The sequence below is a fragment of the Cervus elaphus genome, chromosome 11 (assembly GCF_910594005.1).
Source record: "Cervus elaphus chromosome 11, mCerEla1.1, whole genome shotgun sequence".
NCBI classification, from domain to species: Eukaryota; Metazoa; Chordata; class Mammalia; order Artiodactyla; family Cervidae; genus Cervus; species Cervus elaphus.
Window position 1 is genome coordinate 17,401,706 of NC_057825.1, and position 72,089 is coordinate 17,473,794.

General features: G+C 42.5%; 1 non-coding gene and 1 pseudogene across 1 annotated transcript; both read right to left on the bottom strand.

Annotated features, from left to right (window-relative positions):
* Positions 1-14,816: 14,816 nt before the first annotated feature.
* LOC122704203 lies at positions 14,817-15,031 on the bottom strand. The gene has a single exon (XR_006343810.1). It is a non-coding gene; the product is annotated as a small nucleolar RNA U3 (small nucleolar RNA).
* Positions 15,032-31,086: 16,055 nt separating this feature from the next.
* On the bottom strand, positions 31,087-32,342 carry LOC122703090 (annotated as a pseudogene).
* Between the last annotated feature and the right edge of the window lie 39,747 nt (positions 32,343-72,089).

Below are 72,089 nucleotides of genomic sequence, written 5' to 3' on the forward strand. Positions count from 1 at the left end.
TCCAGAGAGGCAGGCTGAAGATGACTTCCAAAGAGATCTCAGGTCATTCTGTGTCATGTAGGACCTGCTTGACTTCCTGAATACGAATTTGCAGCTGCAACACCTATATCTTCCCCTCCCCCATCTCCTATTGCACCCGGGGCAGGGCAGAGCTAAGGGGCCAGGAGGCAGGAAGGCAGAGAGTTAGAGGCCAGTGGGAGGGCTGGCCTCGGTGGGCACTCAGGCTGGCACAGGGGGATAGTTCTAGGTTTGGGAGCAGATTTATTACCCAAGGGGCATCAAACCTGTGTGTTTGCAGCAAAATCAAACAAGACCACCCCAAAAAACAATAAAAGCAAAAAAGTATAGGTCAAAGGCATTAAAGTATCGACCTTGGGCAAAAGCAGGAATTCCTGAGATTTCCTGCCAAGGCTGCTAGCATATCTCTTTTGAATTACATATTGAGGATGGAGGGTCAATAATTCACCATAATATTTTGGGTATTGGTCCTCTGAGAGATGTCATTTGGTTTTGGGTGGGCAGAGCTGTCAGGAAGTCGGTGAGCACAGAAACCAGCCTAGGACCTCATGGTCGAAGGAACTCAGGACAGACAGTGGGGTGCAGCGTCTGCGGCAGCCACCCCAGAAATTGGAAACTTCTTCTCCTCTCCCCTCTCTATTTAAAGCAAGCAGCAGTTAAATGTTTAAATTGAGCTTTAAAGCCATTTCCTCAAAGAGTTAACATAATATAAACCATCATAAAGAAAAAAAAAAGGACCCATTTATACTCAAATTACACAGGAGTCACTTGCCTCTATCAAGGCTCATGAGTATTTGCTCTTAAAAGCTATTTTTTCCTCCAAAACAATAGTGCAGGTGCATCGCCTTCCGTGTACAGCATATTCATCCCAGGAGGCAGGAAGGTGATTTCACACCTGTTTCTTCTTTTTACTTGCTCTTGGTCTGGCTAATTTGCCCAGTGTCAAGATCAGCATGGCTGGAGTCTGTCAGCAAAAATCCCCACTTCGAAAAGCAGTGTCCTCGCTCTGGGAGTTGGTTGGTGTGAATTGCTATGCACCCTATTCTAGATGAACCCTCTGTTTCCATCACATATAAACGGAACTGAGTGGTAATAGTATTTTAGAAGAGATTATGTGTTTAGTGAAATAGGAGAGAGACAGGAAGAGAGAGAGAAATAGAAAACAAAGAGAGAAAGAGATAGAAAAAGTAGTTTTAAGTGGCACTTGGCATAGCCTGGGCTTCCCAGGTAGCTCAGCTGGTAAAGAATCCACCTGCAATGCAGGAGACCCCAGTTCAATTCCTGAGTCTGGAAGATCTGCTGGAGAAGGGGTAGGCTACCCACTCCAGTGTTCTTGGGCTTCCCTGGTGGATCAGCTGGTAAAGAATCTGCCTACCATGCAGGAAACCTGTATTCAATCCCTTGGTTTGAAAGATCCTCTGGAGAAGGGAATGGCTACCCACTCCAGGACTCTTGCCTGGAGAATTCCATGAACAGAGGAGCTTGGAGGGCTACAGGTCATGGGGTCGCAATAAGTCAGACACAACTGATCGACTTTCACTTGGCATAGCCTATTAATGGGCGATAGAAAAAAAGGAAGGGACATTATTCTGTGATCTGATTGGCTAGAGGTGATTTCCGCGAAAAGGCATGTGATGTTCACTCCCAGAAAAGGAGAAGAAACCACAGATCTCTGAAAGCCTTCGCTTTGCTGTGTGTCCTAGATCATAAGGGGTGAACTTTTCACAGCTCTGCACAATAAGATCTGTGGGACAAATACTGTGTGATTTGTGTCACAAGAGAGCATGCCCGGTTTACATAAGAGAACACACTTCTGTTATGTGTGACAACTTCCACCCCATATTTTACTTCAACTTTCTGTTCCTCTCAAATTTACCTCCTAATTTTCTCTGGAGCAGAATGGCCACACAAATTACAAAAAATGCCTGGTTTAACATAATAATTGAAAATAATGAATTATTTTATGTATCTTTAGATGTATATTAAAGTCATACTCTCCATCCATTATAATTAGTTGACATTATCCTAATATTTATATTTTATAGTATGATTTGTATAATTTTAATAACAGATCTATAAAGTATACCATAAACTTGCCAATTTCTTTTCTTTTTTTTATTGAAACATTTTTCCTTTTTATTCTGATGCCAATGCAGGTTACTTAGGAACAGCTGAAGCTGCAAGCCTGTCATCTTCTAAGTGGTTTGAAGGCTCACTAATTCTCTAATCAGACAAAAGGCTGTAATGAAACATTTGATATTTTTGAATAATGTGCACCAAATTATTGAGCATAAACTTATTTTCATATTTTACGTTGCTTATTTAAATATTTAGAATATGGTTTTAATTACCATGAAACTTTACTAAACACCCACCTGTCAGTAAAGAAACTGATTATTTTTTTTTTAGATTCACATTCTCCTGAAAGGGAAACAGGTGTGAAAACCTGCAGGTATTTATCCACCAACAAAAAATAAAGGATATCTGTGAAACGTGAAGGGAGAAGTAAACAGGAACCACATGCCATCGGAATGTGATTCCAAGCCCCAAACGGGGGAAGAGGGTCTAGGTGAGCAGAGAAGCGTGCCTTTACCTGAGGTTGTGTAACATCTGGGACTTCCCAATCAGGGACTGAGGATTTCCTCCCAGGTGAGGTTAAGGTGCCCTTAGATGCTACAGTTTAGTTCAGTTCAGTCGCTCAGTCGTGTCTGACCCTTTGAGACCTCATGGACTGCAGCACACCAGGCCTCCCTGTCCATCACCAACTCCCAGAGTTTACCCAAACTCATGTCCATTGAGTCGGTGATGCCATCCAACCATCTCATCCTCTGTCCTCCCCTTCTCCTCCTGCCCTCAATCTTTCCCAGCATCAGGGTCTTTTCAAATGAGTCAGTTCTTCGCATCAGGTGGCCAAAGTATTGGAGTTTCACCTTCAGCTACACTGGAAATTATATCCTTGGGGCTTTATAAGAAGAGGGATGTGGCAAGAAGTACAGTCAGTTAGAGATATGTAGAATACCTTTCATAGATCAGATACCTCATTAAGCTCTACCTATCAATTTAATCTTCACATGATTATTTATGGTAATATTATTTCCATTTTATAGATGTAAGAATCAAGATTAAGTAATTTTCCTGAGATACCAATGATTGTTCACGGACTTGGCTTATTTCCTATTTGACATCTGCAGAGTCTATGTTAATATCTGCTCTATTATTCCTGATACCTGTAAATTTATGTCATTCTTTTATTCTTATTCATTCTTCCTAGAAGTCTGTCAACTTCATTGGCTTGTTCAATTGTACACCGAGGAAACCAGAATTGAAAGAGACACGTGTACCCCAATGTTCATCGCAGTGCTGTGTACAATAGCCAGGACATGGAAGCAACCTAGATGCCCATTGGCAGACGAATGGATAAGAAAGCTGTGGTACATATACACAATGAAATATTACTCAGCCATTAAAAAGAATGCACTTGAACCTGTTCTAATGAGATGGATGAAACTGAAGCCTATTATACAGAGTGAAGTAAGTCAGAAAGAAAAACACCAGTACAGTATACTAATGCATATATATGGAATTTAGAAATATGGTAATGATGACCCTATATGCGAGACAGCAAAAGAGACACAGATATAAAGAACAGACTTTTGAACTCTGTGGGAGAAGGCAAGGGTGGGATGATTTGAGAGGGCAGTGTTGAAACATGTATATTATCATATATGAAGCAGATCATCGGTCCAGGTTTGATCCATGAGACAGGGTGCTCAGGGCTGGTGCACTGGGATGACCTTGGGGGATGGGGAGGGAGGTGGGAGGGGGGTTCTGGCTGGGGAACACATGCACGCCCATGGCTGAGTCATATCGATGTATGGCAAAACCCAATACAATATTGTAAAGTAATTAGCCTCCAATTAAAATAAATAAGTTAATTTTTTTTAAAGTCTGTCAACTTCATTGTCCTGTTCAAAGAACAATCTTTGTATTCTTGATTTTCTCTTTTTTTTTTTTGTTTTGAATTTCACTGATTTTTGTTCTTTATTATTTCCTCCCTTCTGTTTGCTTGGTGTCTATTTTGCTCTTTTTATTTCTAGTTTCTTGAGGTTGATGTTTAGATCATGGACTCTGGATGTTCATCTGTCTTTACTGCTTCAGCTTTGGTTCTGGGGCTCCACTGGGCCAGCCACCCACAGCAGCAATATGCCCTCCAACACCAGAAGATGGACAGGGCCCAGGGAAGTCAAGACAGCACCTAGTTAAACATCTCACTCACTGCTTATGGAAGCATATTTTAAAAAAAATTCCCCAATGCAAACTGCTGTTAACTTATTAAAGTAGGGATTTATATTCATAGCTGAATGGAGAATTATTTCTTACTGACTATTACCATTTCAATTTCCATTCAAGGACAAATCTGCCTTTTCTGAAACATAATGCCAGTTTCTATAATCCCTATATGCACTGTGGGTCCATCATAGACACAAATCCTTCATCTTAACGGTTTTCTGAGTAGCGAGTCTATAAGCCCCCTGACTCCCCTTCTCCTCAAGGTCTCTCTGAACCAAGGTGGACTTAGGAGTTAATGCGCTAAGCCTCCCCTGGTGTCTCATTTCTAGTCAGGCCACCCTGCATGTTCTTTACTGAATTAAATTAAAAGGTCTCAACTTAAAAGACATCATAAACTAAGGGGAGCTGAGAGCTATTTCTGTTTGAATCAGAAACAAGCAGAGAGAGAGAGAGAGAGAGAGGATTCAGAGGTGGGGAATGGGATGTGGGAGTGAGGTTATTACTAGACAACAGAGGGTAGAACAGTGATGGATAATTTTGGATGTCAACAACTCGGGTATCCGGACATTTGGTCAAACATTATACTGGTTGTGTCTGTGAGGGTGATTCTTGATGAGATTAACACTTGAATCAGTAGACTGAGAAAGCAGATCACCCTGCCCTATGTGTGTGTTTGTGTGTGTGAAGGGGGCTCATCCGATTAACTAAAGACACATCAGCTGAGAAAGAGGGAACTCTGCCCGCCTGACTGTTGAGCTAGGACATTGGTCTTCTGCCTTCAGACTGGAGCTACACCATTAGCTCTCCTGTCTCTCAGGTGTTCAGACTCAGATGGAAATTCTACCTTTGCCTCCACTGGGTCTCAAGCCTTTGGATTTGAACTGGGACTTGCATCATGAACTAGTGTGTGTTAGCTCAGACTTGGGCCACTGGGTCTCCTGGGCCTGCAGGTTGCTAACTGCAAATCTTGGGATTTCTGAGCATTCATAATGTAAGTCATTTCCTATATACTATAAGCTCTCTCTTCACACATAGACAGATAGATGGGGATAGAGGCTATATATATATATATATATGTGTGTGTGTGTGTGTGTGTGTGTGTGTGTGTATAATATGTATATCAGCCAGGGTTCTCCAGAGAAAGAGAGTCAACGAGATTATGTATAATTTTTTTCTCTGGAGTACCCTGGCTAATACAGACAGGAAGTGCTGTAAATTAAAGGTTGCCTCACAGATAAAAATAAAGGGAAATCAACTGAAATCTAGGTTCCCTACTCACTACCTAGTCCCTATTCATTTATGCCTTCCTTAACCTTCAAGTTCACCTGAAGGATCATGAGCCATTTTTTTAAATACACTAAATAATAAATATTTTTTAAATACACTAAATAATAAATATGGAATGCTATGCCAAAAATTTGGGGGCCTATGTTTTGTGTTTACTCACTAATTATTTAATCCAATAAATATATACTAAATAGCAGATAAAATAGGATTACCACATAAAATGCCAGCCAGATATATGAGAGAGTGAGGATAAAGTGGCAAATAAAGAGAGACATGCCTCCTCCCCAAGCCCTATGGAATGAACTGACCTTAGGGGTAGCAAGCATTCAACAGGGAACTCTAGGTCTATGACTTAACTTTAAAAAATAGTAATAAATACATCTCTACCTTTGCTGCTATTGTTGTTCAGTCTCTCAGTTGTGTCCAACTCTTTGCGACCCCGTGAATCACAGCACGCCAGGCTTCCCTGTCTTTCACTATCTCCCAGAAGTTGCTCAAACTCCTGTCCATTGAGTTGGTGATACCATCCAACTATCTCGTCCTCTGTCATCCCCTTTTGGCTGGATGGAAACTCATGATATTGATGAAAATACTTGGAGAAAACAGTGAAATTAAACTGAAGAGTTTTGCTCTTGTTGTTTAACATGAACTATCTTTTGTAAGGTGACTAAATGGTTTTTATGTTGAAAAACTTGGTAATCATATTAGTAAATAATATGCGGATTTGTAGGACCTTAAAGCCTATTGTGTAGAAAGATAATGCAAACAAACTTGTGTGATACACAAATACCCATAAACAGGCATGCACATACACAAGTGCCTGTAAAATCTAACGAAATCAGAATAAGGTCTGCAGTTTCTCTCAGTTTCCTGGATTTGATATTTTGCTAGTTATGTCACATGCTTTCACTGGAGAAAGCTGGATGAAGGATATCAGAGTTCTCTCTGTACTATTTTTATAATTATTTCAAAATACTCTGAAATATGTCATAATCAGGGCTTCCCAGGTGATTCAGTGCTAAGGAATCTCCCTGCCAATGCAGGAGATGCAGGAGATGTGGGTTCCATCCCTGGGTCACGAAGATACTCTGGAGAAGGGAATGACAACCCACTCCAGTAATCTTGCCTGGAGAATCCCATGGACAGAGGAGCCTGGTGGGCTGTACTCCATGGGGTCGCAGAGTCAGACATGACTGAGTGACTCAGTGTACACACACATCATAATTATTTTAGAATAGAATGCTAAAAAATACTATGTGTGCTATAAATGCTACAATCTAAAATAGAATTGTTTCTTTAAGTAAAAACCTGGAGAAAATGCCAAAAAACATTATTTTGCTTTTTGGGTTAATGGCTTTCTCTCCTTGAGTGTTTTATACTCCCTTTCCTATAATATTTAAATATGATTTCAATGCTATTTACCTAACGTTAAAAGAAAATTTAGTGTAAAAACATATTTCCCATAGAAAAGGATCTGCTTTGAACAGTTTCTTGCTAAATATTAAGATAGAATGTAAAAAAGGTTTTGTGAAAGCCCTTTCAAAAGCTAACCCATTTTGTCAAACTCCTTAAGCATATCTTCTTTGACATGAAATTTCAAAAAAATGACAGAAAACTGTGTTGAAATACCAACAAATCATCATTTCAGCTTTCAAGCATTATCTCAAAAATCTAGGTCTGACTTGTGGAAATGAAGTCACAGGCTTATCTAAATAAGACTCAGTTATAATAACTGCCTTGGTTATTCCTCAGCTGTGTGGCTTGTGGCACCAGCTGTCAAAGAGAATGTTAGTAGTTCACCATCTTTTTAGCAATTAATGGGATCATTTTATATTTTTGTCTTTAATCAGAGTAATTTTTTATTTTATATATTTATTAAGTATGCATCTCAGTGATTTAGTAGTAAAAATCTATAATCACTGATATCACGGGATTTTCCATGTCTTTTTCTATTTATAAATTAAATCTCTATTAGTAACATTTATTACTAGCTATTCTACCACATATTTTATGTACATATTAGTAATCCAAAAGAATGATAGCAAAATATAAATTTAGTTTTCATTTAAAGAGTGAGTGAGTGTTTCTATCATGACCAGATCCAGGTTTTAACACATCATGTTCTTCTGCTGGAATAAAAGTGCGGCTGAAATGAAGGAGTCTCATTTCCTTATGCACATGTACTCCACCAGCTGAAAGGTCTAGTAAAATAGTAATAGAAAAATGCATTGGCAATAATAATAGTATCAACAACAATAATGGTAAATAATGTAGCATTTACCGTGTTTCATGGACTATTCTAAATGCTTTATGCATTTTATCCTTCTAACAGTTCTATATGGTAGGTAATAATTTAGTCCCAGTTTATAAATGAGGGAAGTGAAGTTTAAGAAATTTACCTCTGGTTAATACAGGTCAAGAATAAATAAGTTTGAATTCTCTATCACATTCTAGCTCTAGAATTTACACATCTCATAACGCTCTTGACTCAATGGACATGAGTTTGAGCAAACTCTGGAGATAGTGAAGGACAGGGAAGCCTGGCATGCTGCAGTCCGTGGGGTTGCAAAGAGTTACACACGACTAAGTAGCTGAACAACACAGAACATGGAGTACAGCTCCTTGTACTATACGGCAGGTTTTCATTAGTTATCTATTTTATGTTTGTTGTTTAGTCGCTAAGTCAAGTCTGACTCCTTGCAACCCCATGGAGTACAGCCCACCAGGCTCCTCCATCCATGGGATTTCTCAGGCAAGAATACTGGAGTGAATTGCCATTTCCTTCTCCATGGGATCTTCCCAACCCAGGAATCAAACTTGCATCTCCTGGGTTGGGAGACAGATTCTTAGCCGCTGAGCCACCCAGAAAGCCTGTGATCACGATACACCATCACACAATTCAATGAAGGAATGCCCAAGGGGTTTATGGAGCTCCGTGAAAAGGGCTGTCAACAAGATGGGAAGGGCACAGCCCAAGACTTCTGACAAGGGGTGCCATTTGGTCAAGATTTTTAAGACACAAATGAAATTAGCCACATAAGATAAGGTGGGTGTAGATTCATGAGTATGGGGAAAGTCAGTGCAGGCAGAGAAGGCAACCTTTCCCTAATGCATGTGAGCAGAATCAAACGTATGTAACTGCATGTAAATGCCTGCATATGTGTGCATATATGTAACATGCATGTATGTGTGGTAGTCTGACATCACTATGGCTGCTGCTAGTGCTCCCTTGATAAGACTTTGTGTCTCCCTGTTTTTATCCCCACATGTCCCCCAGTCTCCAGTGATGCTTCACACACATCTGCGTAGTGAAGGAGCTTTGTTCCCTTCTTGCAAACACCCGAAGCACACCTCTGATCTCTAAATTAAAGAAGCAAAATAGTATGGGTTCTTTATGTAAGTCATTTAGATGCTGATTTCCAGGAGAAGACTTTATCTACACTATCCATAAACATTTCCCCCTTTCAGTGGAACTTCATGCCCGTCCCCTTACCCTCGCTGCAGAAGTCAACAAGACAAAACCCAAGATGGTTTGGGATTTCTGAGTACCATTTTGTCTGCTTATCTCTACCCACCCCCGACCCTTGGGGTGGTAGTCAGTATAAGATGCCACCACAGTGACAAATTAATGTGTTTTTACAGCAAATAAAGTAATTTGGTAGATCAGTCAACTGCACAGCACTTTGCAAAATGTCTTCCTCTCTGTGCTTTGGATGACAGATCTTTTAGGAATCGGTATAAAATTTATGAGGCAAAATTGCCCCAGTTGACTTGACAAATGGCCACCATTCTACTTGGGAAAATATTGGGCTTGCAGTGCTCTCCTGACAGCAGACCCTGGTCCAGAAAGATACACGTTCTGCTGCTCTGGGTCAGCATCACAAAACCACTCTCAGCAAAATGAATACAACTTAAAAAGGAACGTGAAAGAAAAGTGAGAGCCACCACTTTCTAAGAGCGGGAGCTCTACTAATCCAAAACAGAGACAAAAACCCTAATTAAATGCCAAATCAAACCAGCTCATTTTTTTTTAAGGAGAGATTTTTCAGCCTTTCGGTAATTTGCTTATTCTTAGAAACAAAAGAAAGGGACTGGCAGAGTGTGGGAGCCTGCAGACAAACAGCCCCAAACTTCCATCTTCTATTTAGCAAAGTGAAGTAGGAAAAGCATTTTTTTATTCAGCTAATAACTAGGTATTGTTTTCTTAAACTCCTGGGGACTGCAAAGGAAACAACACACTCAGTGCCTTCTTGTGGCTTCCTCATCTGGAACCCTCTCCAGACCCATCAGATTCTTGTCCAAACACCCGCTGGCAGCTGTCACCCTCCAGATTTGCAGAGACGAGCTCAGGGTCTGTGCCACCAGCGCAAGTTGGAAGAAGGCTCATTTCCATGGACGAAGGCAGGAAGATGACAGGTTTCTTTTGTTGATGTTCTGTGTTTTGTTTTTCTAGGGCAAGACAACTCACTCGGTGGACATAACAGCCAATCTGGCCTCCACAAAGCACGTCCAGATGGCTCGTAGTAGCTGAGAGGGGCTGCCACCAGCAAACTCAGTCCAACTCTTTCATTACAGGCCACCTTCTCCCCATGGCCTGCAAGCCACATGGTCTCATCTAGGAAACTCTGCTGTTTTTGAACATCATGGGTGTTTTTAAATTTCAATGCATATCTATATTACTGTTCATTTTTTTTAAATTATGCACCATTTGGAAAGATGCTAAGTGAAAGACAGTGAAACAGTGTGTTTTTCTGACATCTTCCAGAAGCAAAGTGCTCATGAATCTTGAAGCAAGTATGTTAATAACATTAACATTAGTGGATTAATTAATACAGGCATCAATTCATATAGAGTTAATCCTACGTCTGACTTAGCATCATTAGTTTGACCTTAGACCAATTCTCTTCATTGAATCTCGTTCATCTCTAAAGTTAAGTAGTCTCAGGTCCCTTCTAGCTTTGACAGAAAGTGATTAGTTTAATTAAGTTTGATTCAGTTTAACTTATCAGATTTTGAATGTATATGTACACAGTGTCAGAAACTGACTGGTATATGGCCCCTGTTCTCTGAGAGTCAAAAGAGTACTTTATTTATTTAATCTTATTGTTTTCAGCTTGATTCTGTAGAAGTTCAGAATAGGCCTCCCCAGGATGTGCCTCTTTGGCATGTGGACTCTTTTGAACTAATAGCAACTGTGACCTCATGGGCTCAAAACTATTGCTCCTCCTTCAATTACCTGGAAGAATTCAAATTGGGAATTTTTCTCAGAAAAAAAAGTTATTACCATAATTCTTAAGATAAATTTCATGTAAGTGGCCCCACCTGTATGGCAGGGCATACGTCCAACTACCTGTCATCTGTTCTCGTCATCCTGTGAATGACCTTCCTAACCTTGGCAGACCTTCCTGTTCCTTAGCTCAGGATGACGTATGTGATCCATTTCATCTTTCTGTCTGTACCTCTCATGTATGTGGGATTCTTGAACGTACGAAAATAAATTCAAGGTTCTTCTGTTGATCTCTTTCATGTCGATTTGATTATTAGACCAAATGAAGGGCAGGGGAAACTTTTCTTCATACACAATAGTGATAAGCTCAGTTTGTAAAGAGAAAATCATGTCAAAGAAGAGGACCTGAAATAGCATCGATATTCTGAAGCTCTCACACTTTGAGAAATGACTAGAACACAATACAGCACCAACTAAATCCAGAGTTTTACACCGCATCACGGACGGAGACAAAATTCTGGAGTCCTGGAAAGACACATTGGAGTAAAAGTGGGACCAGGATGAACAAGAGGAACCTGGGTGTTTGCCTCTATTGTCAGAAGTTCACGTATACGGTTACACTGTCAGTTATGCCTCAATAAAGTTGAGGGAGAAAGTGTGGCTGGGTACTAGTCCACTTACAACAGCTTCTCAATAATGGCCGGTGGCTGCCTCTTTGAGAATCAGAGAACTTTTTAAACTCCCAACAACCAGGTCACACCCCAAACCAGCAAATCCGAACCTCTGGAGGATGAGACCCAGGCATCAGCATCAAGTTAGTTCTTCACAGGATTAAAATACATGGCCAAGCTTGAGGACACGTGGGTTAAAGAGATTTACACCCTAGAAAAAAACAAATATCATAAAATATTCCTTATATGTTGGCCCTAGAAAAATGGTGCAGATGAACTTATTTGCAAGGCAGAAATAGAGATACAGATGTAGAGAACAAACTTATGGATACCAAGGAAGGGAGGGAGTGGGGTGAACTGGGAGATTGGGGTTGACGTATATACATCACTATGTACAAAATAGGTAACTAATGAGAACCTACTGTGGAACAGTAGGAAACTCTCCTCAGGGCTCTGTGGTGATCTAAATGGAAGGAAATCTAGAAAAGATATATGCATACATATAACTGATTCTTTTTTCTGTACACCAGACACCATTGTAAAGCAACTATACTCCAATAAAAAATGTGCAAAAAACAGTAAATTTGCAAAAAAAAATATGTAAGCCTCGTCCTAATATTTCAACAGGCATTATTGTTCAGTTTCTCTCTCTGCTATTACTCTTATCGTCTGAAGTGTGTATAACACCTAATGGCTACATTGCTTGTCTTTGAAATTTATATACTAGACCACGTAACAGATTCTTCACTTGAGTTGTAAAGATAGCCGAAGCTCTTCTTGTTTCCAGTGTAAGATGAAAGGAGAAAATATCTGGATCAAAACAAAAATAAAACAACAATACAAAATAAATAATGCAGATGGTATGACATTTGTTAAGAGTCTACATTTCTGACAGTAATACAAATTCTTATTTTTTGGTTTGTTTCACCATTTTTCCTACCAAACTTTTTAAGCCAGTAGTGGCTTTAAGTTAACTCTACAGGAAGGTGTCTCTGATTCCTTTCCTTTTAGGCTATGTCCAAGTACCTTCAATAAAGAAGATCTAAAGCTAAGAGCTGAAAATCTAATTAAAATAATGGCATGGTTGCAGACATTACGTGTGGACAGATTTTAACGCATTCATCTTTTTTTTTTTTTTCCTCCAATACGATTGATTCTAAGCATGTTAGACATCTCTTTGTAGCATTATGCAGTTTTTATCAGAAAGAAAAGTTTCAAAAGGGGGAGCTAGTTAGCTAATTGATTACAGATTGTTACTGAAATTTTGCAGGAAGAAACCACTTTCAGAATGTTAAGGAAAACCCTAAGCAGGCAGGGCTCCTAAGTCTCATTTCTGCCCCTGCCTTCCCTATAAAGCAGGCTGATGGCTGAAGCTCTCCCACAAATCCAGCATGGTAGCTGACAAGCGAAAAGCAAACCGGCTCTTAAACTATGTGCCTCACAGAAGAGGGACTATGAAAACTGAAAGAGCGGCCCATGCTTTCCAAGTCCCACGACTCAGAACAGCTGAGGCTATAGGCATGCAGGCAAGGGCTGTGGTTGTAGCCTTTGGACCTGGTTTAAGCAAAGCCATCAGTAATTTGACAATATCAACGGCGAAACCAGACTTCTTACCTCTCCCTGAGGTGCATCTCGGGTCTCCTAATGTACACTAACTCAGAAGACGTGTTCCTGAGCTCGCAGCCGCTAGACTCATTTATACAAAGAGGAAAGTGTGGCCAAGTGATTTTATTACTTTTTCTTTTCTCCATTCATTTCCCTCTCCCAAACCATTCCTTAAACCACCTTACAGACTCACTTCCTCCCTCTTCTGTCTACAATTTTTTTGGGAGGAAACCAAGATCTGACAGAGTTGCTTTTGTGGTTTTTCTGTTCATTTTGTCATTTTCTCACTTGTTTAGAAAATAAATTTCCACCCACACTGACACCTGTGCATGGGGCCCCACCCTGAGACTCAGCAGGAGGCCGGAGCCAGTCTCTGAGCAAACATCCCTGAGAGGGAAGAACAGCCCGAATGTGTGAGTGTGTGTGTGTGTCAGTGAGAGTGTGCAGGACAGAGAGTGACATGTGAGTGGTGTAGACTAATAACTTGTGTTCAGACACCTAGATCAAGATGTGTGCTCAGTTGCTGAGTCATGTCCGATTCTTTGCCACCCGATGGACTGTAGCCCGCCAGGCTTCTCTGCCTGAGGAATTTTTCAGGCAAGGATACTGGAGTGGGTTGCCATTTCCTCCTCCAGTGGATCTTCTGAACCCAGGGATCGAACTTCCTGCATTGGCAAGAGGACTCCTTACAACTAGTGCCACCTGGGGAGACCCTAGATCAAGATAGATGCCCCCAATATATTCAATATATTCAACATGTATCAACAGGAGCCACACTATGAACTGCAGGAGATGTGCTTGCATTTATGTGTATAAGTGCATATTGCTCCTTGTGGACTACCAGAGAGCTTACATAGTTTTATTTGACCTCTAGAAGAGAATAAAATAAAGCATATATTTTGCTTCCCATGGACCCTCTTTAGCCTGGTTTCTAACTAAGCTGCTAAAATGGGGCATGATGGTTTATGTTTGTATCCTGGCTTGGCAGAGTTAAAAGCTGAGATGTAGAGTCTGAATGAGTCAATTCTGCAGATGGCTGCACCACTTCCTAACCATGGTGCCCTTGGGCACACTCCTTAACCTCTCCATGGCTCCGTTTCCTCCTCTCTGAAACAAGGGGAAAATCTGTCTCTTGGTGATGTGTGTGTACATTGAGGTACTCTGTGTAAATGGTAGCTATTACTATGTGCATGTAAGTGTGCCCTGTGTAATAAAACAGTGTTCGTTAAACACTTGCAAGAACCCATCATCTTGGACTTTCTAAGTCACCTGGGCTGTTCCTTGCAGTTCTCCGAGTCCTTTTCTAACACTGCTACACCAAGGAGTAGGTGAATGCAGGCAGGTTGGACAGGGTAAAGGAGAACACGTGGTCGTGACCATGATCACTGGACGCTCTGACTCTTGGGTTCTCATCTAAGATTCACTGCAAAGTATTGATGAGCACCTTTTATAAGTCAGAAGCTAGAGAACGGTGTGCTTGTGGGTGAGAAATGAGGAGAAAGGCAGTAAAGGCAAGTTGAGCTCCACGCTCAGGGGCACACGCTGTAGTTTGGAGACAGAGGGGGAGGCACCCATTACCTGGCGCCTGTTACCTGTCACCTGGCTGAGTTGCTGTCATCATGTGTTCAGACTCGGACCAGACTGACCACAGCTCTTGACACAGATTTAAAATAAAAGAGGTCTAAGATAAAGTACTTACTGAACCAGATTTTTTTTTTCCCACTCAGACTATGTTCTCTCCCTCTTCTTCTCCAAAAAGGAAAAGAAGAACGATCATCAATGGTTAATGGCAGCTGCAAAAGCAACACCAAAAGCCGACTTCATGCTCAGGAGAGAACGCTGCATCTCCTCCTCGTGGTTTCGGGTGCTCTACACGATCAGAGAAACTTCTCTAGTAACGAACTATAGAAAGGATCCCTGAAAGTATAGTCTTTGAGCCCGATTTTTTATAAAATGACAATTAACTTCAGCGTGTTTTCTAAGGGAAGTGGTAAAAATTAAATTGAGGAGATAAACCATTTACCATCATGCCTGCCACAACTTGATGCTCAGTAATTGTTAGCTTCCTTCTTACCCTCCATTCTTCTTACCCATTTCCTTCTCTGTTTCCCTCTCCTCTATCTTCTTGTATCCCCAGACAATCTTAAGTCAAAGACCTGGAGGAAGAACCCTAATTGTGCTTCCTGTGCTTCTGAGTATTACATCTGTCACAGGGGAAGTGGTTGGGTCATTTAAGCTCATGCAGAATGTGTGTGTGTGTGTTTGTTTGTTTGTGTGTGCACGTACACACGCATGCATGTGTCAGGGAAGTTTATGGACTTTATCATGCACCACCCAAGTAGCCCTAGTATTAGCTGTCCCGGGGGATGGGGAGGTTGGTGAACAGCCTTTTAGAGGTCACCTTGGCTACAGAGAGCTGGCCCAAGGTCATGCCTACTCTGGGGAGGTCTAATGCATGACTGGTCCACAGGAGTTGGGGATGGGGCAAATAATAACCTTTAGCTACTTCAAGCCAACTCAGAGGCTCTTCCAAAGGGCCACCATAATGTGCAAGCTTTCCACCAAATTTGCTGAGACCGTCTTGAGCATTCCTGAAGCTGGGTTCTCCTTCTGCCTTCCGCTGCATCCTTCCTCTCCCTTCTGCACGTGTGGATCCCAAGACATTCCTCACTAACCTTCCTTCATGCTACACTGTCATCTCAGAGTTCGCTTCCCTAGAACCCAGCCTGCAACAGGGCATCACAGGGACTCAGCCCCTCTGGACCTACTAATTCTTAAGCTTGCATCATTATAATGAGAGAAATATATGCAGAGACTGAGAGCCTAGCTGGAGAATTCTGAATGCCTTCTGTGGAGACAGACGGCTACACAAAAAATTTCTTCCAGAAAAAGTCCTGGTGCACTATGAGGCTGAGAGAGAACTTTGAAGCTGTCCTGTGGGGTAGCCGCCACAGGTGTCTAGGAGAATGATGAGTTTTGGTGAAAGACTCATTCCTGCCAGTGATGACTGACCCAAGACAATAGATGATGGTGATGATTTCTAGAGGACAAGGATGCGAAGATAAGCGTGGTGAAAGTGATGCTCAATCTCCAAAATGGATCTTTATAAACAAGAGTGGGTCAAAGTCCATGTTGAAGATGGACTTTAGAAACGAGTAGTCACCTACTCATTGGCTGAGTAGTTGAGTAGTCACCTGGGTAGTGTCTCTATCACTTGACTGTGAAAGTGAGGTCCTGGGAGACTGGACTCTATGCTTAAAACTAAACAGTTACTTAACTTTATTGTTTGTCTAGTAGAAACATGGGGTTATAGGGGTACAATGATTTTTCAGCTTTCTGATTGCAGCCTAATTTGCACAATGAAGATAATGGTTGCATTTTTCAAACTCTTTCCATGTGCCAGTCAGTGTGAGGCAGTACTGATCACAGTCTAAGTAGGAAGTAGCTGATGGTGTCCCCATTGTACAGATGAGAAGACTGAGGCTTATAGAAATTGTGTGACTCATCTGAAGGCCCATAGTGAGAAAATGGTGGCATTGTGACATCCAACCTGTCTATTTGGGTCTTACTGTCTTAACTTTCATGGTCCAACAACTCTCAATCATAACAGTGCCTACTACACAGGACGCTTCTGAGAACTGGAGAGGGGATATGTGAGGATCCAGCAGGGCTTGGCACAAAGAAAGTGCCAGAAAAGGATAGATATTGGCTATTCCTTTTGTCTTTGGGGAAACCGTCACTAGAGAACACCGTTTAGCCAGTTTGAATGGCCTGACTTATAGTATGACTTTGAAAAATGGGTGGTGCCCTAGTGGCTTAAATCTAGCAAACTGTAAATTGGGAGAGAGAGACAAAACTCTTGGGGTCTCCAAAGTGGAATTGTGTGAAGTCTAAATCATGGCAGAACCACAGGTTGCTCCCATTTCAACGTGAACAAGAGGGGGCTCATGTGTGAGTGTGCTTCCCTCTGGAGGGAAGAGGCATCTAGCTGTGCCTAGAGCTGAGCCCTCGCTGGTCACAAACCGGGAGGGAAAGAAGATGCTGCTAAATTAGGGAAGCACACATTACATCACTCCATGGCCCTGCGAGGGGTACAGACTCAAGATGTATAAACATACCCAGGTATCCTCTTCTAATATCTATCCAAAGAACTGAAATGAAATTAAGAAAGAAGTGATCATCACAAGTTAAATTTACTCCAAAATATACACTTTATCCCTAGAGAAGGAAATAGCAGCCCACTCCAGTATTCTTACAAGGGCAGAGGAGCCTGGTGGACTACAGTCCATGAGGTCGCAAAGAGTTGGACACGACTTAGCCACGGAACAACAGCAACAGCAAAAGGCAAATTTGCCAGAATGGAGTGAGGAGTGATGCTCAAGCTCCTTCAGCAGAGACTGGGTGAAGACGGGCATGCAGGAGGCTTCAGAGAGCTTCCTTCCAACTCAGAATCTGCCGGGGAAGAGCAAGTACTGATGGTGATGCCCTGTGGACTCAGCTGCTGGGACCACTGTGCAGAAGCATGTTCGTGGGGTTGGTTCAACATATTTGAAGGAGAGAAGAACAGCAATCAGCTTCTTCTTAGGGAGAACCTGGAAAGAAGTGGTTCCCATCCGGGTGCTCTATGAAGCTATATTGAATTTTGTATCTCTGATAATGGACTTCAGCTTTGCACCCAGATGGAAGGAAACAGGCTTCTGTTAGATGGTTATGCCACTTGCATCCTAAATATCCCTCGTGGCTTGAAAGCAACCAGAGCCTCCTCTGTGCCCTTGTACTTGGGAGCTGAGTCACAGCCACTGCAGGGCAGGGTTTTAACCCTCCCACTTCCTTCTGGTCTCCGTGCTCAGGGTCAGGCTGTGGCTTACCCAGGAGCATGTCTGCCTCATGCTTTCCCTTCGTCTGCTGATTTTGTCGGCTCTGTTTGTGATGAAAGGAAGGATGGCTTTTTGAAATGATGCTTCTTTAGGAGACATGCATGGTGTTTGGCAACAGGGATAAAGGATCTGATGATAAACAAGTTAAATCAGCTGTAGACATCTGTTTCTTGGTTCTTTTGCGATTTTCTTCCTTCTTTATTTTTTGCATATAAAGCTCCAACTTTGTTAATGATGAAACACATTATACTTAAGGGGAATTTTCTATCTTAATTCAACAAACTTTTGTAAGTGCCTTCTATGTGCCGGCCATGGGATTAGTCATCCCATTAACCATCAGTTGGATGGGTTGTCTCTCCTCAAGTAAACTACAAGGTAGGAAGGAAGTTGTTGTGTTAGCTGTGATACAATGCAAAATTGCTGTTAAAGACGTTATGTACCTGGGACAATTTTAACACATAAGACATAGGGATTGGTTCTATGTGTACAAGTCAGGGAAGGAGCACAGGCAGGAGTATATTGAGTTAAGTTTCCAGGGATGAGAAGTTGCCTCTTTTCAAATGATAACCTGTGAGTCTGTGCACAAACAGTGTGACCATGAAGGGGTGATTCAGCATGATGTGTGTACGGAAGATGGGACAAGGCACAGAGAGTGGACCTGAGAAGGAGCTGGATAATAGACCATGGAGGATCTTGAGTACCATCTAAAAGGACATGGGTACCATTTGTAGATAAAGGAGAGCCAGTTAAAGGTTATAATAGAGAGGATTGTGATCACACTGCTGATAAAACAAACAGCAAACATATCATATGAGCACCAGAGGTGTTTTCTTCAATTTAATCTCATTTAAAAAAAAAGCCAACTTACTATCTCAGTGTCTCAGAGTGAGGTCACAGGATATAGAAAAAATCAATAAAACCCCTTGTCTCATGTGCCTTCCTTTCCAAATCTTGAGAGAATGGGTAAGGGAAGAGGAGATAGGTTTCCCAGGGACTTCTTGAGTTGGTGCCAAACTCATCACCGATTTTTGTGGACAGTCATGAGGAGAATCACCTGGTTCCTTCGTGAGAACCACCACTTCCTGCTCACAGCACAGGGATCCTGACTGACAGCCTCCCACCCGAGTCTATGATGCAGCCAAGCCTCCCAGGCTGCAGGCGCTTCCCTAGTTTCTGGTGGAACTCCCACAACCTGGGTGGTATCACCTTAACTTCGACTTGGTTCCCAGATCCCAAAGACAGAACCTATGCAGCCTGTGGTTGGTGAAATCAGACCCACAACCAGACCTCCTCCGGGAACAGATCACCAACCTGGAATTCCAGGTGCCCGACGTTTCCACCGCATCACACGGCAAACATTCTCAGGGTGTTAAGTTCTAAGGGATCAATGACTGTTTGGAACAGCCGCAGTGACTCAGCCTGTGTCTGCGTGTCTCACCAGTCTCCTAGTCCAAGACGGCTGTGACGTCCACGAGCTTGCTATTAAGTCTAGAATGGTATCAACGTTTACCTAGCTAACTTTCTGTTTTGTCTAGTTAACTTTTAGCCTAAATGTCATGAATACACATTTTTCAATCAGTTGTGAACTCTGAAAAACATTAAGAATGATAATGTCACCCCATTTATTTTCTCTCTGTGTATCAGCTCCCCAATTCTGGAACTCAGACCAATTTTTAAAAAGTTTAAAATGAGAGAGGACTTTTTGTTTGTTTGTTTTGACCTACAAAGAGCTCAAATTTCAAAATTACTCTATGTACACAATTCATTGTGTACATTTCTTCATCTGTCTGTCTGTTTGGAAAAGACATGGTTTGCTTATACAAAAACACCAGAGCTGGGTCACCTCCGTCTTTTGTCCAGGTGCTAATGGCACCTGGCAATAAGAGAAGATGGAAAATGATCTCCTGGTGGCAGTGAAAACAGTGCATCTTCAGACAAGAAGGTGAATATGACTCTATGTTGATAAGCACTGTGGACTTAGGGATGAGATTTCTTCACTTCAAGCTGCAGCACTGGGCTTCCCTGGTAGTCCAGTTTGCAAAGAATCTGCCTGCAATGCAGGAGACCTGGGTTCGATTCCCGGGTTGGGGAGATCCCCTGGAGAAGGGAATGGCTACCCACTCCAGTATTCTTGCCTAGAGAATCCCATGCTCAGAGGAACCTGGTGGGCTACAGTCCATGGGGTCACAAAGAGTCGGACACGACTGAGCGACTTTCACTTTCACTTTCTTTCACAGCTGCAGCACTAGGTCCCCACCACGAAGCCAAAATGGTCTCAGCATCTTCTGTGCATCAAATACTTTTCACAAGGTGGTAAACATCTCATTTAATTTAGCTGTCTTAAAAATCTGCAGCATGAGCATTTCTCTCCCTCTTTTAAAGAAAAGCAGAGGCTCAGAGAGTAAGGAACTTGCCCGACATTGCATTTGTGAGCTAGGATTTGGACCTATATCCATCTGGCCCCAGAAGTCATAATTTTCCACCTGACTGTTTTTTTCTTGCAATCTCAGAGATAGCACTCCACATTTCAGGCAGACATTTGGTTCTAACAGCTCAGGGAAGTCAATCAGACTAATGGAGATAATTACAACAACAGTGACCACTAAAGCAAATACATAACCAAGAAGGAACAATTCTGTTTAATACCTAAACTCCCCCAAATACTTTCCCTTTCTTAGCAGAGAGGTCAAGAGACATGCAGTATGGTTTTTGGTGCTGTGAAACTCCCATAGAATGGGGACAACTGATATCCACATAAATGACTCAGTTCAATTCATTTAGTCATTTGTTTATTCATCCATCCATGCCCCCACTGATTTCTATGCCTGGAGTTGTAGTAGGAAGTAAAAGACATTGGACAAGTCTGACCCCAGAGAGCTTGCAGAGTAGTAGAGGAGATATATATATAGACTCTTTGTGACCCCATGGACTGTGTATAGTCCATGGAATTCTCCAGTTCAGAATACTGGAGTGGGTAGCCTTTCCCTTCTCCAGGGGATCTTCCCAACCCAGGGATCAGACCTAGGTCTCCCACATTGCAGGTGGATTCTTTACCAGTTAAGCCACAAGGGAAACCCAATACTGGAGTGGGTAGCCTATCCCTTCTCCAGTGGATCTTCCTGACCAGGAATTGAACCAGGGTCTCCTGTATTTTTAGGCAGATTCTTTACCAACTGAGTGATACATATATAATAAATGTGAACCAGATGTCACCGGGGGTCACCAGTGCTCTTAAGATCCAGAGATTCTGCCCAATTTCCCATCTCATACACTATGGAAATCCCTTTATTCCTCCCAAGATCTCTGTAAATCCCTGGAAATGTATAGTTCTAATCACTTCTGACTTCCATTTCTCATTTGGGTGCTTATTCTTTTACATGTCCTGAACATAAGATACATACATATCACACAGGTTTGACTGTTCGCAGAAAAACAACACTTCTCACAGGACTCCCCTGGGGCTGCCCCATGCAGCTGGCACAGACTCTTCAACAATAACTGAAAACTAGGGCTGAGTGTTAGATTCCTCTGTAGTCAGGATATTCTTCCTTTTCTGCTATCTCCAGTTTGTTCTTAGAAATCACTCAGGATCTTTGCCCCTCTCTCTTCTTTCTTTGCTCTTCTAACTAGTGCCAAATTCCAGTTCATGGTTTATAAAAGCCCGATTTATCTTTTTCTTGTCCCTTCAACTCATGTGCCGAGGGCCCTACCTGCTATTTCTAGGCATCTGATCAAAGTTTCTAAACAAAAAGCATCCTTCATTAAACCTATCTTGCTGAAGTCATACTATTTCTCACACCAATGTGTAACACATTACAAAACTAATGATATGCATGACTGTGATAGAAAAGAAACAGGATGCTTTAAGAGCTGTAACAGGAGGAATCAGAATAGACAAGATTCTGCAGGGGAAACACACAAAGAAACTAAATGGAGTGGCTTAAGATAGCAATGTTGATTTCTAGTTTGCCCCACAAATCTACTGCTGGTCACTAGGGGACCACTCCTAGGAGCCACTCAGGCATCCAAGTTGATGGAGGCTCTTCCTCAACCCAGAATCGTAAGAGCTGGGATGAAAGAGCATGGCTAAACACTCACTGATTTCTAAAGTCACTACTGACCACTACCACTGACCAACAGAATGCTTACCCTCCCTTCCCCAGGCCTTTAGTCCATGGGGAGGGGAGCGTCCTCCACTCCAGAGGGTCAGCAGATTACTAAAAATGACACTACGGTCCCCCACAATCTGACATTTGGCCACAAATACCAATTCCACTTCCCTTTTTGCTTGCAAATGCACTGATATCTTCCCCAAATGAAATAGTTCCTCTTGCTCTAGAAAGTTATACACCAAAAAAAAAAAAAAAAAAAAACCAAACCAAAACAAACCTTCCCTCCCTACAACCAATACAACAGTGAAAGAAGAGGGGCTACGCAGATCCAATAAGCATTCTGAAACCCCACTGGCAGGCTTTGCTTTGTGAAGACCTTGTTCTACTCCTTGGACCATTTATCAGATGGTTCCTCGGTGCCACCTTCTTTTCAGTTATCCTACTTGGCCACATTTGAAGAGATCAACAGATAAAATCTTTCTTAAGATTCAACAGATATCTTAGTATCCTTCTTCCCCTCAAACTGTTGGAGGCTTAAGCTTCCACTTAAGGACCACCCTGTTTTGGTTCAGATTAGTGGTTCTTTTGACAATACAACTCTGAAAAATAATGTCAATTTCTTATCTACTTCATTTCAATATGCATACCCCAAATCACTTTTTAGACATGAGTTTTCTTCCCCTGTAGACCCAACAGCTTGCACTTTGAATCTAGCAGATTTCCATGGAAGATATACGTTCATTCTCTTTATCGGAACCATTTTACCCAAGTGGAAGTAATTTGATAAAATTTTACACAGTTTAGCAAAGAGCACAATGAGCCCTTGAATCTAGTCCCTGTCACAAGGCTGAATTCTAGTCTACTTATGAGGCTCAAAGTTGGGAGACTAAGAGACTGTCCCCTCTGTCAACCCCTCAAGTTGTTGATTTATGAACTTGCCTCTTGATTTTATTGCTGCTTTTAAACTTGACAATTCCTTCCTGATCTCATCTCTTTCTCATGGGGATTCATCCAATACAGCCATCACCAACAAAACTCATGCCATCAAATCTGAATTCTCATTTACTTAGCTAAAGCTATGTATGATCTTATTGCTGTTGTTGCTGTCTAGTTGCTAAGTTGTGTCTGACTCTCTGTTGCCCCATGAATTATAGCCCACCAGGCTCCTCTGTCTATGGGATTTCTCAGGCAAGAATACTGGAGTGGGTTGCCATTTTCTACTCTGGAGATCTTCCCAACTCAAGGATTGAACCCTCATCACCTGCTTGGTAGGCAGATTCTTTACCACTGAGTCACCTGGGAAGCCCAGGTATGATATTAGTAAGAACATATTTGCTTTCCAAGTTACCATGCATGCAATTTCCCTTAGTGTTTCACAGTGACAGAACAAGGATACCTATCCTTACAAACCTTGTTAAGAGTTTCCTAACTCCTCACTGCTCAACTCTGAAACCAGAGCCACATGTTCTGTTCATCATGGTTATCAGTGTCCCAGACTGACAGGTATGGCACCCTTGACACATGCTTTCAAGATCTCAGGGAGGAAAGAAAGAGAGTATGCTGAATAAAGTGCCAGCTCTAAAAGCTTCCACTTGGAAGGGACACATCTCCATTCCATTTATGCTTCATTGGTCAAAGCAAGTCACATGACTAAGCCATGATATATTTTTATGGGGTGATGAGGGTGGAGCTCTCGAGGGAGAAGGGGTAGATTCTTTTTTAACACAGAGGGAAAAATACTAGTAGAAAGAATTAGGGAAGACCTTTTGGTGGAGATGATATTTAAACAGAAAAACAATTTGGTGTTAGCATTTTATGTAACGGACTCAACATGTGTTACATAATGAGGACAGGAAAGATGAACTTGGGACTCAGAGAAAAAGTCAGTGTGGAATGAAATTATGGAGCGGTGGTGGGGGGGTACTGTTGGCAAGGGCCAGATAATGATGAAATAACATATGTCCTTTAATAGAAGCACACAAAGTTGTTATGGGAAGGGGGAGAAAATATTCAGATCTCAGGATGTTTGGAAGTTTCTTGGAGAAGTATGACAATGGATACTGATTACAGTTTTTCAGATGAAAATTTATTTGGGAACTTTTGGAGTAAGGACTGGCATCCTCTCAAAAACAGCATGCCAAGAAGCCAAACCCAGCTGTCCCAGGGCATGAAAGGCGTGCCAGCAATGTAATAACTAACTCAAGAGGCTTGGCCGTGGGTGGGGTGACCCAACTGAGCCTTGTGTCAACATATGGTAAGGATCACTAATGACTGGGTTTGCGTTGCCCATCACAATTGTTTAGTATGGTTTTTAATCCATACCAGCAGGTTTCAAACAACAGAAGTAGATTCACTTTAAATTCATAATCTCAAAACACTTGATACTAAATCCTGGCAATAAAATTTCTTCCAGTAGTGTATCTCCATATATTTTTGTTACTGAAATCTCTACCATCTTCTCACATGTACCCACATAATCATTGAAATTAGGGGGAAAAAAGGCTTATAAACCCTTATATTCCTACCACTGACCTATTTGTGCACCATTTTTTCTTTATGCATAACAACTAAAAAGGATACCATGTTTATTCTCTTATCATATGTCAATCCTACCCACCCTTGAATTCCATCCTCACTCAATTTGCCAAGAACCTCATTTTTAAGAGGTCTTCTTCTTTCTCCCACCTCATTCATCTCTTTTTCCAATGCATCATTCTAATCAATTAGACATTGTCCTAGAATTTCCCATCTTTGACCTCATAGCACCTCTTGGCTAACAGACTGTTTTTCTACTTCCTTTATAGGTTTCTTGAGGGTTCTCTACAAAGCACTCTTCATTTCCTCTACTCTCATCCATTATTTTTTTTTTCAAACTGTGAATAAAAAATTTATATGGGGAATAAGAAGAAAATAAATGAGAATAAAAATATAATTATAAAATAACAATTAGCTGGCACTAAAACATCATATAGGAAGGAGATTATTTCCTTATGGACTTGGAGGAATGCTTTGCAGTAGAGTGATTACTTGATCTCACCCATTTTTAACATGCCGGGTTTCTGGCAAAAAAAGTTTATTTGGGTTTTCCATATTAACCAAAAACCCAAATGAACCTTTCAGCCAACTCAACAATTTGGGGGCTCCTTGCCCCAATTAGTCCTTGAAATCTGCACTTGTCCGTTCTCAGTGAGCTCCATGCTTTCCAAGTCATTCTTTTATGTCTCCTTTGCCAACTACTTTCATTCTACAATGAATGAAACTTCTCCATTCACAGAATCATTTTTTTTTCTTATTTCCTTATACCTATTTCTAAAATGACTACACCAACTCTTACATTTTCTTAATTGATATAAATATATGTTCATCAATTATGCATCCAAAATACAGTCTGAATCTGTTCTCTGTTCCCCATATCATTTCATAGGTGTTAATCCAGGTTCCCATTAGGTTTCACTCAGATTATTGCAACAGCCTCTCCCCAGAGTTCCTAACTCACTCTTGTCTGATTCATTCTCCAGGCAGAGGTAAAAGTAATGTTTTTATTTATAGCAACCGTCATCTTACTGTCCTGCTTAAATCCCTCCAAGCTTCCCTTACTCTTGTTAACCATTGCTCATCTTACTGTGGCCCACAGTGTGGGCAGGGCCTGGCGCCTGCCTATCTCACTAACCCCACCTACTGCCTCACTCCTATCTGATCACAACTCTCCAGCCACACTAGCTATCTTTCTGAACCTCAGACATATTGAGTTGCTTTTTTAAATTTCCTTCCTCTGGGCTGTTATGTGTGACTTGAAGGATTCTGTCTACCGGTCATTTAGCTACTTCTACCATTCATAGTTCGACTTTCAGTTTAAATGTGGCTTCCTCAAGGAAGATTTCCCTACCCATCTCATCTAAAATAAGTTCCTGTTCATTATTTTCTTTAGCTCATCTGGTCCCATCACTTCATGGCAAATAGATGGGGAAAGAGTGGAAACAGTAGAAACAGTGTTAGACTTTATTTTTGGGGGGCTCCAAAATCATTGCAGATGGTGATTGCAGCCATGAAATTAAAAGACACTTACTCCTTGGAAGGAAAGTTATGACCAACCTAGATAGCATATTAAAAAGCAGAGACATTACTTTGTCAACAAAGGTCCGTCTAATCAAGGCTATGGTTTTTCCAGTGGTCATGTATGGATGTGAGAGTTGGACTGTGAAGAAAGCTGACCACTGAAAAATTGATGCTTTTGAACTGTGGTGTTGGAGAAGACTCTTGAGAGTCCCTTGGACTGCAAAGAGATCCAACCAGTCCATCCTCAAGGAGATCAGTCCTGGGTGTTCATTGGAAGGACTGATGCTGAAGTTGAAACTCCAGTACTTTGGCCACCTCATGTGAAGAGTTGACTCATTGGAAAAGACCCTGATGCTGGGAGGGATTGAGGGCAGGAGGAGAAGGGGATGACAGAGGATGAGATGGCTGGATGGCATCCCCGAGTCGATGGACATGAGTTTGAGTAAACTCCGGAAGTTGGTGATGGACAGGCAGGCCTGGCATGCTGCAATTCATGGGGTCGCAAAGAGTCGGACACGACTGAGCGACTGAACTGAACTGAACTGATTTTAAAAAATTCATTGTACTTGATGCAACCTGATAAGGCTTTTATTCAATTGACCTTTATTTACTAAATTTGTTTCTGCATAGTTTTGTTCTTTTAGTCTCCTCTAAGACATATACCCTGAAAGGGAAGAAACCATGTGTCCTTTTCACTATTTTATCTTCAGTGATGAGGACATGACCTGGAACACAACAAATATTTGTTGAATAAAGGAAATCTAGGAGCACATTCTAAGGCTCCATGTTGTTCCTGTTTTACCATCTGTGCCAATCAAATTAAGCTGCTAGAGTAATTGTAAGTTTTTGAAACACATTATCTTTAGGTGCTACAAAAATATGATGATTCCTGTTCCGTTACTCTTTGGTCTCTCATCCTGCTTTAGAGTTTATCTGAAAAACTGAAATGAATCACATACCAACAAAACAGGTGCCTCAATTCAATAACAGTTTCTACCAATTCTCTGTGACACTCAGCAGAGTAAAGAAGACTTCTATTTATCATGGCAGATGATGTTTCTCTCATTTCACTAAAATATATTGAAAAAGGAAAAAGTGAAAATGTTAGCCCCTCAGTTTTGTCTGACTCTTTGCAACCCCATGAATTGTAGCCCACCAGGCTCCTCTGCCCATGGGATTCTCCAGGCAAGAATACTGGAGTGTGTAGCCATTCCCTTTTTCAGGGGATCTTCCCGACCCAGGAATTGGAACTGGGTCTCCTGCCTTGCAGGCAGATTCATTACATCTGAGCCACCAGGGAAGCCCCAAAATATACTCGACAGGATATATTAAAGTAGAATCTATCTGCAAAGTACACTGAAGATAGAAATGGATAATACACCCATGAAGAGGCAGTATTCTCCTACTGGACTTTCAACTGTGTGTGGGTACTGAGAAATATGTTCTTGGATTTACGTAATTTTTCATGCTGTGTGTTAAAACAAATCCAATGGCTTCAAACATGACAATAAAAAAATTCTGGACACTCTTATATTACCTGACCCTTCTCAAGGATCCCAGGACTTTGACTGACTGCGAAATGAACCAAGATACAACCAAGAAAATAAAAATAAATGAATAATAATAAACTCAGACCCACCTCCTCTTACTCAGCAGAGGTACCATTTGAGTAACCTAACCAGAGGTGACATGCTTGCTCAATGTGTGCAAAGACTGGAACACAATAAATATTTGATTTTTTTTTAAAATCCCCCTTCACCTCTATTCCAATTCAGAGACTTCCAGTTTACAAAGTAGTAAAAGGAAAATTAAAAAGAGGTACAAATAGAGCACCCTTGTATCTTGGGATATTGCCCCCTCCAAAGAAGAATTTTGTTTTTTAATAAAAAAATAAAAAATAAAAAAAACTAATACTATTGAACTGTGGTGTTGGAGAAGACTATTGAGAGTCTTCTCAAGGAGATCCAACCAGTCCATCCTAAAGAAGATCAGTCCTGGGTGTTCATTGGAGGACTGATGTTGAAGCTGAAACTCCAATACTTTGGCTACCTGATGTGGAGAGCTGACTCATTTGAAAAGACCCTTATGCTGGGAAAGATTGAGGGCAGGAGGAGAAGGGGACGACAGAGGATGAGATGGTTGGATGGCATCACTGACACAATGGACATGGGTTTGGGTGAACTCCGGGAGTTGGTGATGGACAGGGAGGCCTGGCACGCTGTGGTTCGTGGGGTCTCAAACAGTTGGACACGACTGAGTGACTAAACCGAACTGAACTGAACTGAAAATAGTGGCAGGAAGAGTTCATGCAGTTAGTGTTGACTTTCCCATAAAATTCATCCCCCAAAGGAATTTCAGACTGCTTCTAACTCTCTGCCATGGTCAGGGCTGACCAGTTGGAAGATTTGAAGTCAAGCTAGTTCTTCAATCCCTGCATACAAGAGGAAGAAGTAGAAATTGAGGATGCTGACGACCTGGGTGTGGTACAAAGTCAGTCATGTATCTGCATGGCTTCTCACTAAAGCAGCCAAGAGAGGACCGGGAAGAGGAGGAAAGGGTGATGTGGGAGAAGCCACCCGCGGGCAGCAGTCCCCTCAAGACTGCAACTCAGGAGTCCAAGGGACCCTCAGTTGGGAGGTGGCTGAGAGACAGAGCACTGGCCCCCAGCTGAGCTCACCTTGCTCCTGAGGCCAAGCAGGATGCAGTTGAGTTAATGCTGGCTTACCAACACTACCCTCTTCCTGTTCAGCCATCCAACAAGGAGGAAAAAGTGAAAATTTGGCAATAAGAATTTTTTTTTAAATGACACTGAAGACTTTACATGCTTATTCATTGCCTTGCCTTTTGACCAAATAAATGAAACTATCTTTGTTTCCTGTGAATTGCAGATTTTCTTTATTTTTTCTCCTCTCCTAAAGAAACTCATTTTGGTAAGCCAAAACATTTAAAAAAATACTGTATATCTCCAAACACTTTATTTTTAAGTTGTCTCATATGTGATCAAGTAGAGATTTCTAAAATGCACTTAAAATCTGTATTAGATCTTTTCAAGGTGATTTTATAAAGTAAAAAACTAAATGAAATATTATTAAGTTTTAAATAAAAAATTTTAAAAGAGGTCAGAATGTTCCAGTGAATGAAAAAGACAAGGAGGAATATAATCAGAACTAGTCGAAACAAAACAGAAAAACAGTCCACAGATAATTCGAAGATTATACTCAGATAAACAGATATATTTATTTATATATATATATATATCAAATTATAATGAAATATAATTCAAAGATAATACTTAGATTATATGTTAGATATCACAAAAGAAGAAACTGAAAAATCTACTGCACTCAATAAATTAGTTACAGAAAATAACTAGGTAAAAAGCAGATACAAAAGTTAAAATATATTTTTAGAAATTAGCCATAAGTTTTTATAAAATAATTTTTTTAAATAACTACATTGAGACAAGGAATGGCAATACAAAGTACCTAGCTATAAATTTGACAGTGTTAATCTATAAAATGTAAAAAAAAAAATGAACAAACAAAAATATTCCAGTGATCTGTATAAGAAATGTGAATACACTGAGTGTAATTATTTTGCAGATGGCAAAATGGAATAATGTAAACTTTTTTTTAATAAAACTTTAAAATTGTCCTATAATTAGATGATTAAAATAAGTCAAGTCCAAAGTTTAATGGGAGAACTAGCTATGCAGACATGATAAACCACAAACCATGCTCTTTGCCCCAAGTGGAGAACAGGGCAAAACTAAGAAAAAGACAAGATTTAAGAGGTGACTGATGTGTGTAAGGTGGGCAGGGGGTGGATTGTTTGCAATAATATACTAACACATTCTTGACATTTATTTTTATTTTTAAACAATTCTTAGTTATGTGTCTGTGTCTGTCATTTGCAATTGAAAATGGATAGCTATAATTAATTAACGTAGAACATAAAGTCTAGCCTCTTTAGCAGCAGAAACATTTGCGATGTTCTGTACTGTCTAATATGATGTGGTTAAGAAACTGAATTTTTAATTTTATTTAACTTTAATTAATTTAAATTATATGGCCAATGGCTACTGTTTTGAACAGTGTGGCTCTAATATAACAAAAGCTATGTGAATTGAAACAATAAAATACTGTTTTGCATGACAAATTAGAAATATGTTAATGGTAGGACCATGTACTGTAAAGAGAATTCTAGCAATTTATCTGTTAGAACACAAACTGGCCCAAACTTCTCTTAAAATAATTTGTCAATTTGTGTCAAGTCCATAACTTTGGTCCAATAAGCTCAGAAACTTCTAGAAATCTATCTACCACACTAGTCAGAGATACTGATAATACATAATGCATGAAAATTATTGATATAATGTAATTTAGAATTTTTTTTAAATTTGAAATTCATTTAAATGAGTAAACAATGGAAATATGGGTACTTGGAGATTAACTTTTATGTGAGTGACTGATAGTCGCTCAGTAGTGTCTGACTTTTTGAGATCCCATGGACTGTAGCCTGCCAGGCTCCTCTGTTCATGGAATTCTCTAGCCAAGAGTACTGGAGTGGGTTGCCATTTCCTTATTCAGGGGATCTTCCTGACCCAGGGATTGAATATGAGTCTCCTGCATTGCAGGCAGATTCTTTACCATCTGAGACAGCAGGGAAGTCTACTATTCTGAGACATTTCTGAGCATAAAAACAGGCCAGCTTAAAAAGTATCAGCGGATACATGCTTGACTTTATCTTATAATCTATAGACAATACATTAGAATATGTAATGAGTCCATACACCTTTTCCAAAGGAATATCTGAGACAGAAGTAGCAATAAAGTTATCAATGAGTATCATCAATCAGAGGAAACAATTTAGATGAAGCTTATCTCTCTCAAAGAGGTGGGGGATGGGCAAGTAAGTGGTCAGGAAGGAAATACAATGTGCTTTTAAGTTGTATGAAAAACCATGTTCAGTTCCATGTTGCTGAACATAGTTCTGTTTTTCCCTAACAAATCCTCTACTTCAAAGTACTGTCCGAATGCTTTATTAAAACTCTGCTTCTGGCCTTTGTTTGGGAATCTGTTACTTTCGTTGCTGCCTCCTGATCACTGTCCTCTGAAGCTCCTACTTCTTCCCCGCTGTCCCCTGTCACCTCGGTTGCCCTCAAGCTGTCCCCTGAAGCTTCAGTTGTCTTCCCGCTGTCCTCAGAAGTTGCAGTGTCGCCCCTGTGGTCCTTCTAGCTTTGGTTGTTCTGTAGCCACAGGAAGCTGCCAGCACCTTGAATCATGCCACTTTTCCTATACTTACTGATCCAGTAGGAATATCAAAGCAAACACCCTGCTTTCCTTTTAGAAAGACCATTCCCTTCACTTTGGAATCAATATCCTCACCCAGTTGCTCTTTAAGTTCTTTCCAAGCATAACTAACGCCTGACATTGCCATTGAGCACTGCAAGATCATGGTCACAAAGCCTGCATCCCAGTTGCTCAAGGAGTGCTGGTCTACCAACATGGCACTGGAAATGTGGGCTAGGGCGGCTGCCAGGGCTTCCAGGGCTCCCTTCTCCTCAATCAGCTTCTTGACTGACTGCTTGAAGTGACCAATCACAGTGGGAGGTACCGAGTCCAAGAACCTGATGACATCTTCCCTAGAATCTTTTATTATCTCTGCTGCAGAAGGAACACCTATTTGCTTAAATTTAATTCCCAGCTTTTGCTCCCCTTGGGCTAACTAGTATTCTTCCTTGTTCTGATAAAAGCAAATGCAAACCCTGGTCCTTCCAGCTCCACCTGTTCATCCAGAATGATGAATGTAGGACTCCACGTCCTTTGGTGGAGAACTTAGAATAATCAGCCTCAGGGATGTCTAACCTATGTGCAGCAAAATTAGTTGCAAAGAAAACTCCAGAATTACCATTTCTAAAACCTTTCAGGGTGATTTCCCTTTGCTTCTATGGAATTTCTCCATGTAATGACTGGGCATCCTGCCTTATGACCACATTCTGTGACAACTCCTGGGCTTCTTTCTTCATTCCACAAAATATGATAGTGCTCCCACGATAACCACTGTACATTTGGATCATGCCCCCTATAACTGCTGCCCTCTGAGTCCAGTGGCCCTTGATAGGCAGCGGCTCTCCAGTTATTGCCATTTTCTGTGTCTTTTTACCAATCAGGCCCACTTATTCATATGTAGATTTCATTAACAATTATACATGAATTTAAAGTTAAATTGGGGGGAGTTATTCCTTAAATTGTAAAGCATTTACCATGTAGCATATTTCTTACAAAGATATAATGACCTCCCCCCTTTGGAATAAATTAAACACATAATATTATTACCTATCAGTTTTTCAAAATATCTTAATCGATGTATATAGAATAATAAAACTTGCTTAATTCAAGTTTTTTCATTATTCATTTAAAAAGTCTTCAGTAGAAAGAAACAAATTGCAATAGCACTATGAATGAAAATAAGCTCTCAAATATTAATAGCAATTTACAGTTCACAAAGTATATTCATTATGTATTATTTTTTACCCTCGGCAGACTGTAAAGATAAAGCTCAGTGGAACTAATTTATTTGATCAAATTTATACATTTTTCAAGCAGTATAGCCCAAAAGAGACATTAGCTGTTATATTTGCTGTTATTTAAACTAATGTTAAGCTTAATAAGGTCTCAGAGGTGGTGTGAGTCTTTTCAGTTCCTGAGTTTGAATCTTCTTATAAACCACAATCATCTGGTAAATAATTAAGTGCCTCAGAAAGAAACTGCACTGTCAATTTGGAGAGTTGAATTCATTTTGCAGCAGAAAGGATTCTCTCTACTTTCCTGTCTTTGGAGAGATGTTCAGTTAATCCACAGAGACCATGCTTTGTGAACATTTCCTAGCCTGAGAATAAGATAACTCCTCAGAGGATAAGATAAAATAATAAAATAGATTCAGATCCAGACATACAGATTATCTTGTGCATACTGCCCTTGTGTTTATTAAGTGGAAAGTTTATTCACAATTCAGCTGGAACATTTAACTCTTTCATGCAATTAAAATAGAAACTAGATTCATCACCCAAATCACATTAATCTCTGACGGTGATCAACATATTTTTAGGAAGAGGTTTACCCCATCAGTGTACTGTGCGAACAAGTTTACTAATAAAGGAAAACTTAGGACTATTATGGTACTGCACTAAAATAACTCTAGATATTTTATGAAAATTGTCTCTGGAGTTTTCCCAAATAGTGACACTGACTTCTTCTGATGCTGAGTCCAGACTCCAAATAGAGATTTGTTTCAAGGCTCAACTTATTCTGTGATTGACTGTTAAGATTAGGGGAGATGATGGAGAGCAGGTGGCTGAACTTTGCCACATCACATATGCAAACACAGAGCAAGGAGGTGGCTGCCCCAGATCATCCACCTGGTGTCAGAGATGCCACTGGGAACCAGCTCTTCTAAATCCCTGCTTGATATTTGTTACTGAAACCCATTCACAGGAGCAAATGTAGACCAACCCATCTTTCCTAAATTTGCCTAAAGTGAAAGTGAAAGTCGCTAGTTGTGTCCAACTCTTTGCGACCCCATGGACTATACATCCCATGGAATTCTCTAGGCCAGAATACGGAGTGGATAGCCTTTCCCTTCTCCAGGGGATCTTCTCAACCCAGGGATCAATCCCAGGTCTCCTGCACTGCAAGAGGATTCTTTACCAGCTGAGTTAAATGCATTTTCAATCAACTCTCTAATTAAATACACATCTTGAGGCTTCACATCTGTGATGCTGGAGAAGAGTTTTGAGAGTTCTGTGGACAGCAAGATCAAACCAGTCAATTCTAAAGAAAGTTAACCCTGACTATTCATTGGAAGGACTGATGCTGAAGCTGAAGCTCCAAGACTTTGGCCACCTGATGTAAACAGCCAACTCATTAGAAAAGACTTTGATGCTGAGGAAAATTGAGGGCAGGAGGAGAAGAGGGCAACAGAGGGTGAGATGGTTGAATGAAATCATCCACTCAATGAACATGAGTTTGAGCAGACTCCGGGAGATAGTGAAGGACAGGGAAGCCAGGGGTGCTGCAGTCCATGGGGTCGCAAAAGAGCCAGACACGACCGAACAACAACAAAAAAACAAAACACCTGTTTTCTCAGTTCTCTTGCACTATGCCTTTGGAGGGGATGCAGACATTGAAGGTCTCTGATATCACATTTCAAGGGAAAAAAAATCAGTGAACAATGTTCATAGGTTGGTATTCACACTCTTTCTACCATTTTCACAGAACAGACCAGTTTTTATATCATCAGACTGTCTTCTTAAATAATAATAAAAGTTATTCCTCAAATTTGTAAAGTGTTTTGCATATCCATCCCATTTTATGGGACTTTGTTTTCATAGATAGATAACTAAAACAGAAAAGTGGTTTGGAAATAGAGTACTGCTGTAAAAACACATGAGTTGCTGGGTTTTTCAAGGGGCAAAGGGGGATGATGGAAGGATAATGAGGAGCTTATAGATGAAGGCAGGAAGTGCAAGGATAAAACTGATACCAGAGGCTTAAAAGATGGTGCTCCATGTTTTGTAGTAATGAAACAAGTGGCAAAACAACTGTTTGCATTTACCTGAGGAAAAAAATGTACCAAATTAACCTGCACATACAGATAACATTTCTAGGCAGAATATTGCAAGTGCCAATTGGCTTCTGTTAGTTGTATATGATAAGATATGGAAAGACAGAATTGAGCTAAAGAGAACTATTCAGTATGTGAACAGAATTTCCAATCAAGACTTATGTGGTCAGAAAATAAAACTGTTTAATATTTCCAGGCTCTCTAGCAGGCACAAGACTCAAAATGAAAAGTGGCCTCAGGGTAAAGAGTAAATCAAAGATTCGGTCATAAGAACCTTTGTTTAGACCTCAGATTAATAGATTCTCTCAACTAGGAAGAAGCACTTCTAAAAATCTCAAAAGTGTTATTTCACTGCAAATGTATACTTGGACAAAAGTGGAGAGAGTTCTCTTGAAAAGAATTATAGTCGTGAATTTTGGTACATGGAGTGAATAACAATCAGATTTGTAGAAGGACCACAAAAAGTTTAAAGGTATTACACAAGATTGGACTAAAGGGGCATAAATCATTAAAAAAGATAAGATACCTCTGGAGTTCTCAATTTTCTATAGTCAAGAAGGAGTCTGAGAAAACTGGTCTGATGAGAACATGGGCTACTTCTTATGGGAAAGAAAGTGTTTCACAGGGAAGCATCCTGAGAGGGCAAAACCCCAAACCATGGAAAATCATGAATTGGAGAATTACTTTTGAGGAACAGTTCAGTTCAGTTAAGTTGCTCATTCGTGTCTGACTCTTTGCCACCCCATGGACTGCAGCACACTGGGCCTCCCTGTCCATCACCAACTCCCGAAATTTACCCAAACTCATGTCCATTGAGTCAGTGATGCCATCCAACCATCTCATCTTCTGTCACCTCCTTCTCCTCCCACCTTCAATCTTTCCCAGCATCAGGGTCTTTTCCAATGAGTCAGTTCTTGGCATCAGGTGGCCAAAATACTGGAGCTTCAGCTTCAGCATCAGTCCTTCCAATGAATATTCTGGACTGATTTCCTTTAGGGTGGACTGGTTGTATATCCTTGCAGTCTAATGGACTCTCAAGAGTCTTCTCCAACACCACAGTTCAAAAGCATCAATTCTTTGGTACTCAGCCTTCTTTATAGTCCAACTCTCACATCCATACATGACTACTGGACAAATCATAGCTTTGACTATAGGACTATAGACTTTACAGCAAAGTAAAGTCTCTGCTTTTTAATATGCTGTCTAGGTTGGTCATAGCTTTTCTTCCAAGGAGTAAGCATTTTTTAATTTCAAGGTTGCACTCACCATCTGCAGTGACTCTGAAGCTCAAGAAAATAAAGTCTGTCACTGTTTCCATTGTTTCCCCATCTATTTGCCATGAAGTGATGGGACTGGATGCCATGATCTTAGTTTTTTGAATGTTGAGTTTTAAGATAGCTTTTTCACTCTCCTCTTTCACTTTCATCAAGAGGCTCTTTAGTTCTTTGCTTTCTGTTATAAGGGCATCAGAGTGGTGTCATCTGCGTATCTGAGGTTATTGATACTTCTCCAGGCAATCTTGATTCCAGCTTGTGCTTCATCCAGCCTGGCATTTCACATGATGCACTCTGCATATAAGTTAAATAACCAGGGGGACAATATACAACCTTGATGTACTCCTTTCCCAATTTGGAACCAGTCTGTTGTTCCATATCCAGTTCTAATGTTGCTTCATGACCTGCATACAGATTTCTCAAGAGGCAGGTCAGGTGGTCTGGTATTCCCATCTCTTGAAGAATTTTCCACAGTTTGTTGTGAGGGACAGAATTGGGCTTAACCTGATGCCCTGATAGGTAATCAGCTGGATTTCAGAATTGCTCTGGACCAGTGACCTCGGTGCTCCTGTCTCTACTCTTACTATTCAGTGCCCATTGCAGTTACCACATCCCTCTCTTACCACTGTGTGTGTGTGAAAGGCAAATTGCATGTCTTTTTAATTTGCAAATCTCCAGATCAAAAAGAGAAGCATTCACAGAACCTGCACCATATCTAGGTCTGATATAGACCATGAGATCATGAATTTCAAACTCAGTGATGTGACTTGATGAGTCAGGGTGGGGGTCTTGTTAGGGCCTGAGAGTGTTTTGCATATAGAGGGGTGTGAATCTTTGAAGCTGGACTGTAAACTGTTGTAGGTTGTTGCTCAAATGGTACCTGGTGAATCAACCCCCCCACCCAGTACCCTACTCCCTTGTATAATCAACTCTCAAAGTTTTTGTGTTTGGCTATGTAAATTGCTCTGGCCATTGGGTATCAGAAAATACATTTCAGACATATGTTTAATAAGCTACTAATGTGTTGGGGTCTTGCCTTTCTAGAAAGCTGCTGCCACCATGTGAGGAAGCCCAGTCCAGACCAGCCTTCTGAAGGATGGAACACTAAGCAGAGAAAGTCCCGTTGAGCCAATCCCAAGCTATGCTCTAGATGAATGCTATCATATAAGGTACCTCTTGTGAATCCAGCAAAAGTAGCACCAGCCAACCTGAAGAATCATGATAAATGATAAATCCTTATTTGAACCCTAAGATCTGGGGCAGTTTCCTTCTCAGCAAGAGGTGACTAAAGCAGAGTCTTTCCAAGACAACAGAAGAAGATAGAATAAAATGAGTCACATCTTCAGAATCATCATGGGAAAAATTATGTTTGACCTGAAATCCTATTTGTACTTAAATCACCATTTAAACAAAAGTGGAGAATAACACCATGAGATAAATACATTATCAAAATTTTGCTTCTCATGTACTCTTTGTTGGAGGATGAATTCCAATAAATTAGGAATTAATCATGGAAAAGGAAGAAATAGGTTCCAAGTAAAAATATTTAAACCAAAAGAAATAAAAAGGAAGTAGGCAAATTCCCAGGATGATCATAAAAGGAAAGGCCACAGGAACATCTATGCACAGATCTAGCTCAGTATAGGAGGATGATTAAAAGATTCCTAATGAATGTTTCCATATTGTTGTTGTTCAGTCGCTAAGTCATTTCTACTTTTTGTGACCCCATGGACTGTAGCACGCCAGGCTTCCCTGTCCTTCACCATCTTCCAGAGTTTGTTTGAACTCATGTCCACTGAGTCAGTGATGCCATCCAATCATCTCATCCTCTGTCGGCCCCTTCTCCTGCTGCCTTCAATCTTTCCCAGCATCAGGGTTTTTCAAAGAGTCAGCTCTTCCTATCAGGTGGCCAAAGTATTGGAGCTTCAGCTTTATCATCAGTCCTTCCAATGAATATTCACATGTATATATATATGGAGGAATTTACCCTTCAGTTAGGAATATGTAGAATGCTATGACTACTTAGATTTCTAATTAGACAAAGGCATATAACATTAAAACAAAAAAAAAATTACAAAAAGGAAATCTAGCATCATGATGCACAGAAATCATCACTATTGAAGGAAGGGGGTTGTGGGTGTGTTGGTGTGAGGGTGTACGTATAGACATGTCGGCATTAAGAGTGGGGATTGTCAGAGAGCTGATTTCTCATTTTACACTTTAGGAAGTCAGTAGATAATGCCTAAAAAGGAAAAATCAAGGCATAGATGCATATGGATTCCCTATAGAAACATGTGGGTTATCCCAGGAAAAATCAGCTAGCCAGGTTGAAAGTGGCCTCCTCTCTAAGGTGGAAATACAAGTGAGAGAGGTGAATACAGTCTGCTATTTCTGTTAGAAACATTATAAAGCTACTTGACTCTAAAAACGATGTGCTTGAACATCTTTGACTACATTAAAAGAAAATTTTATTATCTGAACATCTGCGTTTGTGATTAAAATTCACAATCACTACAGAAGTTAATGGTTCTTATTTTTCTGGATGAGCCTATAGTCCAAGGATGCTTTGGGGAAAGGGATAAGAAATAACAGGAGGGTAGCACATGGCCCAGAAAATGGAAATTGTGGAAAGAGTGGAGAACCATTATCTTTAACAATTTGCTTATTGCATGTCCAGGTTGAAGAGAGCACACCACAGGGCATAGCCACTTCAGTGCAAGTTTCACGACCTTCTGGAGCTAAAGAATGTGAGTGAGCTGTGGGAGAGACAGATTCTGAGGATGGGCTCAGACTTCCCTTCTATGTCATCTTTTGCGGGATTGCTGAAATCTAAGCCATGAAGAGAATTTATGCACGTTGATCAGATGGAAGGGGTTCCTCCAGTGGCTCAAAGGTGAAGAATCCTCCTGCCAGTGCAGGAGATGCAGAAGACATGGGTTCTATCCTTTGGTCAGGAAAATCCCCTGGAGGAGGAAATGGCAACCCACTCCAGTATTCTTGCCTGGGAAATCCCATGGACGGAGGAGCCTGTCGAGCTACAGTCCATGGGATCACAAAAGAGTAGGACATGGCTTATCGACTAAACAACAACAACAAATGGAAGACTATAAGGTCATGAAAAAAGTGAAAGTTAGTAGCTCAGTCGTGTCCAACTCTTTGGGATCCCATGGACTGAGGTCCACCAGGCTCCCCTGTCCATGAATTAGCCAGGCAAGAGTACTGAAGTGGGTTGCCATTTCCTTCTCCAGGGGATCTTCCTGACCCAGGGATTGAATCCGGGTCTCCTGCATTGCAGGCAGATTCTTCACCGTTTGAACCACCAGGGAAGCCCCATGAAGTCATGAAGCAAGGGATAATTAAAATTTAAGTGCTGAAGGAGGAAGACAAGTAGTCTTGAAGATGCAGGATGAAAAATGAAGAGGGAAAAGGCAAGGAAGCAGAAGTGAGATGAACAGAGAAGGATTCATGTAGCTCTGAGCCCAGGTGAAGAGCCCAGGGAGAACAGCAGCTGCCGCTCAGGACTCATGCCCGGTTTGCAGTCTCTATTACAAATGAGATCACTTCAATTAAATAAGTGTATGTGGCATAATCATGTGCTGCCACCCCTTCATTTTCTAAATTGCTGTCCCCAGGACAGAGGTCAGAGAGCAGAAAGAACATCTGCTGTAAAATAAATCAGAGAAGCTCTGGTTGACTGCTCCGGCTTCGGCCAAAATGTTTGCTGGTTTCGGCAACCCCCTCTCAGGCAGAACAGCCTGCCTAGTTCCCGGGGAACCTCAGCCAACTTCTCAGGTATGTCCAAGCCACGCATTGATCCATTCCCTTATTAAACAACCATTATTGATCACCTACTATGATAACTGGCAGTTTCTGCACTCATGGACACATTATTCCAGAGGGTGGACACAGACAACAAACAAATAAACAAACAAGGGACACATCTGATAGTGATAAATGTTATGCAGGGAATTAAAATAGCAGGGAGCAGTTAGAGAGATGACAATGAGCTTTGTTAGGCAGCCTTCCAATATTGCTTCTGGGGAGCCCTGTCTCTTGGTATTCACACCCTTGTGCAGTTCTCAATTCTTGAGTTTAGACTAGTAATTTATTGCCAGAAATAAACTAGAGCAAAAGTTATAGAATATCACTTCTATTAGGCATGTGTGCTCAGTCATATTAGACTCTTTCCTACCCCATGAAAGGTAGCCCGCCAGCCTCTTCTGTCTATGGGATTTTCCAGGCAAGAATACTGGAGTTGGTTGCCATTTCCTTCTCCAGAGGATCATTCCAACCCAGGGTCCGAACCCGTGTCTCCTGCATTGGCAGGCGGGTTCTTTACCACTGAGCTACCTGGGAAGCCCCCCTTCTATTATTAGGCTATAAAAGAATATGACTTCAACCTGTTCAAATGCTCTCTTTGCCTCTTCTCTCGGGTTTGATCTCAAGAAAGCCACCATGCTCTGAGATTCCCTTAGGAGAGGCAAGGAAGTAAGGGTGGCCATCAAGGAATGGAGACCAACCATTCAACATCCCTGAAGCAACCAAATATTCCAGTAACCACATGAGTGAGCTTGGAATCAGACAGTCAGCCAAACCTCCTGAAGAGGCAGTCTGCAACCCCTGGCAGCATTTTCCTTGCAAGCTTGTGAGAAATCCTGAAGCAAAGGACCCAGCTACATTGCAGAGCCATGGAAACTAGTCCCTTCTCAATAGAATCACATCCCTTAAAAAAAAAACACACACACAGGGTTTACATTACATACATAATTTTCATTGGAAATTTTAATATCTGTATAGCAATGAGCCTTCTCATTCAAAAATATGAGTTTGTTTCCATTTGGCATACTTGTGTTTTTCTGTCCCTCAGGAGTAATTTTTAAAATTTTCTTGTTGTAGGTAACATACATTCCCAAGTTCATTCTTAAGTATTTTGTTTTGTTGTTTTCGTTCACATGTTTTATACGTGTGTGTATATGTGTATGTGTTTATATATGTTTTCATATGTAAGCTACATATTTCATTATTTTAACAAACCTCTTCCTTATTATAAAGTATGCACAGCCCTTTATTAGCTTGATTTTCTTACTGTTTATAGCACTTTTTACCTAGGAATGTAAGCATATCATCCACAAGTAGTCAGTTTTATTACCTGTTTACAAAGTTGTATGTCTTCAGTTTCTTCATCTTATCAAATTGCATTGGCCAGAATATCAGGAAGTAGTCATCAGAAAGTGTTTTGCAAGGTGCAGGGTACATAAAAATAAACTTGATCTTTGAGGTCACGGTCCTCACAGAGTTGAATGAAAGACTGGAGCTTGAAGAGAAAGAGCCTGAATAAATGGGAACACTCACTCACTCACCTTCCCTTTCCTTTAGAGCATGTTGCCCGAGCTGTCAGCTATTACATAATTATTTAGGAGTTTTGGTCTCTTTCCCCACATAGGTTATAAACTCTACTGGGGCAGCATAACTGTCTTGAAGTCATCAATGTTTTCTCAGGTCCTAGAATATGCAGGTATCCACTCAATATTTGGTGATGAATTCAAACAGGGGTGGGCAAATCCAGGCACACCACCCTCCCTGCTCCCCCCACCCTGACTGCTTCTGTAAGGGAAGTCTCAGAAAACACAGCCCCTCCCACTGGTTTGCACAGTCTCCCGGGGTCCCTGTGGCACTGCTGAGCAAACTCGCCCGATGCAGCAGGAACCCTGTGTCTCACAAAACCTCAAATAGCCAATACCTCACCTTTTATAAAAGAGTGTCTGGTGACCTCCCAGCTCCAGGATGAATACCTGAACGAGGAGGCAGAGGAAGGAGAGGGTAGGATGAATCGAGGGAGCAGCATTGACATGTATCCACTACCGTGTGTAAAAATGGGCTTCCCAGGTGGCTCAGATGATAAAGAATCTTCCTGCAATGGAGGAGACCCAGGTTTGATCCCTGGGTTGGGAAGTTCCCCCTGGAGAAGGGAATGGCAGCCCACTCCAGGATTCTTGCCTGGAGAATCCCGTGGACAGAGGAGTCTGGCTGGCTATGGTTCATGGAGTTGCAGAGCTGGACATGACTGAGCGACTAACACAAACACATGTGTAAAATAGATAGCTAGTGGCAAGCTGCTCTATAGCACAGACGCTCAGCGCAGTGCTCTGTAACAGCCTAGAGGGATGGGGTGGAGGGTGGGAGGGAGGCTAGGGAGGGAGCGGATATATGTACACTACAGCTGATTCTCTAGTACAGCAGAAACTAACACAATATCTTAAAGTAACCATAAGTAAGTAAGTAAGTAAGTGAAGTTGCTCAGTCGTGTCCGACTCTTTGCGACCCCGTGGACTGTAGCCCACCAGGCTTCTCTGTCCATGGGATTCTCCAGGCACGAATACTGGAGTGGGTTGCCATTGCCTTCTCCAGGGGATCTTCCCAACCCAGGGATCGAACCCAGGTCTCCCTCATTGCAAGCAGACGCTTTAACCTCTGACCAGGGAAGCCCAAAAACCATACTCCAGTTCAAATAAAAACAGAGAATGAATACTGGAAACCAAAATCTTCTTTCCTAATATTTTTAATCTAGTAGAATTATGTGTTCACCTCCTGGTGGAACCAAAGGTGATGGACTCTGCTTTCTTCCCACCAAAGGAGGATTCTACCCTTTCCCTGTTCAAGGGTAGGCTTGCTTTTTCTGGGGGAATGTTACCTCTGACACCTGTCCTGACATCTCAGTGTACATGCTGAGGGGTCACCAGGACCGGTGGAAGTGCAGATCAGGGCATCAGAGGGGCAAGGAACCAGGGTGGCCAGAAACACGGGTGCCCCCAGAGTGGAGAAGCTCCCGGGCTAGGGGGGCCTAGCCCCGGAACCAGGCCTGACCCTGCATCTCTCTCTGCGAACTACACCCAGGGCCGTGTGCTCTGTGTTAGCTACACCGAAAGCCAGTAAATGTCACCCTCCACGCTCCCCATGACCAAATTAGTCCTTGCCTCTGTCGGCTGCTGTCAGGCAGCCTCCGTCCTCCGGCCGCTCCCCGCCCAGGGTTTGTTTACTGGGGAGCGATGAGGAACCGCAGACCCCAGGCAGACTTCATGAGGCACCTCGGAGCCGAGCATCAGGGCCGGCTCTGATACCAAATAAGGCCGCTCAGGCCCCTGCAGCTGGTCCACAAGGCCGCAGGCTTGAGCCCCGCACTCCCTGGAGCGCGCATCTCACTGGGCCCGTGGCTCAGTGCGCCCCCAGGAACGCCCCTGCGCTCTGGGATATCTCACCGCCGGGTCATCCATCACCGGCCCGGTGCTCCGACAGGCCAGCTCTCTGGGATGCTCAGGAGGCACTCCTGTTTGCTGTCAGATAGCGGCGCCTCCCTGCTGGACTGCTTTCCTCCCTTGAGCGCCGCGATGTCCCCCTGGAACCGGCTACATCCGTGCGAAGGCGGATGGGGGGTGGGGGGCTCACCGCCCATGCCCGCAGCTGCCTCTGGACTTAGGGCGTGGGTTTTCCCTCTGTTCCCTGGGCAGGTTTTATTCTAACTGAACGTGTTTATTGAATAAAATCAAGTCTGCTCGGAGTGATTTTAAAAGTGCCAAAAGCACCGTACCACAAATACCTATCACACACACACATGCACATACACACCACATACAATATATGCATCACACACACACATAGGACTTCCCTGATGGCTCAGTGGTAAAGAATCTGGCTGCTGATGTAGGAGACTCAGGTCTGATCCCTGGGTCAGGAAGATCCCCTGGAGAAGGAAATGGCCACCCACTCCAGTATTCTTGCCTAGAGAATCCTATGGACAGAGGAGCCTGGTGAGCTATAGTCCATGGGGTCGAAAAGAGTGGAACACAAATTAGCAACTGAATAACAAATCTCTCTCTCTCTCTCTCACACATACACACACACGCACACACACAGAGGCATGGATAAGCACCTCCTTGCCCATCATCACCCCACACAAGCCAGGAGCAGTGGAGCTCCAAGATTAGGAAGAGTACTCAGTTAAAAGGGAGAAGAATGTCCCCATGTTATATTTTACTCACGCATGTGCATCCTAAGGCGCATCAGTCGTGTCTGACTCTTTGTGACCCTATGGACTGTAGCCCGCCAGGCTCCTCCGTCAATGGGATTCTCCAGGCAAGAATACTGCAGTGGGTTGCCATTTCCTCCTCCAGGGGATCTTCCCCACCCAGGGATTGAACCTGTGTCTCTTGTGTCTCCTGCATTGGCAGGTGGATTCTTTACCACTAGCACCACCTGTGAAGCCCCATATTTACATCAGTGGGGCTCAACAACCAGCAGGAGGTGAGGAGCCCACTTGGTCAGAGCTGACCCTGAGATGGTGTCTGACTCTCAGATCACCTTGCCAATTGTCCCCAGATGGCATTTACTGTGAACTCTACATCAGACAGCCTGCTCAGCAGTGTTCTTCGGTACGTAGGGGGTTGGTTGTTGTCTATGTTAAACGGAAGGATGACTTGATGACCAGATGAGCAAATGACTGGATGAATACTTTTCAGGGAGAATAGTTAAGGAGATGACGGAGCTTTGATCAGTTTGCCTGTCATTGTTTTCATTGGCTCAGGGAGAAAGCTACAGAACCCAACCAAATACCCTTGCAAGAAACATGGAGATCTCAAATTAATTCCCCGAAAAGCAAACCATCAATGACGTGTCAACTTTCAAGGCCAAAGGGAAGACACCTGCACAGAAACAGATGTGACCTTAACTTGGCGGTGGCCAGGTGAGGTGTGGTCCTGAGTCTGTCAGCTGTTTTTGTTTGCTCAAAGATGGAGAAATAGACAGAAGGCCCATTGTGAAAAAGTGAGAAAAGTCAGCTGGATGACAAAAAGCTAAAACCTCAGATTGTGTACTAGTTTCCCTTATATATTGGTGTTGCTGCTGCTGCCAATGTACAAGACTGCCTGTAAACATTTTGCATTTAGACATCACTCGAATTTAGCTTGCAAGGGAAAAATTAATTATGTCAGTGACATTTTTAAAGTGACAAAAAAAAAAAAAATGAAGAGCTATGTAAGGGGATGGGGGAAAATGTGGTTACTGCCCTAAGGACTTGTGCTTTTTCTCTCAAATGCTATATTGAAAACAATAGAAAGAAACAGAGACTTGAAAGGTAAGGGAGAACTGAGATTCCCCATGAAAGCATCCTGGCAGTGGGTGAGAATGTTATTCTAGAGCACTCACTGTAGCCTGTCCGTTTGCAATCGGATAGGTGAGCCAGCTCCCGCAGAGTCAACTGTCTTAAGAAATGAGCGGGAGCCAAGATTCCAGTCCCCCTGTCCCAGATCCAAGCCCCCTGATCCTCGAGCTCCTGGCCTCTGCCTTGGGAAGGTGGGGAGGGAACATATTAGAGGTAGAAACCTGCTCACCACGCAGCCCTTTTGCAGCATCCTCATTCCTCCTCCATAACAACTCCTTTCAGGTTATTCCAAAGTTTACTATGTCATAATTCATATCCTTTGGCCACCTGATGCAAAGATCTGACTCATTGGAAAAGACCCTGATGCTGGGAAAGATCGAAGGTGGGAGAAGAAGGGGTTGACAGAGGATGAGATGGTTGGATGGCATCACTGACTCAATGGACATGAGTTTGAGTAAACTCTGGGAGTTGGTGATGGACAGGGAGGCCTGGTGTGCTGCAGTCCATGGAGTTGCAAAGAGTCGGACACAACTGAGTGACTAAACTGAACTGAACCGACGTCATATTGACATTTTACTAAGTAATGTATAACTCATAAAGAAAAATAATAGAATTGTTAGCTCTGCATGGTGCCAAGCATTGTATTGGAAACCACAGCCAGTGCCTTCACTGTGCACATCAATTCTGCTGTATCATTCTTGTTTTGTCATTCAGTCGCTCAGTTATATCCGACTCTTTGAGACCCCATAGGACTGTAGACTGCCAGGCTCCTCTGTCCATGGAATTCTCCAGGTAAGAATACTGAAGTGGGTTGCCATTTCCTTCTCCAGGGGATCCTCCTGACCCAGGGATTGAACTCAAGGCTCTTGTGCCTCCTGCCTTGGCAGGCAGGGAAGCCCTCAACTTTTATGAGTTGCTTTAAATAAATCATAGACATTTATTTCACAGATGAAGTTCAGAGAGGCTGGTGGTCTTGCACAAGGTCATCTAACAGGAATTGACCCAGCCAGGATTTACACCTAAACCTGTTGAACTCCAAAGTTGATGTTTTCTCCACTTCCAGTGTGCTTTTTCTAAGAGTTAAACAGTTAGGACATCTCACTTACCCACCAGTATCTGAAAATGAGAAGTTTCCACACCATAGGAATTCTCTCTATAACTGAATTTTATAGTTACAAACACAATATATCTAAAATTTCATTTTGATGATTTGTTTAGTGAAAAATACAAAGTGCTTCATTAACTACTAGGCTGTTTTTTTTCTTTTTATTTAGTGAACAATATTCTATATCATGTGCCATTCTAGGCATTTTACATACATCAGTGCCTTTTATCTCATTAACAGCTAAATAATATAAGCATTATCATTATTCCCATTTTATTGATGAAGATATTGAGACCTAAAGAAACCCAGTAAATTATCTGAGAGTGTACTGCTAGTAAGTTGTAGAACCAGAATTCAAATCTGGTAAAAGCCCAGAGTCTGGGCTTTTACCCATCAGCCCATAAACCCTTTGTCATTCTATAGAAATCTTAATAGCCTAGGGTAAACATAGCTTAGGGGCTTCCCTGGTGGCTACACCAGTAAAATATCTGCCTGCAATGCAGGAGACCTGGGTCAGGAAGATCCCCTGGAGAAGGGAATGGCAACCCACTCCAGTAGTCTTGCCTGGAGAATCCCATGGACAGAGGAGCCTGGTGGGCTACAGTCCATGGGGTCGCAAAGAGTCAAAAATGGCTGAGCGACTCACACTTTTACTTCCTTTCACTTTACATAGCTTTGCCTAATTAAATTGAGAACGGTGGACCTTATTTAGCCTTTCCCCCTTTTAAAAACGTATTTATTTGTATTGCTCTGCCAGGTTCTGTTTACAGCATGCAGGATCCTCAGTCGCAGCTTGTGAAATCTAGTTTCCCAACCAGGGATTGGACCTGGGCCCCTACATTGGGAACATAGAATCTTAGCCTCTGGACCACCAGGGAAGTCCTAAGCCTTCTCCTTAGCATTCCAGGTCATGTAGTTGAACTTACAGTATACATCCACTAGAATATGCTTAGTAGTATCCCCAGAGAAAGTAAGTTGCAAAGAATAATCTCCCCCTAGACCAACCCAAAATCACTGCTCTACAAAGCTCTTTCTGATCTGTACTGCTCTTCTATTTATTTATCCTGCTATTTTCTGTCAATTCCTACGGCTATTAATGCATTGGAATATACTATTCATAACCTTGTTCTATACATAATCATCTGGTTGTATATCTCTGCAAGATTCTCTTTACACAGTAAAGCGCAAGAGATTTGGGACTGCGATGTATCTCTTTTATTATTTTTGATAGCTTCAGTGGCAGATCTCAATGAGATGTGACGGTATGAGGACACAGCATCACTAAAGAATCTGCTACCCGGGGTCAGAGCCACCCTGACTCAGAGCCCTGGAGGAGAGAAATGGCAGCCTCCTGGTGGAGGAGGTTGCAGGGAGCTTTGCTGACAGAGGAAGTCGCCACACTCACAGACGCGGCATTGTGGTATCCTCCAGATCACAGTCATCTCATTATTGTGGAATGTCCCTCCCTGCCAAGCCCCAAACACTATAGCAGCTGAAATTTTCACATCAGGAGGAGAAAGGTCCCCACAGAAGAGGGAGGCAGGGCCAGGGTTTGATGCAGGCTTTTGACACTTCAAATTGGGCAAAGGTTTTGGTTTCAGCAACACGGCTGAAAACCACATTTTCCACGGTCTGCCTGAACTTTGACTCAGAGCCTAAATAGCTGGCAGAGGTGTGGCTGGCTCTGAGGTTTCTCTTGGCAGCAGCTCCACTAACCACTGGGCCGGCAGCCTGTCATCGTTTTAGGTGTAGGGTTTCAGGCCTGGGGTGAAGAATCACCAGAAACCCCTCTCCTTTTCTCTGGGTCAGAGTACAGGGGTGGTTCTCAAAGTGGAGTCCCCTGACCAACTGGAGCAGAATCATTCGGGAATCTGTTCAAAATGCAAGTTCTCAGGTGCCATCCCAGGCTCTATGAGCCAGAAACTCTGGTGATAGGCCCAGCAAGATGAGCTTTATCAAGTGCTGCAGGGGACTCGGAAGTACCCTGGACTTGAGAACCACTGCATGCATGCATGCTGAGACACTTCAGTTGTGTCCCAACTCTTTGAGACCCCGTGAACTGTAGCCCACCAGCCTCCTCTGTCCAAGCGATTCTCCAGGCAAGAATACTGGAGTGGGTAGTCGTGCCCTTCTCCAGGAGATCCTCCCAATCCAGGGATCGAACCTGAGTTTTCTGAATTGCAGGCAGATTCTTTACCGTCTAAGCCACCAGGGAAGCCCAAGCAGTTCAAGGCAAACCTCCCTTCACTCTGCTTCACTTTACTGTGCTTTGCAGATACTGCAGTGTTTTGCCAGTTGAAAGTACAAATTGAACCCTGCATTGATGAAGTCTATGAGCACCATTTTCCAACAGCATTTGTTGACTTAGTATCTGTCACATTTTGATAATTCTCATAGTATTCCAAACTTCTTAAAATCCTTACTATACTAAAATGAACTGTGATCAGTGATCTTTGATGTTCCTGTTGTAGTTCTTCTGGGGTGTCATAAATTGAACCCATATGGTGAGCAGAATAAATGTGTGTGTTCTAACTGATCCCCTAACCAACCATTAACTCGCCTCTGGCTCTCTGTGCAAGCCTCACAATTTCCTCAGACACAATAATATTGAAATCAGGCCAGTTAATAACTCTACAGTGGCCTGTAAGCATTCACGTGAAACAAAGAATCACATTCCTCTCACTTTAAATCCAAAGTTAGAAATGATTAAGCTCAGTTGAGGAAGGCATGTAAAATCCTAGATGGGCCCAAACCAGCCCTCTTTCAACAGACAGTTAGCCAAGTTGTGAAAGCAAAGGAAAAGTTCCTGAATGAAACCAAAAGTGCTACTCCAGTGTACACTGAATAATCAGAAATCTAAACAGCCTTATTGCTGATACGGAGAAAGTTTGAGTGGTCCGGATAGATCAAACCAGCTAACACATTCACTTAAGCCAAAGGTAATCCAGAGCAAGTCCCTAACTCTCTTCATTTCTATGAAGTCTAAGAGAGGTGAGGAAATTGCAGAGCGAAAACAAGAAGCTGTGTGTGCATGCTTAGCCACTCAGTCATGTCCAACTCTTTGCGACCCTATGGACTGTAGTTTTTCAGGCTCCTCTGTCCTTGGGATTCTCCAGGAAAGAATACTGGAGTGGACTGCCATGTCCTCCTCCAGGGATCATGTCAATCCAGGGATCGAACCTGCCTGTCCTGGGGCTCCTGCTTTGCAGGCGGATTCTTTACCACTGAGTCACCAGGTAAGCCAAAATTATGAAGCTAAGAGAGATTAATTCATGAGGTTTAAGAACAGGGGTTGCCTCCATAACATAAACATACAAGGAGAAACAGCAAATGCTGATGTAGAAGCTGCAGTGAGTTATCCTGAAGATCTTGCTAAGATAATAATAGTTTACAAAGGGGCTACACTAAACAACAGAATTTCAAAGTAGATGAAGCAGCATTTTATTGGAAGAAGATGTCATCTAGAAGTTTCATAGCTGGAGAGGAGAAGTCAGTCCCTGGCTTCAAACTTTAAATGATAGACTGACTCTCTTGTTAGGGGCTAATGCAGCTGGTGAATTGAAGTTGAAACCAATGTTTATTTACCATTCTGAAAATCCCATGGCCCTTAAGAATTATGTTAAATTTACTCTGTCTATGCTCTAGAAAGGGAACAAGAAAGTGTGCATGACAGCATATCCATTTATAATATAGTTTACTGACTAGTTTAAATCTACTGTTAATAGCTACTGCTCAGGAAAAAGAAAAAGATCTTTCAAATATTGCTCATTGACAATATGTCTGGTCACTCGAGAACTCTGATGGAGAAGTACAAGATATTAATGTTGTTTTCATACCTGCTAACAAAGCATCTATTGTACAGTCCATGGATCAAGGAGTAATTTCAAATTTCAACTCTTATTATTTAAGGAATACATTTTGTAAGGTTATAGCTGCCATGAAATTATAAAGAGAGGGGAAAACCAGATCACCTTACCTGCTTCCTGAGAAATCTATATGCAAGTCAAGAAACAACAGTTAAAACCAGACATGGAAAAAAGGACTGGTTCCAAATTGGGAAAGGAGTATGTCAAGGCTGTATATTGTCACCCTGTTTATTTAACTTATATGCAGAATACATCATGTGAAATGCTGGGCTGGATGAAGCACAAGCTGGAATCAAGATTGCCTGGAAAAATATCAATAGTCTCAGAGATGCAGATGACATCACCCTTATGGCTGAAAGCAGAGAAGAACTAAAGAACCTCTTGATAAAAGTGAGAGAAGAGATTTTAAAAGTTGGCTTAAAATTCAACATTCATAAAACTAAAATCATGGCATCCATTCCTATCACTTCATGCCAAATAAATGGGGAAACAATGGAAACAGTGAGGGACTTTATTTATTTATTTACTTTTGACTCCAATATCACTGCAGCCATGAAGTTAAAAGACATTACTTCCTTGAACAAAAAGCTATGACCAACCTAGAGAGCATATTAAGAAACAGAGACATTACTTTGTTGATAAAGGTCCGTCTAGTCAAAGCTATTGTTTTTCCATTAGTCATGTATGGGTGTGAGAGTTGGACCATAATGAAAGCTGAGTGCCGAAGAATTTATGCTTTTCAACTGTGGTATTGGAAAAGACTCTTGAGAGTCCCTTGGACTGAAGGAGATCAAACCTGTCAATCTTAAAGGAAATTACTCCTAAAAAGACCCTGATGCTGGGAAAGACTGATGGCAAGAGGAGGGGTTGACAGAGGATGAGATGGTTGGGTGGCATCACTGACTCGATGGATATGAATTTGAGCAAGCTCTGGGAGTTGGTGATGGACAGGGAAGCTTGGCGTGCTGCAGTCCATGGGGTCTCAAAGAGTCAGACAGGACTGAGTGATAGAACTGAACTGATAGCTGCCATAAATTGTGATTCTTCTGATGGATCTGGTAAAGTCATCTGAAAACTTTCTGGAAAACATTCGCCATTCTAGATATAATTAAGGACTTTCATGAGTAATGGGAAGAGGTTAAAATATCCATATTAAAGGAATTTGGAAGAAGTTGATTCCAACCCTCATGGATGACTTGAGGGGTTCAAAACTTTTGTGGAGGAAGTGACTGCAGATGCCATAGAAATAGCAAAAGAACTAGACTTAATAGTGAAGCCTGATGTGATTGAACGGCTGCAATCTCATGGTAAAACTTTGATGGATGAATAGTTGACTCTTATTGATGAGTAAAGAAAGTTTTTGCTTTTGTTATTTTTAAGATGGAATCTTCTCCTGAGGAAACTGCCATGAAGATTGTTGAAATAACAAAGGATTTATAATATTACATAAATTGATTGCTAATCAAGGCAGGGCAGTCTCTGCTTTGTGTGTGTGTGTGTGTGTGTGTGTGTGTGTGTGTGTGTAAGTGCCCGTGTGTGTATGTGAATTTTATTTTAATGAGGGAGATGTTAGAAAGTATACAAGAAAGAAATGCATCACAATGGTTATTCTGGTTGTCTTCAGGCCTTCCAACTGCAGGACTCATTTTTCTTGCATTTGCATGTTTGAAAATTTCCCTTTCAGAATTAGGAAAAGCAAATGTGATGTAAACTTTAAAATAAAAATGTATCCGGAGGGACTTGTCTTACAGCAGGCACAAAACCCACATCACTCTTGGCTGAATGTCCTCTTAGCAGACATGAAGGTTCGCGTTCAGAGATAATTACATACTCGTAAGGCTAAATGCCTTTCTTTCATCCTGAACTCAGATATTCAGGAACAATAGCAGAGACTGAGGTTGCAAGGTCCTGCCCAGCTCAGCACATAGGCTCTTCAGGGCTTTCCTAGGATCTGTAACTGGGCAAGGCAGACTTTAGAATATGCTCACATTTTCTAAACCGTCCTGAGATGCCAAGCCCTAAGCTAAGTGTTTTACATATGATTTTCATTTAATTGTCACCGCAAACTAAAGGCTTCCCTAGTGACTAAGATGGTAAAGAATCTGCCTGCAGAGCAGGAGACCCAGATTCAATCCCTGGGTCAAGAAGATCCCCTGGAGAAGGGAATGGCTACCCACTCCAGTATTCTTGCCTGGAGAACTCTATGGACAGAGCAGCCTTGTGGGCTGCAGTCTATGGGATTGCAAAGAGTCAGACACAACTAAGCAACTAACACACAGTCAAACTAAGGGGACAAATATCATAGTTTTCTTCCACTCAAAAGAAAACAGGTTCAGAAGGACAGAGTGATCTGGGGGATGTCACACAGTGGTCTAAATCCAGGTCTGTTTTGACCCAAACGGCCATCTCTCCCCTGGACTGACTTTATGGGGTAGGACACCTTCTTGCGACCATTTTCACATCATCTTCATGGCCTGTCTCTCTGCAGAGCTTTGCGATAATGGGAGCACTTGTTTTAAATTAAGACAAGACTACTTCTCTAAGTACTTTCCTTGAGCATGAGGGTCGAGAGATTTACCGGATGGCTGATTCTGTCTGTGTGGTTAGGAGTTCTGTCAGTGTGTGGCTTAGAAGGATGCTGATGTTTTGCAGGTTTTATCTCTATTGAAGTCAACATGTTTGGCTCTTGTTTGAATTTTCATCCATGGTCAAATTTCCATAAGGAGTTTTCAACTGGTAATAATTGGTAACCCTGCAAGTCTGCTCTCCTGTGTTTTTGACTAAGACCCTGTCTTCACATTAGGCTCCTCGACCTGGAGCCTAATGTGAAGACATGCCACCCTCATCTTCCCACTGGCTTCAGGGTGCTTATATGTTCCTCCCTGACACCAGGACATCTGCTTGAGGCAGAGACTGTCCAACTGAGTCCACTGCTCAGTTCTGACCAGGTCAGGATTCTGTGCCCCAGAGGGGCTGTGCCCCTGAGGACATTTCCATGGAGGAGTTGGAGACTGCTGAGAAAGGGCTAGATGAAGAGGAGTCGAGCAGAGAAGTGTTCTATCTAGATTCTCTCTCTGGCCATCAGGAGGACAGAAGTGACTACAGTTTCTGTGCATAGTTTGAGTCCTAAGTTTTTAGAATATCTCAAAGTCGATTATGGAGATGAGGGTGGGGAGTTCATAGTGGTCCTTATCCTACTGGGGCTGCCTTCCATCCCACCCTCTGTGGAGGCCCAGAATCCCTAAAGCTCTGCTGTACTGGCCTTCCACCAGCCCCTTCATCCTGAATGTAGATCTCCTTTCTTACACACATCCCCCCAAAGCCCGCTTGTGGATCACTCAGCTCTCTGTACCCCGGAGCTATGAATCTGAGGCTCCTCTGGAGCCCCCCTCAGATTGCATTCACACCTTACTGCTATAACACGGATGCAGTCTCTGCTGCTTTTCTCATTTCCATCAATCCAATCCAATCTGTGTTCTATTTCCCAAGATACCTCAAACTATCTGGCCCACTGCTGGCTCCTTTCCTTATTTTGAAGCAGTTTCATGTTTTCTGCCAATTTGATGAGTATTTGAGGAAGAAGTAGTTACAATGTTCAGGCCACTTTCATGATCCAGAAACCTGGGCCATTTTCAAAGGCTCTGCATGTGGTTCTTAAATATTATGCTGAATCAACAAAGAACATGTTGCCAAACTGAAAATCTTGTGCAGTTGGCTGCTTCTCCACCATGGCTCAGAACTAGGGTACACAATAAAATGATAAGACATATAGAATATTTTTAAATCTTTTTTTTTCTTCAAAGCATAACATACATTTAGAAAAGTTGTACAAAACCCGCAGGACTCAACTGTAGAATTTCATAAACTGAACACACTCATGTATTTAACTAGCACCCAAATCAAGAAATCAACCCTGAATATTCACTGGAAGGACTGATGCTGGAGCTGAAGCTCCAGTACTTAGGCCACCTGATGCTTTTCCAATAAACCGACTCATTGGAAAAGGCCCTGATGCTGGGAAAGACTGAGGGTAAGAAAGGAAGGTGCAACAGAGGATGAGATGGTTGGATGACATCACCGACTCAGTGGACATGAGTGTGAGCAAACGCTGGTGAAGGACAGGGAAGCCTGGGGTGCTGCAGTTCGTGGGGTCACAGAGTTGGACACAACGGAGCAACTAAACAACAACAAAAACAAAATCAAGAAATAAGATATTAAATAGGAAATCTAAAGACGGCCCCATCCTGTGCCTTCTCTCACTCCTCCCTCCCCTCAAAGGTAACATTTATCTTCATGACACAGATTAGTGTGTTTATGTAAATAGAATCAAACAATATGGGCTCTTCTGTGTCTGGCTTCTTTTTCAAAACATTATCTTTGTAAGACACACCCATTTCACATGCAAATTTGTTCATTCTCATTCCTGCATGGCATTTAATGTACAAATCAATCATAGTTTATCTCTTTTTTTAATGACTTTATTGAGATATAATTCACATACCATATGATTCATCCATTTAAAATATATAATTTGATATTTTTAGTATATTCGCAGGGTCGTGGAACCATCACTATAATCTAATTTTAGAACATTTTTGTTATCACTGAAAGAAACTCAGAAACCATTACTACCCACTCCTCATTTTCCCCCATGCACTCCTCTTTCACCCTGCCCCCAGCTATCACTACTCTGCTTTCTGTCTGTAGATTTGCCTACTCAGGATTGTATAGAGATGTTATCATACAATATGTGATGTTTTGTGACTGGCTTTTTTCACTTAGTGATGTCAAAGATCATTGTTGAATGTATCAATTCTTCCTTTCTTTTTACCATTGAATAATATTCCATTGTATGGATATATCATTTTTATTTATTTATTCATTGGTTAGTGAACATTTGGGTTGTTTCTAATGCTGGATTTATTAGCTTAATAATAGATTCTCACTGGATCCCTCAGATTTCCTATTTATAATATCATGTCAACTGAGGAGGAAAATAAAATGTGACTTCTTTTCCAATCTGGATGTCTTTTTTTTTTTTTAAAGACTTTAATTGTCTTGTCTAGAACTTCTAGTACAATGTAAAACAGAAATTGCAAGAATGAGCATCCTTGTCTTATTCCAGATGTTTAGTTAAATTTAGGTTATTACACTTTTTAGCTTTAATTGTTGATATTATCAAAATACTTTTCAAAGAAACTCTACCTATTATGCTCCCAATGTAGTCTACATATCAGTCTTTTCATAGGTAGTACTTTAGTGAAGTTAAACAGCTTGAAAATTTTAGATGCTCAGCTGTGAACCAAAATCCAGAAAGTGAATAAAATAATATACTTCTATTTTTTAACATATTCTATTTTGAAAGCAAAAAATAAAAAGGTTCTTACAGTTTCTACATACAGATTCAGTTCAGTTCAGTCATTCAGTCATGTCCGACTTTTTGTGACCCCATGGACTGCAGCACACCAGGCTTCCTTGTTCATCACCAACTCTCAGACCTTACTCAAACTCATATCCATTGAGTCAGTGATACCATCCAACCATCTCATCTTCTGTCATCCACTTCTCCTCCTGCCTTCAATCTTCCCCAGCATCAGGGTATTTTCAAATGAGTCAGTTCGTCGCATCAGGTGGCCAACGTATTGGAGTTTCAGCTTCAGCATCAGTCCTTCTAATGAATATTCAGGACTGATTTCCTTTAGGATGGAATGGTTGGATCTCCTTACAGCCCAAGGGACTCTCAAGAGTCTCCAACACCACAGTTCAAAAGCATCAAATCTATGTGCAGATACCTATTTACATATATCCAACACAGAGTGAGTCTAGCCAAATAAATCCCCTTCAAAATTCAGCTGATGATAAAAACTATATATTTATTGAACAATTTCCTGCAGAGTTCTCATGGCCTCACCACTTTTGCATCACGTAAGAATTTATTTAAAAAGAGCTGCCACATCTCTCTCCCATGAGCTCAGGTCAATGGTCCTGGGCTCTTAAGCTTCTTCCAGGTCCTCTTCATTCTCTTCCACATTATTTCCTCCTTCCAGATTCTGAAAATTTGGCTTTTCATGTCTGAGCTATTTTTTTCTTCGGAGATGACAAGATCCACTTCCTCAGTTCTGATTCTTGGAGCTCCTGAGACATATATTAACATTCTGGTTCTTCCCACTCCTTGCTGTTATCCATGGAGAGTACTGTGGATGATTCTCCAATACCTATTCTTGTACTTTGTTGATGCAAAGTAAGTTGGAGAACTGAGGTCAGATCAAGCTATGGGAATGATTGTTCTAAGAGTAATTGCATTGCCTTTGGCAATTAATTAATTCATATTGGGCATATGACAAAATCTGGGCTAATGAATTATGAAGAAAAGGTTGCTGGAGGCTTTTTAAGAAAGTCTACACTCTCTCTCTCTCTCTTTTTTTCTATCTCTATCTCTCTCTCTCTCTCTACCACTGGATGTGAACAAAGCAAAAGAGCCCTGAGTGTTATTAGCAGCCCTGTTTAGAATGCAGTGGGTTGGAAGTTTGGGGTAAAGTCAGTAACATGGACAGCAGACCAGGGTGGCAAAAAACTTGAACCTTATTTGCAGTCGATGAAAACAGTAACATCTTACTCTGAAGTTTTTCTTCTCTCTGAAATTAGTTATTTGATAAAAAAAAAAAATTGTTTTACTGTTTCATCTAATATGAACTGTCTTCTTATTGACTACAGCCGAAAGAATCCTCAAAGATTAGTTAACTTTTTTGTGTCTCTTTTTTTTTCCATAAGTGGAAAAGAAATAATGATTTCCTCATAGAAATTTTGTGAAAATTTCATTACGTTTTACATGGGAATCGCTCGTGGAAATAGCTGGCATACAGTAAGTATATGTTAATTTTTGTTATATGAATGAATGAGGGGATGCATGAAAAATGCTGTTTTACCAGAAGGAGAGGCAGAAATTCTGTTGGAATGTAATCTCAAAAGGTCAGGGGTGCTTCATGTATTCCAAGCATCTAGAACACTACATGATGCAGATCAAACACTGACCATGTATATTGTGGTTTCTAAGAGACATTACTTTGCCAACAAAGGTCCGTTTAGTCAAGACTATTGTTTTTCCAGTAGTCATGTATGGATGTGAGAGTTGGGCTATAAAGAAAGCTGAGCACCGAAGAATTGATGCTTTTGAACTACGGTGTTGGAGAAGACTCTTGAGAGTCCCTTGGACTGCAAGGAGATCCAACCAGTCCATCCTAAAGGAAATCAGTCCTGGGTGTTCACTGGAAGGACTGATGTTGAAGCTGAAACTCCAAAACTTTGGCCACCTGACACGAAGAGCTGGCTCATTTGAAAAGACCCTGATGCTGGGAAAGATTGAGGGCAGGAGGAGAAGGGGATGACAGAGGATGAGATAGTTGGATGGCATCACCGACTCAGTGGACAGGAGTTTGGGTGGACTTCAGGAGTTTGTGATGGACAGGGAGGCCTGGTGTGCTGCGGTTCATGGGGTTGCAAAGAATTGGACACAACTGAGCGACTGAACTGAACTGAAGCTTGTAAAATCAAGAATGAAGGGAAGTTTATTGATTCACCGAGTCCTAATGAGCACCTACTGTGTGGATGCAGTGATGAAGGAAAGAGTCCTCCCAAGCTTGTTCCTAAGCACGTAAAGGTGAAGCAGACAGCAAGTCAGCAGGGGAGAGTACAGTACAGAGTCACACAGGGAGTAGAGAGAGCATGAAGGAGGAAAAACCACACTATGCCCGAGGGACTGAGGAAGACAGCACAGACATGAGACCTGAAGGATGAACTGGACAAGCAGACGGAAGTGGAGGCTTTTGTGCATTTCAGGCAGAGAGGCCCTATGTCTATGATACCTGCTGGGTGGTTGTTTAATGGATGAGTTCCAAAGATGGTTCAAGCCAGTCTGAGGAGGGGCAGGAGGTGAAGAATGAGGAGTCACTAGAGACAAGATCAGGAATCACAAGCCAGCGACTTAGCTTTTATCCTGTCAGAAATGTGGGAGGTTTTGAATAATTTCATAAATTCTCTGATGATCAGATCCACAGAGGCACATCTTTCTGGACTCTGCAGGCTCTCCCTGGGTGTGGGATCTTCGAGGAATAATTAGGGATCAATCTGAAGTAGTGCAAAAGCAAAGCAAACTTGAACCCTCAACTGTGGTCCCAAAAAAAGGAGGAATTGAATCTTCTGTGGGTGAAGAAAGAACCAGAGGTGCTTCTTTCCTTTCAGATGCACCAGCTAGATTAGAACAGACTTCCCTGATGGCTCAGATGGTAAAGAATCTTCTTGCAACACTGGAGACCTGGGTTCTATCCCTGGGTTCCGAAGATACCCTGGAGAAGGGAATGGCATCTCACTCCAGTATTCCTGCCTGGAGAATTTCATGGACACAGGAGCCTGGCCAACTATTGTCCATGGGGTCATAGAGAGTTGGACATGACTGAGTGACTAACACACACAGCTAGCTTAGATAGTCCAATTTGACCCTCCAGATATGATATGCTAATATTAGCTTTATAATTTTTCATTAGAGCCATATGCCTGCCTCTCCAACTAAATTTTGAGTTTCTCTTAAAAAGGGGAAGGTTATTTTTAAATTATCCTAATCCCCATCTCTCTTAGCATAGAGCAGCGACTCCACTGAAAGTCGGTGCTTATTAAATTACTGATGAAGTAACATATGAGAAATTGGAAAGATGGAGTATTAACTTTCTAATGATTATTACCATATTTGGCATGCCATTTATATGCATTTACTGTCAAGACTTAGGAAATGCAAAGGTATGGTCTCAATCATGTGAAATGCTATTGTTAGACACATATGTTGTTGATAGACATTTATGCTGAAACAAACATTACTGTTTGATTCAGAACAATGTCTGGTGTTATTAAAATTGTTCATTACATTGTGCATGTGTGCTAAGTAGCTTCAGCTTTGTTCAACTCTTCGCAACTCCACTGACTCTAGTCTACCAGGTTCCTCTGTCCGTGAGATTCTCCTGGCAAGAATACTGGAGTGGGTTGTCATTTCCTTCTCCAGGGGATCTTCCCAACCTAGGGATTGAACCCATATCTACTGCATCGACAGGTAGATTCTTTACCACTAGAACTACCTGGGAAATAGTTAATTAATTTAGATGATACCAAATAGATAGTGAGGTCTTAAAGAGAAAAATCATATTTCCCAGCACCATTCAGAATGCCTGACACATAACAGGTGCTGATTTTTTGTTTGTTTGTTCTTACTTAACAAGTAGAGTATTGAAGAGGTACTGAGTTGCGGCATCCCCATAGACTTATGATAGAACCTTAGTCAATGCTGAGAGCTCTAAAGGCCTAAGTGTTCAAACCTCTGCTTTCCAACTCTGGCCCCAGGATTCCTTGCATCCAGTGAGATAGTAAGAGTTGTCTAACCAAAAATGGCTGTCTTGTTGAATACTGAAGAAACATGAAGTGTGATATTTATGGTCTCCTTTCTTGCTGAGTAAATAAATGAAGATATGGTCCACCCACCCGTGGATATTTATACATCAGTTCTATGACTACAAATGAACTCTTAGCAACATCCTCACTGGAACCTTCTTGTGGAATAATCTTATGGGATATAAAGATATTTGAGTTTGCCTCTAAGTTTGTCAGTTAAAAGTCATTCCAAGAGTAAGAGAAAGAAAAGAAAGATGGGAGGAGGGAGAACATGGCCAAATAGTTATTTGAGTAAAGGAAAGTCTCCCTGGTCTGGAGAGGGTTTCAAAAAGGAACAGTCCTTTAAGGAATGAACAGGACATGCTTAGACTATAATCATCTATAGATTACATCTCCAGGTGAAGAGAAAGAGGGCAGGGGAGGCTGTGCTGGTGATTTAGGGTAAGGTTTCTAAAGCCCCCCGGGGAGAGAATGGATTCCCAAACTTATAGTATATTAGAATCCTCTAAGCCCTGTTTTGGCCAAGTCTTTCATTCACTTCTGAGCTCTAAATTTAGTGAATTTAAATGCACGAGGATTTTAGGTGGCTTTGAGCCGGGGCCAAGCTTAGGTTATCATACTGGAAGTGTTTGCAGGTACATTGCTGCTGCTGCTGCTAAGTCGCTTCAGACGTGTCCGACTCTGTGCGACCCCATAGATGGCGCCCACCAGTCTCCTCTGTCCCTGGGATTCTCCAGGCAAGAATACTGGAGTGTGTTGCCATTTCCTCCTCCAATGCATGCATGCATGCTAAGTCACTTCAGTCCTGGCCCACTCTGTGCGACCCCATGGACAGCAGCCCACCAGGCTCCTCTGTCCACAGAATTCTCTAGGCAAGAATACTGCAGTGGGTTGCCATTTCCTTCTCCACAGATACATTAAAGTATCTTAAAGTATAAATGCATGAACTTCCAAGAGACCTAAATGGCTGTATCTCATCCAGTTAGGGTCCATCATCCTCAAGGAGCCCATGTAATTTAGTCTCTCATCTCCATGTAGATTGGTTTCCAAACCATCCAGGGCTGAGTATCTTTAAAAGTCAGTTGGCATCAAAAGATAGAACTAAAACCTGCATCTTGGCACCTTTTCCGTTTTTGCTGTGAATAATGATATTGCCTTGCTTATCCCCTGGGACCCCGGGAGATGAAGGAATGTCCTCACTGAACTCCATTCCGGCGTCCTTATTTTCTCACCTGTACATACCTGCTGATTTTTTTTTTCCTTCAGCCACTCTGCACAGCTGTGGGATCTCAGTTCTCAATCAAGAATTGATCCTGGGCCTCCTGCTGTGGAATCACGGAGTCCTAACCACTGGACCACTGGGGAAGTCCTCACATTTGTTGTCTTCATTTTCCCCCAACACTTCCCTAAATTTACTCTTTACCTGTTACAAAGGGAAAAAGGCACAAAAATAATATTTACAAAATAGTGTCTTTCTGTTAAATAGATGGTAATAAGTTCAGTCCAATAAATATTTATGAAGTCTTTACTAAGTGTCTGACTCTAGAAGAATAAAAAAAAAATTGACAAGGCACAGCCCCTGCATGAAGACGAAAGCGGTAAGAACAAACACACAGAAACAACTAAAATAAGAACAAGAACTACAACGTTTCTAATGGGAAAGAAGCCATGCATTTAGGCTGTGTTCCTCAAAGCTTGGCCCGCAGATCTTCTGAATCAGAATCATCTGAATGTTTATGCAGATAGATATTTTGGGGTCCACTCTAGGCTGCGCAAATCAGAATTTCTAGAAGCAGGACTCGGGGATCTGCATTCTTACTAAGAGAAGAACCAGACAAAACTGAACTTACTGTTCTCAGAATCACCTGCAAGAGTCAGAGATCTGTCTTGAAGACAGGAGAATTAAGGATGTTTCAGATTTCAAAAGGCATTCTTTGCAGAAGAAACAGCAAGGCAAAGGAGACATGAAAGGCCTTGGGGAACACATTAGAGAAGAATCCAATCAGTGAGGGCACAGGATGTGGGAAGAGGAACCACAGGTGATAAGCTGAAGCCTGAACTTTTGTCTCCTGTCGGAGTCAAGACCAATGCCGTTTGTTCGTAGCCTTCTAAAGAGAAATCCCCACTTCCGTTCATTTTGTTAAGCCTCTTATCTCATGAGGATATTTAATTTCTTTTCACTTACCTTGGTTTCCTGGCATGAATTTAGTGAAAACAACTTAAGCTTTTTTTTTTAAATTAAATCAACCTTACTTAAATTCTGGCTCCATCACGTATTAGCTCTGTGACCTTGCGCTAAGCAGCTGTCACCTGTGAGCCTCAGTTTGTGCCCCAACAAAGAGGTGTAATACCTGAGCCCTGCTGGGAAGCTTTAGCAGGAGCAGGAGGGCCCAGCAGAGGGAACGGGTCGCCAAGCATGCAGTCGGTGACAGGAAGTGTTCTGAGTGTAACGGGGCTCCCAGGATGCTGGGAAACTGGTTTGCTTGTTCTTGACTTCTCCTGGGATTTAATAACTCAGGCTTTGATTCTAATCTCTAGCTTCAGCCGTCTACCTGGCATATTTACGATCCCACAGCATTTCACCTTGTGAAGCTCTTCTAAGGCACGTCAGCCTGGGACCGCGTTGGGGCCTTGTGTTAGGATGGCCGCGTGCCAAGGCAAATGTTTAGACTTGGCTGAGGCCTTGGTGTTCAGTTAGCGCTCGATGTTTTAAAGAAAATGCAAACTGGGGAGCTTTTTTGGGGAACAGAGGGGATGGTTTCTCAGCCGGCGCCTCGCGGCCACACAGGTGCACAGCCTCCCAGTGACAAGGGGCGAACGTTTGACCCAGGAGCCCAGTGCCACATCCTGGAGCGCCTGGGGCAAGTGCATCCCTGACTGCGGGGAGCCCTGTTTGACTTGGCTGCAGCCCCATGAACTTGGCGGCGGGCACAGCCCAGAGGAAAACAGCCTCGACGTTGACTCTCATCACTGCGCTGCTCAGGGCCACCTGTGGGTTTCACAACCTACCTTCCCTTTCTCACAGCGTCCTAGCCAGTTTGTTTGCGTTCCTGGAAAAAAAAAAAAAAAAGTGATCCCATCGCTCTCTTTGCTCCGAAGTTCAGAATCTGCTCAGGGTCACTGCCTTAAGGCACTCACCTGTGCGCACCTCTGAGCCCAGGCGCGGGGCCAGCTGCACCATCAGAAACCTCTGCGAAGGCTGGGTCTCTCTCCTGCATCCAAGCATCTATAAATATACAAGTTCTGCCGCAATGGGGAAGAAAGGAACATTCATTAAGCACCTGCTTCGAGCCAGGTGCTTTCACACACAGAACCTTGTTTAATCCTCCAAGCAGCTCCGTGAGAAAGGAGTTAATATGTTCAGGCATTGGGTAAAGACAGTCAGGTGACATGTTAGAGGAGCCAAGACGTGGACCTGGCCTTCTGACTCCAAGTTCATGGTCTTTCCGTCTATTGTGTCTCTTGCTGGGTCCCAGAAAGAGCAGCCGGCAGGGACGAGACACTGATTCTAGCCCAGGCTCTGACAAGGCTGGCCAGTGACGAACCCTCCTGCCATCTCAGGAGGTCTCGGCCTCTGTAGGGAATGAGGGGCCGGGACAAGTGGCCTCTAAGGCCGCTCCAGGGTTAATATGTATCTTGGCCGTGCATACAGCACCAGAGACCACGGGTAGGGACGGGGTCCTTTGCTGCCTTGAATCAGTCCCAGCCAGAGGAAGCTCTGTGCATCCACGGACACAAGTGGTCTTGGCAGAAATCCATCCCCAAATGGTCACAGACTTGGGTAAGGACTAAGGCATGGATGGGTCCCTTTCTGTCTCAGATAGTTTTTACTAACTGTGACTTCTGCAAGGGGAAAAGGCAACACATCGATGTTTCCAAGAAAGGACCAGTGGCAGCTGATACATGCCTGACACCACTGTGTGCACTTTATGTCTATATATTGACCCACATCACCTTCGTGACACTAGGAGAGAAATACAACTAACTTCCCCATTTTACACATGGGAGGAAATGAAAGATCAGAGAATGTACACACAGCTAGTATGGGAGGGGCTGGGATTTGAACCCCATCGATCACTCTGAACCATTGCATCCCGTGGTCCTTTGGCAAACGGAGACCGAAGGGACCTACTTGTTAAGGGCCTTGCTCTGTATTTTGAACAAAGGAATAAAACTAGTGGTCCTTGATCGACCGAGTCACCTGTGTCATTTCTCTCAATTCTCACGGTAGCATATCAGATGGGTGACACCTGCAGGGAACCAAGGGCAAGAAGCGAGAGGGTGTCCATGAAGTCCCAGGCAGAGATTTCTGACTCCCATCACCTTTCTGACCACATACCTGTGTTTCTTTCACTGCCACACTGCTTGAAGCCCAGCAGGGCCTCGGGCTAACCCTCCCTCCTGCCCTGCTTCGGCCTCCCTGTTCCTCACAGGAAATGAGGAGGATGTAGAGTGGACTGCTCACCAGTACGATTTGGCTTGAATGCTAAGTTGCTTAAAGAGTCATGTCTGACTCTTTGCAACCCCATGGGTTGTAGCCGGCCAGGCTCCTCCGTCCACGGGATTCTCCAGGCAAGAATACTGGAGTGGGTTGCATGCCCTCCTCCAGGGGATCTCCCCAACCCAGGGATCAAATGCACATCTCCTGCATCTCTTGCATTGCAGGCAGATTCTTTACCACTGAGCCTCCAGGGAAGCCCACGATCTTTCCTACACATTCTTACTTGAGGAGGGTCCTTTGCTTGCATAATAGAAATAAAGAATGTTAAAACTAATCCTGCATAGTCTCGCACTTATACTACACGTTTTAATCATTCCTTTACAGATCAGTTTCTCCATTAACCCAGGAGGTGCTTGAGTACACGAACCACAGCTCTTGGACCATGGTGTGCAGGTCACTGCCCCAGGCCCGAGGTCACATTTCCTTCTTCTGCGTTGCGAGCAGGTGCTCATGACTCCCCAGGTTAAACATGAGAAAGCAAAACAGAAACTCTGTTCCTGCTGCCAGGTGGGAGCCGCAGGCTTTGATCCTCCTCCCCGAGACCATTCCGAATAGAGCAGACCATTGACCCAAAGGCTGTGGGGAAAGCTCTAGAGCTGGAGGTCCGGTAGCACCGTCTGTTTTTAAATATATTAAGGAACCAGAAAAGCGGACTAAGTGAAGTTTCTGAACATACCGTCAGACAGCCTTGTGGTGTGGGTCTCATTTATGGAATCATCTTGCTAATTAAGCGAAACTGACTTAACTAACACAATTGCAGCTTAAATTGTTAAGGTAACCAGCAAGGCAGAGGGAGAGAGAGGCTGTTCAAAATGAGGACATGTCTCTCAGCCTTCCTACCTTCCCTCCCTAGGTGCGCAGAAATGGCTCACGTCTGCTGTTTAAACCTCTTTTTATACACGCTTTGTCACCTCGTTTCATGGAATCGCATGCGTCTCTAACCTCTACTTACGTACTAAAATGCATGACAATCTGTTCAGAGTTAATCCCACTTGAAAATTAGGCAATTGCCCAATTGTTTCAGCCTGGGAGAAAGGGACAAACTCATCTTCTGGGCTGTCGGTGGGCCTTGACTCAGGACACCAAATTCCATCAGAAACGATTCACCTTCTTAAGTCAGCAAGCCATAAACAGACAACACAAACTGGAAAATGCCAAGCACTGGAGTTGAAACTGAGGCCTCACGTTTCTCACTGATGTAAGCAAGCACAACGCGTTTTTGGAAATTGCCAGAACACAGGTGCACAGGAAAGCCAGCGGCTCTCACTCACCTTTTGGCTCCTTCCCAGGTCTTGTGTCAGCAGGGACTGTGGCTGCCCCGCCAGTGAGGGGCCTTATGATTTTAATGAAACATGCAGAAGAGATAAGTTTGGGATGGGGGCCTCCTGAAATACCAAGTACCCTCAAGACGGGTCACTTTAATTACATGTACATTGCTTTTCCCATAAATACGGAAACCCAAGATATAAGGAAAGAGGAAGCTTAATGGCATGTGTTTGTGTGTTAGTGTGTGTTGCCCCAGAGCTGTGTGTAGGAGGCAGGATCAGGTTACTGACTTGGAAGGACTCAGACTCTAACTCCGAGATGCCCTTATGTTGGCCCGTGGAGCCCATGCTGCCTCTTGAAGCCTGACTTGCTTCCTAGAATCATGCTCCTGGGTCCCTCTTCTGATTTATAAAATCAGAAACTCCAAGGACTGCAGCCATGAAATTAAAAGATGCTTGCTCCTTGGAAGGAAAGCTACAACAAACCTAGACAGCATATTAAAAAACAGAGATGTTAGTTTACCAAAAAAGGTGCATAAGCCAAAGCTATGGTTTTTCCAGTAGTCATGGGCAGATGTGGATGTGAGAGTTGGACCATAAAAAAGGCTGAGTGGTGAAGAATTAATGCTTTTGAATTGTGGTGTTGAAGAAGACTCTTGAGAGTCTTGGACAGCAAAGAGATCAAAGCAGTCAATCCTGAAGGAAACCAACCCTCGATATTCATTAGAAGGACTGATGCTAAAGCTCCAATACTTTGGCCACCTGATATGAAGAATTGACTCATTGGAAAAGACCCTGATGCTGGGAAAGATTGAAGGCAGGAGGAGAAAGGGACAACAGAGGGTGAGATGGTTGGATGGCATCACGGACTCAATGGACAATAGTTTGAACAGACTCCGGGAGATGATGAAAGACAGAGAAGCCTGGCGCGCGGTCATTCACGGGGTTGCCAAGAGTCGGAGACAACTTAGCGACTGAGCAACAACAACAAGGATATATTTCAGAATCAATGTTTCTAAAGAGCTGCCCAGGTTATTTTGGTTCTTGTCTTGGTTTAGCAACTCTTTATTTAAATCCTTTATTTTATAAATGAAAAGAGTAAGATGTTAGAGACTTTTGCAGAAGTTGCCCCAGGCCACCCATCTGGTGAGCGGTGGAGTCCCATCCCTCCCCACCCAGGCCTCCTGATTCCGGCCGCAGCTGCCTCCCTGGTGCCCTGAGGACCTCGGAGGACCCAGACACGTGGTCTGCCTGACTCAGGTTTCACTTTGAAAGCCTTTTGTTTATGAAGAAGGAATCTCTTTTCCCCTGGCAGGCTGCCTTCTCTTCCACCACAAATAATGATTCCTTTCAAACAAAGCTAAGCTTTTCTAAAGCTTGGAAAATCCATCCTAATCACAGTTTAGTTTCCTTCTAGTAAGTTCTCTGAAGAGCTTAAGCAGTCTCTTTGCTGGGCTGTATGGAAGGGAAGTTGTTCCACATCTCGTTGTCATTGTGGAGTATTGATGGGGTAGTTTTATGGGCATTAATCCACTTAATTTCCTTCATTTGTCTGAAACTGTAAAGAATGTTATGATGACCTAGGGCAGGGCCTGGCAAATTTGTTCTCTAAAGGTCAGGGAGTAAGTGTTTTCTTGGCCCAATGGTCTCTGGAGACTACTCGTTGCCGCTGTTGGCGGGCAGCCATGGGCAGCACCTGAGCAAATGGGTGTGACTGAGTGCCAATAAAACTTTATTTACAAAATCAGGTGACAGGTGGGATCTGACCTGCAGAGCATGGTGTGCTGACCTTTGGTCTAGGAAATCCAAAGTGGGGGAAAAAACCAAAAAACAGAGAAACAAAATGATTTGTCTTAGTAACTCAGAGTCTAGGTTAGATGGAAGACCTGAATTTGAAGTAAACAATACAGAAGTTCAAAAGAACTGCCTCGTTTTCATGTTAAAAGGGTCATGCAAAGGTCGCTGTCAGGCCAAGGTCCAGAGATGGCGGCGGGAAGGCAGGAAGTGCTGGGGACCAGGCCAGGGGTTTCGGTTTCTGACCTCTCCTGGGGGTCCTTATATCCACATGGCCAAAGCAAACTCCCCCTCAGGAAATTTCTGGAAGCCTCCTCTATACAGTGTTCCTCCAAGCCCTCTACAGAGAAGGCTCACATGGGGCTGACTTCAAAAGGAACACAGAGGAATTCTCCCAGTACCACAGAGCATGTACTGAAAAGGTGCATTTGGATTCGGGAAGCAATAATTTGGTAGCAGGGCCCTGTTTCAGAGAGTCTTGTTAATTTTATCGATCATTATTGTTCTGTTTCCTTTTTCTTATTGAAGCAATTTTCTAATACCTTGGAAAAAGACTCATTTCATGTGATCTCCATGCTTCTTTCATTTATGATTTTGTTGGTGGTTTTCAGTTGATAAGTCACGCCTGACTCTTTGCAACCCCATAGACTGCTTACCTGTCCTTCATCCTCTCCCAGAGTTTTCTCAGATTCATGTGCACTGAGTCAGTGATGCCATCCAACCATCTCATTCTCTGCCGCCCCCTTCTCCCATGGCCCTCAATCTTTCCCAGCATCAGGGTTTTTTCATCTTTGCATCGAGTGGCCAGAGTATTGGAGCTTTAGCTCCAGCAACAGTCTTTTCAATTACTATTAATACAGTTTTCAATTAATAAGTTCTATTAATGTAAGCATTAATGCCTTGCATAAAATCATCTTATAATCCATTTAATCTTTGCACATGCTGCCTCTCACAAGCTGCCTTTCCACCAGGAGCCACCTGCTTACCAGCCTCCCCTCGCTGATCCTCCAGACACCCAGACCTGACTCCTTCAGAACCGCCCAGCAGCATCCAGGCTCAGGGCCTTTGCACTGCTGTCTGCTCTGCTTGGAACCCACTTCCTGCATACATCTGCGTATTCCTCCAGTCAATTTTCTCCAAGTCTTTTCTCAAAGTCCACTAATCAGAGAGAACATGCCCACCTAACCTGATCAGAATAGCATCCACAAGACTGTCTCTCTCTTTCAACTGCTTTATTGTAATCCTCAGCATTGATCAAGCCCTGACATGATGCATACATTCTTTTTTATTGTTTTATCTCAGCTACCTCCCATTACTAGGCAGTATGCTAAGAAGAGTAGGGACTTAGTTTCTATTTCCTGCTGTATCCTTGGCACCTAGAACAGTGGCTGACATGTAGTAGACTGGAAATCCATTTTTGTAGTTGAACCTGTTATGACAGTAGAAGCAAGTGACAGATTTTCTTTACCTGGGCTCCAAAATCACTGCGGATGGTGACTGCAGCCTTGAAAGTAAAAGGTGCTTGTTTCTTAGAAGGAAAACCATGACAGACCTAGAGAGTACATTAAAAAGCAAAGATAAAACTTTGCTGGCAAAGGTCCATCTAGTCAAAGCTATGGTTTTTCCAATAGTCAGGTCGGATGTGAGAGCTGGACCTTAAAAAAGGCTGAATGCCAAAGAATTGGTGCTTTCAAATTGTGGTGTGGGAGAAGACTCTTGAGAATCCCTTGGACAGAAAACAGATCAAACTAGTCAACCCTAAAGGAAATCAACCCTGAATACTCTGTGGGAGGACTAATGCTGAAGGATAAGAATGGTTAGATAGCTTCACCGATGCAATGGACATGAACTTGAGCAAACTACAGGAAATAGCGGAGGACAGGGAAGCCTGGTGTGCTGCAGTCCATGTGGTCACAAAGAGTGGGACACGACTCAGTGGCTGAAAAATGAACAACTGTTGTGACAATGTGGGGTTGGAGCCACTTAATAATATTCGATGAAGTTAATGGCCTGGGGAAATTCATGAAGAATAGCAGGCCTGAGATTTTACATGAGAAACTGTCCTAATTTTGCTGGTAATGGGTAAGCATCTCAGGCAAGGACTCAGCATTACTGGTTGTCAGTCCCTTAGTAAAACCTTAACACGCAGCCATGCGTTTTCCCACCCGTGTTTGGGCACATGGCAACATAACGTGGGGATCACTGGTCTGTCCTCCCAGCCCCTGGGTTTTGAGTTCCTCACCTTCCTTTCCCTCTTGCTGGCTCCCAAGCCCACAGGACACCCTCTCACCTGTGCGGAGTCTTCTCCGCTGTGTCCCCAATCCTTGTTTACCCCTCGTAGTGACGACTTAGTTTTTCTCTCCAAATACCTGTGGAGCAACATGGGATAAAAGTGAGTAGTCTGTTGTTGATAACAGTAGTCTGTTACCCTTCAGGTAACTTCCCTGGTGGCTCAGATGGTAAAGCATCTGCCTATAATGTGGGAGACCCGGGTTCAATCCCTGGGTCGGGAAGATCCCCTGGAGAAGGAAATGGCAACCCACTCCAGGACTCTTGCCTGGAAAATCCCATGGATGGAGGAACCTGGTAGGCTACAGTCCATGGGTTCACAAAGAATTGGACACGACTGAGGAACTTCATTTTCACTTTTAAGTCTGTTGTTGAGGGTCCTTGGTGTGGGGGGAATCTTCAGAGTCCACGTGGGTATAATTTACCCGCTGATGGTCGCTCGCCGAGCCCTCCAGCCTGCAATGAGTGTAGCAGCATCAGAACATGGAGACCTCCTGGCAGGTGGAGAATGTATGACACGAGTCAGATGGGGTGTGAGTAATGTAACATCAGTGTCAGGAAGGCAGCGCTCACTGGAACATTTCTCCTGGCCTTCCCTCCACAACCACCCAAGGCTTCAACTAATGTGATTTTGGAAGATGTTCTTGTTTCACAGTCCAAAATACTTGGGGGAGAAAAAGGCATAAAATTGACGTGGCAGCTTGTTTTTTTCTCCCCCGCCCCCCAGGAGATTCCACTTTAAAAACTTACATATGTTCCCTTTTATTATTTTACTTGCAAAGAAGGGAATTTGAACCTATGGAATTATTATAATTGCACATCAAGCAAACCCAACTCTGAGAACTATTTCTGTACACACATTAAACTAATTTATACACTGAAAGGCCTGACCAATGGGCTGACAGAAGGGCCTAGAGAAATACTGATCATTCCCACTTCAACTATCCTCTATCTAGAATATTTCTGTTTTCTTGTAGGCAAAATAATTCTGGGGGAAAAAAAATCAACCCTATTTCCCAGATCTTGTTAGTCAATCATACCTAGTTTTGCTATGTCTGTTTCCATCTTTTTAGAAACATGATACAGCTCCTGAAAAACATCTATTTCTGCTTTATTGACTACGCCAAAGCTTTTGACTGTGTGGATCATAATAAACTGTGGAAAATTCTGAAGGAGATAGGAATATCAGACCACCTGACCTGCCTCTTGAGAAACCTGTATGCAGGTCAGGAAGCAACAGTTAGAACTGGACATGGAACAACAGACTGGTTCCAAATAGGAAAAGGAGTACATCAAGGCTGTATATTGTCACCCTGCTTATTTAACTTGTATGTAGAGTACATCATGAGAAACGCTGAGCTGGAGGAAGCACAAGAAGGAATCAAGATTGCTGGGAGAAATATCAATAACCTCACATATGCAGATGACACCATCCTTACTGAAGAAAGTGAAGAACTAAAGAGCCTCTCGATGAAAGTGAAAGAGGAGAGTGAAAAAGTTGGCTTAAAGCTCAACATTCAGAAAACTAAGATCACGACATCCAGTCCCATCACTTCATGGGAAATAGATGGGGAAACAGTGGCTGACTTTATTTTGGGGGGCTCCAAAATCACTGCAGATGGTGATTGAAGCCATGAAATTAAAAGACACTTACTCCTTGGAAGGAAAGTTATGACCAACCTAGACAGTATATTAAAAAGCAGAGACATTACTTTGCCAGCAAAGGTCCATCTAGTCAAGGCTATGGTTTTTCCAGTAGTCACATATGGATGTGAGAGTTGGACTATAAAGGTGAGCACTGAAGAATTGATGTTTTTGGACTGTGGTGTTGGAGAAGACTCTTGAGAGTCCCTTGGACTGAAAGGAGATCCAACCAGTCCATCCTAAAGGAGATCAATCCTGGGTGTTCATTGGAAGGACTGATGTTGAAGCTGAAACTCCAATACTTTGGTCACATGATGCCAAGAGCTGACTCATTTGAAAAGACCCTGATGTTGGGAAAGATTGAAGGCAGGAGGAGAAGGGGATGACAGAGGATGAGATGGTTGGATGGCATCACCGACTCAATGGACATGGGTTTGGGTAGACTCCGGGAGTTGGTGATGGACAGGGAGGCCTGGCATGCGGCAGTTTATGGGGTTGCAAAGAGTCAGACACAACTGAGCCACTGAACTGAACTGAATTGATACAGCTATGAAGTTTATCAGCATCAAAAAATTGCCCAGTGAGTCAAAAATCGTCTATATCAAGGTTGGATGGCATCATTGAGTCAATGGACATGAGTTTGAACAAACTCCAAGAGATAGTGAAGGACCAGGAGAAGCCTGGCATGCTGCAGTCCAAGAGTTGGACCCAATGAATGAGTGAGCACCAGTGCATGCACTCTTTACATTTTTAGCCAAATGGTTTTACTTTGTTCTTCAGATCTAGAGGAGACTCCCAGGAGCCTGAGTTGGGCATAAGTGTTGGGGAGTTGGGGAGGGGTGCATGGGAGGCAGGCATGGTTGTTTCTGCCTGTTAAGGAACCAACTCCATGAGAGGCTCTGCTTGGGGTGCTTTCAGTGAAGCTGGACCTGCAGTTACCTAGCACTGGGCTGCAGGGGTAAAAGCAGGGCTCAGATCCCCCCATGAGCCCACATGG